Source organism: Sapajus apella, unplaced genomic scaffold (genome assembly GCF_009761245.1).
Source record: "Sapajus apella isolate SASKATOON/1434 unplaced genomic scaffold, GSC_monkey_1.0 scaffold12, whole genome shotgun sequence".
Lineage (NCBI taxonomy): Eukaryota > Metazoa > Chordata > Mammalia > Primates > Cebidae > Sapajus > Sapajus apella.
In genome coordinates, this window is record NW_022436952.1 from 7635392 (window position 1) to 7705378 (window position 69987).

The 69987-nt window shown below is 54.3% G+C and overlaps 1 protein-coding gene across 2 annotated transcripts; it reads left to right on the top strand.

Moving 5' to 3' along the window:
* Nucleotides 1-24888: 24888 nt before the first annotated feature.
* NGFR (nerve growth factor receptor) lies at nt 24889-44928 on the top strand. 2 transcript variants are annotated; one of them, XM_032279939.1, is made up of 6 exons: nt 24889-25079; nt 31976-32117; nt 36043-36402; nt 40143-40395; nt 41886-42046; nt 42665-44928. In XM_032279939.1, exons 1-6 carry the CDS (start codon nt 25014-25016, stop codon nt 42964-42966), a joined length of 1284 nt encoding a protein of 427 aa, XP_032135830.1. In that variant the 5' UTR covers nt 24889-25013; the 3' UTR covers nt 42967-44928. The 2 variants fall into 2 exon arrangements, with proteins under 2 accessions (XP_032135830.1, XP_032135829.1); XM_032279938.1 differs by lacking the exon at nt 24889-25079 and adding an exon at nt 31208-31856.
* Nucleotides 44929-69987: the final 25059 nt, after the last annotated feature.

Here is a 69987-nt window from a genome sequence, read left to right on the forward strand (position 1 = left end):
TGGGGGGGAGATGGGGTGCAGATGGAAAATGTGAAGAGCACTGGGGGCAGGGGGAGAGACTTTGGGAACAAGAAGGGTGGGGCTCAAAGAGAACAGAGATCTGTCCCACGGCTCTCTGAGCTTCATCTCAAGTGGCCCAGAACAAAAAAGATCAAAGGTGTTGTTTGGGAAATTGCTGTGTGACCTTTGGTAAGTCACTATCCAGCCTGAGCCCCCACATCTCAGGACCTTTAGTGGAGGGGGCTCACCGCCAAACACAGGCACTCTTGGGAACCTTCCTTTGGCAGCGCCTTGGTCCAGGCATCCAAGACCTTCTGTACTGTCATTAATTCATTACACTCCAAAATGGCAAAAAATGTCCACCAGTGCCTCCCCTCCTGGGTCCAGGGATGGGTTGAGGAGCTGCTCCCTGGGCCGGACAATCGCCAACACACCCCCGTTCTCCTCCAGTATCTCACCACATAGAGAGACTTTCAAGTTCTCCAAGGCCTCTAATATCTCCACCCCACATCTGGGCTGAGGCAGGGCAGGAGAGCACACACCCACCAGGCCGCAGGGGGAGGCAGCTGCCCACCCTGATTGTCAGGAATAGGGCAGACTCTGGGAAGGGCAGGGCAGGACTGAGCAGGGCAGGGTAGGGTAGGGCTAGGGGTTGGAAGGGGCCTGGCTGAAGCTCAGGAAATACCTCCTGCTGGAATCCATGAATGAATACTGTCCTGCAGCCTCTGCAGAGGGAGGCCTGGGCTTGCAGCAGCAGGGATGAATGGAGAATGTGGCCCGCAGCAGGCACCACCCAGCCTCTTGGTGGCTCCAGCCAAAAGCCCAGGCATCATCTCCACTCCTCCCTTTGACCCTCAGCCACATCCAGTTGTCAGCAAAGCCTGCTGGCTCTGATTCTAAACTAAACCTAGAATCAGGCTATTCTCTCTGTGTCCACTGCCGCCAGCAGCTCTCAGCCGGACACTGCAACAGCCCGGGCCCGCTCTCCCCTCCTGGCCTCCATGCTGGCACCTGCAATCCATTCTCTGCACGGCAGCAGGAAGGATCTTTTAAAGACATAAATCAGATCTCGTCACTCTGCTACTCAAAACCGTCTCATGGCTTTCCATCACATTTAGTAGAAAAATTCAACCTCCTTGCCTTACCCTCCAAAGCCATATGTAGTCCAGCCCCTGGTTTCCTTTCTGACCCCATCTCTGGCCAGTCTCACCCCACTTCCTCTGGCCTTCCTTTTCTGGCTCTAAATCTACCAAGCTCATTCACATTCAGAGATTTCAGAGTCATTCCCATTTCAGAGCCCTTACACCTGCTGCTCTTTCTGCCCAGAATGCTTTCGCCACCCCCAAGTTCTGAACCTGGTTGGCTCCATCTTGGCCTTCAGGCATCAGCTTAAGTGTCACCGCCTCAGAGAGGTCCTCCATGACTACACCATCTGTTGCAGCCCCCAGGCACTCTCTATCATACCAGCCTATTTTATTATCTTCACCCTTAAAATAATCTGATAAATTCTCATTTATTTGTTTAAAAATAGGCAGCCCTCCCTGCCCAGTCCTGTCTCCTGAGCCTTCTCTGTATGGCTGCTGCTTTTGGGTGTTGTCTGGATCTCTCCCAGCACTCTGAGTGTTGAACGAAGGACTCAAAAGGCAGGACTTGCCACTAGCTTTTACTAATGGAATATTTTGCCGTTTCTGCTTTTGTTTTTGGAAAATTTGTCTTCTCCGTGCCCTCCCCTACAGTTGGACAGCTGGCCCTAACCCGCAGCTGGCCCATCTCCTCCACAGTCTTCTTTTCTCCCATGCTGCATCTCCCCCAATGCCTCCCCCAGGCAGGAAGCCTAGGGCCAGAGCTGTGGTGGGACCGTGGCCATCAGAAGGTGGCCCCTCTCTGCTCAGGGTCTCTGTGGCTTTGTAAGAGGTCAGGTGGCTTGCGGGCTCTGAAGCTGCCAGGGAGGGGCACCTCACAGTGTCCAGGAGTCTAGCACCCCCCACATCTCCATGCCCATCCTCTGCACCTGGGGAGAAGTGAGAAGAGCTGTGTCAGGAGAGAGTATCCCACCCAGCACGGGGTGGCCACTCCCTGCAGGGCTGCTGGGCCAGGAAGTCCCTCTAACCTCACCTCCACCCTCTCTGCTGCAATTTGAGCTCTTGGGTGACCTGAGTAACCCTAATCCTCCCGTAGGATTTATTTCCTTTCCTCCAACCCCACCACAGAGGAAACTGGGGGTCAGGGGTCAGGAGAGAAGAGGCCAAGTTCATGTCCTCAGTGTTTACAGGCCAGGGCCAACAGGAAGAGGGGCTGCTGTGAAACTGGCAGTAGGGCCAGACTGGAGGAACAGATCTTCACTTTCTGGAAGGAAAACGGAGGTGTGGAGAGCTGGTTCCAGCTGCCAAAGGCCACCTGGGGACCAAGTTCCTCCTGCCTTCCCCATTTCCTGGAGGGCTCCAGCTGCCTTCAGCTGCCACCACAGACACTGTCCCCCATGGGGGGGGGTGCTGTGCCTCTTCCTTTCTTTTCTCTCTTCCCTAAGAAGGGTTGGGCTTCCTGAAAAAATGTGGTGACCTCTGACCCTGGGGGTGGCCACTGCTGGCTCTACCCAATGCCCACACCTGGAGGAGGCTGCTTGTCTCTGTGGTGAACCCAGTTGGTACTCTGAGGCAAGTGGTGTTTCTTCTCTGAGCCTCAGTTTCTCCATTTGCACAGTGAGCCAAAGTGTCCCTCCCAGCTCTACAGCATTTGTTCTGAGAAGCCATCTAGCTGGGAGATGAGGGGGTCGATGTACATACAAGGGGATGGGGAGTGCCCGCAGCGAGGAGCAGGGGTGGAGCCTGCAGTGCCATGCTGAGATCTATCACCTTGGCCACTCTCTGGTCCTTTTAATTTTATTTCTTTACTAACCTTCTTCTTCCCCATGCCTGACGCTGGTTAATTGGGAGAAAAAAAGAATGGGAGAGGGGGCTACAGAAGAAAGGAGCAGAAGGCATGAGAGGACCCCAGTCACCTCCTATCCTGTTCCAGCCATCAGCCACTGACCATCTGTCCCCAACTCACTGTCAGCCAAGGAGGGATGCGTGGCCCCACTCTAAGGGCTACCATTCGCTGGGAGACACAGGCCTCATCTTTTAGGGAGCCCCACGGAGAGGCACAGGTCCTGCCCTCAAGCCTTTTTAAAAGCAGAGGCCTCCCTGGCCTAAGGTCACTCTTCCTTCCCCCAAATCTACTGATATCAAGACATGTAGACTGATTTCTCTGATAGCAGGAGAGACTTGGCAACCAACCCAGCTCCTGGGGACTCAGAGATGGTGAAACCTGGGTCTGGGACCACCCTGTGAGTGAGTCACAAAGGTTGTGTGTTGGAGGGCAAGCCCATCCTTGGGGACACCAGAAAAGGGGCAAGAAACCCAACAGGTTGAATTTCTGAAAAATGCACCAGGATCAAGTATATTTTCTCAGCCATCTCGAGTGCGGTTTTAAATGCAAAACACCAGCCACCAGGGCAGAAGTATGTTTAGATGAAGAGAGTCCCTCCCTCCCCCATCCGTCTGGGAGCTTTCTTTTTGCAAAGGCAAACATGTGATTATATTTATTTTGCAGGCCTGGGAGGCCCGATGGTTACCCCTCCCCTTCTGCCAGCTGGGGGAGCACAGAGCTGGGCTTTACCACCAGCGGTTTCTTCTTCCAGGAGGTTAGGGGTGGTGGAGAGCTGCTGGGCTCAGAGAGGAGGATCAGAGATCCAGCATCTGCTTTGGATGCCCTGGAGAAACTAAGCAAACTCAGTTTTCTCCATCTGTAAAGTGGAGGTGATTCGCTCTTCTCCTGTGCTCACCAGCCTGCAATACGGTGGGCAATAAACTCGGCCTCCTGGAATTCCTTCTCTGTGATCCTTCCCACACTGCATAGGGCTCATGTCTGTAACCCAGTAGAATACTCCAGAAACAACCATGTGAGATGTCATAAAGGATTTGGCTTTCTCCTCGTTCTCTCCTTGATAACTTGCTTTATGGGAAACCAGCTGCCATGCTGTAAGGACACGTGAGCAGTCCTGTGGGGAGGCCCATGTGCTGAGGAACCGAAACCTCCAACCAACAGCCAGCCGAGCAAGTGAGCCATCTTAGAAGGGACTCCTCCACCCCTGTCAGGCCTTCAGATGACTGCAGCCCCAGGTGACACCTGACTGCAACTTCTCCAGAGACCTCTAGCCAGAACCACCCAACTAAGCTGTTACCAGATTCCCAACCCACAGAAACTATGAGTTAATAAATGGTTGTAATTGGTTTCGGTCTCTAAATTTTGGAGATAATTTGTTATGCAGCAATAGATAACTAGTATACTCCAATAGTCCCTAATCCTTCTGGCCTGGACCCAGCAGCTGCTCCCTTATCTGTGGGCCTTGGGTCCCTCTCTATCCCATTTGTGCCACCCACTACATGCCAGAACCAGCCGTCTTTACCTTTTCTCATCTGCTGGTGTTTCCCAAACTTGTCTGAGCTTAACAATCACCAGAAAACCTTGTTAAAAATCTATAATCCCTCTAGAGGGTCTGAGTCACCCCAGCAAGTTTAGTAATCCAGCGACTCTGGGAAACTCTAACGTATGTAAAAGCTTCTTACATAATAGTTATTCAATCACTTTTTCCCCCAAAAGCTCCATTTTCACCCTTATCTTCTTAAAGGATGCCACATAATGAAGACACATGCCACAGGCCAGAAGATGCTAAGCATTAGCGTATCAACTCTCACTACTGGTTAGGTGTGGTGGAACACACCTGTGGTCTCAGCACTTTGTGAGGCCAAGGCAGGAGGATTGCTTGAGCTCAAAAGTTCAAGACCAGCCTGGGCCATGTGGCGAAACCCCTTCTCTGCAAAAAATACAAAAAAAATTAGCCAGGCATGGTGGCATGTGCCTGTAGTCCCAGCTAATCAGGGGGCTGAGGTAAGAGGATCACTTGAGCCTGGGAGGTCAAGGCTGCAGTGATCTGTGAGCATGTCACTGGGCGACAGAGTGAGACCCTGTATTTTTCCGTTCTCACATTGCTATAAAAAACGACCTGAGACTGGGTAAATTACAAAGAAAAGAGGTTTAATTGACTCACAGTTCCACTGGCTGTACAGGAGGCATGGCTGGGGAGGCCTCAGGAAACTTACAATCATGGTGGAAGGCAAAGGGGCAGGAAGCACATCTTCACTTGGCAGCAGACAGAGAGCGGTGGGGAGGTGCTGCAGTTTTTTAAACAAGCAGATCTTTGGAGAACTCTGTTACAAGACAACGCTAGGAGAATGGTGCTAAACCATTAGAAAGCACCCCCATGCTCCGTCACCTCCCACCAGGCCCCACCTCCAACACTGGAAATTACAGTTCAACCTGAGATTTGGGTGGGGACACAGAGAGAAACCATATCAGACCCTGTCAAAAAAAAAAAAAAATTTCACCTCTTCTCTTCGGGGGTTTTTGTTAGAAAAAAGTGGTGAAGCCAGAAATTAAAACCAGCTCTTTCCCCTTCACAGACAATTCTTTTTTTTTTTTTTTTTCTCTTTTTTGAGGCGGAGTTTCACTCTTGTTAACCAGGCTGGACTGCAATGGTGTGATCTTGGCTCACCGCAACCTTCACCTCCCGGGTTCAAGCAATTCTCCTGCCTCAGCCTCTCAAGTAGCTGGGATTACAGGCATGCGCCACCACACCTGGCTAATTTTATATTTTTAGTAGAGATGGGGTTTCATGTTGGCCAGGCTGATCTCAAACTCCCAACCTCAGGTGATCTGCCCGCCTCGGCCTCCCAAAGTGCTGGGATGACAGGCATGAGCCACCACGCCCGGTCCACAGTCTACTCTTAACCACTGCCCCATACCACCTCCCATAGGTGCCACCCCTGTCCACTGGCTGGCGTCCCCCTGAGGGCTGCCTTCACATCCTTCTCTCATTTTGTCCCTGGCTCATCCCACTTTGGTCTAGTTTGATCTAACTCACACTCTGGCATCTTCCCTGTGCCAGATGCGCTCTCCCTGTCCCCTAATCAACTCCTTCACTAACTTTCCCACCAGCTCTTCCCTGCCTGCACCCCTCCTCTGTACCCCAACCAAACTCTATGGCTCCCTCTGCCAGGAAGCCTGCCTGGCCTGCCCCCTTCGTTCTCATGTCTCCTTCTCTGTGCCTGGGTCTAGGCTAGGGGCCTCTGTGCATCAGTCCGGCCAGCCTGTCCCCCACTCCTGGCTCAGTCTCAAGACTCCACAAGGGTCAGAAATCCTGAAACGGCGTTGCTCAGGTCAGAGGCAGCCTGGCAGCAGCTGTGTGATTTGGGTTCAGTTACCTCATTTCTCTGAGCCTCAGTTTCCTTATTCCTACAAGGGGCACCTAAATCCTGCCTCCCATGGCTTGTGGTAAGGGCTCAATGAGACTGTGACTTTAAAAAGCACCTTACAGGCCAGGCATAGTGGCTCACACCTGTAATCCCAGCACTTTGGGAGGCTGAGGAGGGTGAATCACCTGAGGTGAGGAGGGTGAATCACCTGAGGTCAGGAGTTTGTGATCAGCCTGACCAACACAGTGAGACCCCATCTCTACTAAGAATACAAAAATTAGCTCGGTGTGGTGGCACGTGCCTGTAATCCCAGCTATTTGGGAAGCTGAGGCACAAGTATCACTTGAATCTGGGAAGCGGAGGTTGCAGTAAGCCAAGATTGCACCACTACACTCCAGTCTGGGCAACAAGAGCGAAACTCCAGCTCAAAAATAAAAATAAAAAAAGAAGGCACGGCATGGTGGCTCATGCTTGTAATCCCAGCACTTTGGGAGGTCGAGGCAGGCGGATCATGAGGTCAGGAGATGGAGACCATCCTGGCCAACATGGTGAAACGCCGTCTACTAAAAATACAAAAATTAGCCTGGCATGGTGGTGGGTGCTTGTAATCCCAGCTACTCGGGAGACTGAGGCAGGAGACTCGCTTGAACCTGGGAGGTGGAGGTTGCAGTGAGCTGAGATTGCAACACTGCACTCCAGCCTGGTGACAGGGAGACTCTGTCTAAAAAAATAAAGAAAAACACCCTACAGATTGCAAAGTGCTGTATAAATGTGAAGGGTTAGTATATATGAATTCTCAACACTGCCTTTCCTCTACCACACACACACGCGCGCGCACACAGACACACACACACACACACACACACCCTCTGCTGCAGTCCAGGGGTTACTTTAGTGCTCCCCAAAGCACCCCAAGTCTTTGTTCACAGTACTTCCACTGCCCAGAAGTTCTTCCCTTTCCTCTTTGCTTGGCTTGCCTTATTCATCCTTCTTACTCCAGCTCATGTGTCACTGCCTCCATGAAGCCCTCCACTTCTTCTCCTGGCACAATTGATGCTTTCCATCTTCTGCCTGGGTGCCTTTACTGTCCTCATTATCCTACTTGTGTCAGCTTACACAGCTACTCCCCCAGTGGGCCATCTTATTCACCTCTGTCTGTGTGCATGCAGCAGGCACTTAATATATGCCGATTAGTTCTACTTTCCTTGCTATACATTCTGGTCTTAATCATAGTTTGCTGCTTCTCTTTGTTCTCCATAAACATTTCCTCATTCAAATAGGTCTTCAGGATTCACTCCCTTCCCCGCTAAAAAAAATCGCCATCCATTACCTGTCCTCTGCAAAAAGAACCAAAGTGAGGCATGACTGTGGTCTGGCACTCAGCCTCTCTCCTAGGGTCTGGGACGGACAAGAAAGGCATTGGGAGGGTGCAGGCGCGTGGAAGGTTCTATCACTCCACCCCCACCCAAGGGGAATTGGCTTCGGCTCCACTGTTGTGGGGATGGGGGTAGAGGGTCAGTGTTTGGTTCTCTGGCATTTCATTTATGCCTTGGAAGTTGGCTTGGGCTGTCAGGGGAACCGGGAGGGGAGCCTGGCTGGTGGCAGGGGGTGTCTCTATGAGTAGTCTCTGACATCTCATTGGCCTTCTCCCTGTGCCGAGGGCAAGATCAAACATCAAAAGCACGGCCTGGCTGGTGCCTGCGCTAATGGAACCCGGCAAGCCTCTTCCAGATGTCTGCAGCTGTTTTCTCCCACTCCCCAGCCAGAGTCTTGGGCTTGGAGACTCATGTGAGCTGCTCAGTGGGTCACAGGTCCCCAGGTCTGGGGCTGAGGCTGCCTTCCCCTTCTCCCACCCATGACCCCAGTTCTCCTCTGGTGGAGACTCTCTCACCTCCCCCACTTCCCCTCCTTCTAGCCAAGGATTCTTTTAACGCACCATCTACTGGGAAGTCCTTCTTGCTATAAAACTTGCTACCTTCCTGCTGCAACAGTGTATCTCCCGGGACTGGAGGAGGGAGAGGAGGAGAAATGCTCAGGCAGAGAGGAAGGAAAGAGGGATGCTTGGGATCATTTGACATGGGGAAATGTGGGGAGATAATGAAATATGTGGAGCTCAAGTTAATTTGAAAATGGGAGCACTCCAGTTCCAGGCACTCAGCCTCTCTGATATCCTCAGAGAGGATATCAGCCTCTTAGCTGCCCAAATCCCTCTTCCCAAATGCTATAAGCTTCTAATAAGGATGTAACACAATTGAATTTATTACAAACTTAATTGTTTATAGAAATTTACCCAGCTGCAGACAGGACTGGGAGAACGGATCCAGTGGGAGGATGGGAGAGCTGGAGAAACAGATGAGGAGAAGGGAGAGGAATGGAGGAGGGATGGGAAGACAGAAAGGGAAAGAGAAAGGAGGAGAGGAACACAGTGGAGAGAACCAAGGGGGAAGGGTGTCTGGAGAGGGAATCAGAGGGGAAGAGGATGGGATGGAGAGAAGCAGCTGAAGACAGACTGGGGGAGAGTCGAGAGGAAGTACAAAGGAAGAGGGTTCAAAGAGGAAGAAAGGAGAGGAGAGAAAGGCAGAGACAGGGAGATAGAAGGCAGGAAGGAGAGAGGAACGCTGCAGATAGTGTGGGGCCTTGCTGCCCGGAGAGGATGGTCTCTACTAGAGGAGGAGACCCAGACCACTGGTGCTCAGCCATACTCAGAGGATGGGGATGGTGGAAGACAGGGGCTTACTGGGAGAATTAGCCTGGAGGATTGCTGCCAGAGGGAGAGGAAAGAGTGTCCTCTGTAGGGGGAGAGCGGGACGATTACAGATCAGTTTCCTCTGAGGTGGCATCCCCAGGTCAGGATGGTCAGAAGACAAGGCTTTGGGTGCTGCAGAATCTGTGCAAAGGGGCCCCTTCCAGCCTGCATCTGTGAGATGGGGAGGGTCACTCTGTCCTCGTATCTCCCAGGAATGGTGTAGGATTTGGTGCTGCCGCTCAGTTTCCGTATGGAGACCCGAGGCTCAGGGAGAGGGTAGTGATATTTCCAAGGTTACCTTTAGACGGTGGCAGGGTTGAAATTAGAATTCGGGTCATCTTAACTGCCAGTCAAGAGCTCAGTCTGCAAAGACTAAGTCATCGAAGGATTTTGGTGCTGCAGGAGAGCCGGGGAAGGGTGGGGAGTTTCCGCTCGCCTGAGGCCCAGCTATCAGTCCATGATGCCCTGCCTCCACGGCTCTGAAGAGTCCCCAGCCCATGCTGGTGAAAGACTGCCATGTGTGAAGAACGGGCCCCGTCAGCCTGAGAGGGAGAGGCTACATTGAACCCTCACACAAATCCATGCAGAGGCCAGGTGGACACTATGTGTGGGGCTTGGAGAAAGGAAGAACTTCCAGAGACCACCTTCCAGGACAGGTGCTGAGACAGGGATGCCTGTGTTGCAGATGTGGGGAAGGCATCTACCTGCGGAGACATCTGCTCCTATTCGATTGATCAGGGCAGTGGGCTGGCTTTTCTGGCTGAGCCCTGGCTAGATCTCGAACCTTCCAGGACCCTCTCCTCTGCTATGGTTGCTATGTCATACTGTCATCCTCCTTGGCTGTCCACTCCCTCATCCCAACACACATAAGCATACAGAGAAATGCACACTTTCATTCATTCAATAAACACACAGGCAATTAGCACACGTCAGGCACTACCCTAGGCACTGGGGATTCACCAGCATGGCGCCCATTATCCAAGAACATACAGTCTAAGAGGCAGAGGCACACATACTCTGGGACGATTCTACAATAGGAGGAACATGGAGCCTGGCATGGAGGAGGTGACCAATGAACTTCACTCTTGCCCAGGCTGGAATGCAGTGGTGCAATCATAGCTCCCTGCAGCTTCAACCTCCTGGGTTCGAGGGATCCTCCTGCCTCAGCCTCCCAGGTAGCTGAGATTACAGGCATGAACACCACGTCACTGAATGTTTCTATTATTTTTGTAGAGGTGGGGTCTCCCTGTGTTGCTCAGGCTGGTTTCAAACTCCTGGCTGCAAGTGATCCACTTACCTCAGTCTCCTAAAGTGTTGGAATTACAGGCATGAGCCACCACGCCTGGCAATACTTGTTGAATAAATGGTGTGAACTGCCGGGCGCGGTGGCTCACACCTGTAATCCCAGCACTTTGGGAGGCCAAGGCGGGCGGATCACGAGGTCAAGAGATCAAGACCATCCTGGCTAACATGGTGAAACCCCATCTCTACTAACAATACAAAAATTAGCCGGGCGTGGTGGTATGCTCCTGTAGTCCCAGCTACTCGGGAGGCTGAGGCAGGAGAATCGCTGGAACCTGGGAGGCGGAGGTTGCAGTGAGCCGAGATCGCACCACTGCACTCTAGCCTGGCGCCTGGCAATGGAGCGAGGCTCTGTCTCAAAAAAAAAAAAAAAAGTGTGAACCTAGTGCTGGGAAGCAGAGGGGAGAGGGGGCTCACTGTCTGTGGCAGCTAGCCAAGTAGTCACAGAGAAGCAGCATTTGGAAAAGGCTTAGCAGACTCCAAGCTCCTTGAAGGCAGGAGCTGTGCCCCAGTCATCCTTGGATTCCACCACCCTCTGTAGTCTGGCAGACAGCAGGAGTGCAGTGTTTGACAAAGCAATCATGTGTTAGTCAGGAACCTTTGAGTTGTCAGTAACAGAAGTCCATCTCAAATCTGCTTAAGAAAAAAAGAGACTTTATGGTCCAACATAACTTAAATTTACTGCAGTGGGGTTAGGGTTGAGGTCCAGGTAAAGCTAGGTGCAGGGTTAGGTGTCGACACTGACCATCTCTTGGCTCTGCTTTTTCCGTGTATGGAATTTATTCTCAATCAAGCTCTCCCAGGGAGTGGCACCCCCACCACAAAGAAAGCACTTCTTTCCCTGTAGCCCCAAAGAAAGTCCAGGGCTGACTCTCCGTGGAGACAGTGATGTTCCTATCCCCCAGCTATTCGGATGGCCGGGGTTATTGTATGCGAATTTGCCCTGCTTTGGTCATGTGGCCACACCCAGAATGGGCAGAGGGGCGAAGTAAACTTCTCTCCATAAACTTCTCTCCATAAAAGAGTTGGAAAGAGGAGGTTTCTAAAAACAAAAAGGCAAAGTGGTGCAAAGAAACAGATGTTCATGACAAATGAATACACGAGTGATTGGATACGTGAATTGGGCCTCGGAGGGTGAATAGGAGTTCACCAGGTAGAGAAAATAGCAAGGATCCCCTTATATGCATGTGTATACACACACAATCTGATTTCAATTCTGTTTTATTCTCATCCCTGGCTGTCCATTCGTGTCTGTCCGCATCTGTGTGTCTGGATCATCCTGGAAGCCCCAGAGGGCAGGGACAATGTCTGCCACACTCCATCTGGGCACTGCCCAGGCCTGTCCATTTAGACGCTTAATCAAAGTTGTTTTGACTCTGCAGCTGCCCTTCCCTGCAAGCAGGGTGTTCTCTCTCTTCCCCAGCAGACCTGGGCTGGGCCGGGTCACTGTCCAGTGCCAGGGGAGGGACGGGAAGCAGCAAGAAGCCAGAAACGTGAGAACAGAATGATGAGAGCCCCTGCCCGCAATCTCTCCTGCGCATCTGGGAATTCCTCCCTGCCCTCACTGGCATCAGCAAGGCCTTAAATTGCCACTTGTGAATTGTAAACATAGCAATGTGACATTAACAGAGGGTTTTTTAAGAGGAAAAAAAACACATACAATTTCTCCCTTCTGTTTTGTTTTTTGTTTTTGTTTTTTTGAGACGGAATCTCACTCTGTCTCCAGGCTGGAGTGCAGTGGCGCGATCTCAGCACACGGCAACCTCTGCCTCCTGGGTTCAAGTGATTCTCCTGCCTCAATCTCCCAAGTAGCTTGGACTACAGGCACCCACCACCATGCCCGGCTAATTTTTGTATTTTTAGTAGAGACGGGGTTTCACCATGTTGGTCAGGATGGTCTCAATCTCCTGACCTCGTGATCTGCCCCCCTCAGCCTCCCAAAGTGCTGGGATTAGAGGCATGAGCCACCGCGCCCGACCCCCTTCTGGTCTTTGAGCACATGTCCCAAGGAGTTCAGCTGGAGCTGCGATTTCACTTCTTTCTACCTGGTACCCTCCCTGTGCTGCGCCTTGGCTCCCAATCACAGTTTTTAATGGCTACGTAAAGTTCATGGAGGGGCTTTCTTTTATGTCCCTGCTCCTCTACCAGTGGCTGTTGAAGCTATTGTTGGTTATCTGTTCCTTCCTTCACTCCTTGATCATGCATTCATTCATCCAGTTATTGAGTATCTGCTATACAGGCTTGCTATAGGCAAAGAGGATACTTGGATAAAAGAGGCAAACCCTCCCCAAAGGGCTCAGCACCTGATGGAAGGAGTGGGAAGGAAAGCGCCAGCCACACCACAGAGTGCTGGTGACAGGCAGGGAAGCGCAGGGTGCCTGAGGTCCACATCAGTCACCCAGGCTGTAGTGAAATGGAGGAGGTGATGCCTGTGTTGGGATGAGTGGAAGGGAAAAGACAGTCCCAAAGAGGGACATGGTAAGGTGATGAGGCTGGAGAAAGAGGAGTGATGAGTTGTTGGCCTGGAGCTTTTTCTGCAGCTGAGTTCCCTCCTCTCCCCTGCTGCCATGTCTTCATTCATTAGTTTGCTTGACTGTTCATGCAGCTCATTCATCCTAACCTGCCTCCCTCAGTGCCAGGCACAGGCTGGGCGCTGTGGAGCCCAACAGGGACCTTCTGTTGGAGCCCAGTGGAGCAGTTAGCAGCCCTGTCTCAGGCTCTGGGGGTGCATGCTGGAAGTGGGAAGCGGCAGGCAGCCTTCTGCCCCCTAAGATCCAGAGTTGGGTTGAGATTGAGGGTCACACCACATAGGTCCTCCCAATAAAGCTTGGGTGACCCCATTGCTGGCCTGCTGCAGGAGGGGCCTCCAAGAAGGACTGGGATGGGAGAGGGACCTCAAAAGGCAGAGGAAGGAGAGAAAATTCGCCAGGGAAATTAGTTTCTGAAGCTGCCTGGGCTGCAGTAATGAGAACCAGAGAAGGGGCTAATGGAGATCAGATTGCCCGGGGGCCACCTCCCAGCAACCCCTCCCCAGCATGCTGAAAGGAGAGGCCTGGGGACAGGATGGAGATGGGAAAGGGCCATCTTCTCCCCACCTGGGCCATCCCTTAATCTCAGCTGGAGTTGAGGGAGTTGAAGCTAGAGGAGGAGGACCAGATGGACTGGATCCTACTCGGGGTGGCCGTAGTCGACAGGGAGAGCGTGTAGAAGCTGGCTGGCTAGTCAGCCCCAGGCCTTGGGCTCCACAGGTGGCCACTCGGTCATGGATCAACTACCCTCCCCATGCATGGGACCCTCTGAGCATGAAGGGCTGGAGTGGGGCACTCACAGGAAGAAAACCTAGGCTGCACCACTAGGAAGATTCCCCACCTGATGGAGGGGACACACTCCAGAAAGCCCCAGCCTGGGATGCAGGACATCCCTGGCCTCAGGGAGCCCCTATCTGGTGAGAGAGGTGGCTGGTGCAAAGATCGGCCTGGCTGGGAGATGTGACAGTGCTGCCCCCTGGAAGCCACGCACAACAAGGGGATGAGACAAGGAAGACAGAACTAGTACCGGGTCTAGGATTAGCACTTCTACTACGAGTACTGCTAGTCATAATAACAACAGCAGTCTCGAACTGAGCATTCATTTTGCGCCAGACCCTGGGTTAAGAGTTTTGCACCCATTTATCCTCATTTAATCCCCATCACCATCATTCTGCAGATGGAGAAGGCAAAGCTCAGAGGGGGGATGTCACTTGCCCAAGGTCACAGACCTCAGAAGCCCCCTGAGCACTGGCCTTCCTCGCCTGATCTCCAGCTGGACCTGTGATCTGGGCACCACGGGACCAGGAGCCCGCGAGCCCAAGCCGTGGCTCTCCACTGTCTCTCTCCATGTCCGCCTCAGTCTCTTTCTCTCCTTCTTCTCCCTTCTTAGCCATCTCAGTTCCTCTCTCTCTCTCTGCTTGTCTCTACTTCCTTTCTTCTGCTTTAATTCTGTCTCTGTTCCCCTACTTCCCTCCTTCAAGCACAGTCAAGCAGGTCACTTGGTCCCGGAAGGTGCTAAGCAAATGCCATGGTGGGAGGTGGAGTGGGGAGGTTCCCTGCGCTTGACCTCCCAGCTGAGAGCTGGGAGCCAGGGCCTGCATGCTGCGGGCTGTGAGGATGGGAGTGGGGCACACAGGCCACATGACCTCTTGAAGGATGCCGACAGCCCCGGGAGAGGAGACAGGAGGATCTGGGCATGGGGCAGCGGGACTCCAGGTGGGACAGCCCGGGAGCTGCTCACTGGGTCTCCGGGCCAGGGTCATGGTGCAAGGTGGGGACGAAAATCCTCCTCACTCCTCCTCCTTCCAATCCCCCTTTTCTCTTCTGGCCCTTCTGTTTCTTCTGTCTGCCTCCTTTCTCCTTCTCTCGTTCTTTCTCCTCACCCCTTCTCATGTTCTCCTCCTCCCTGCATTTATCCTCGGGCTTGCATTTTCTCTCTTTCTTTTGCTCTCTCTTTCCTCCTTCCCCATCCCTCCTCCCCTTCTATCGATCAGTCTCCCCAGCTCTAGCCAACACGGAGGCCTTGGACGGTACTCACAGTCTTTCTTTAAAATTTATTGCCCAGTGAACGAGGCTGCAGATGGAAGTCTCCACCACCCCACCCCCACCTTTTCTGCCGCTTCATCCCAACAAAAGCCAATCTAGACAAGAGCGTCGTCCATCAAATCCACCAATATGGGGTTATTTATAGGCTACCCCCTTCTAAGAAAGCAGAATGTTTTTTCCTCCTCTCTCTCTTTTCTCTTTGAGTGTTCACAGTTCAGGAGCAAGAGGGACGGTGGGATTCGATATTCAAGAAACTGCACAATGAGGTTCCCATCCGTCAGATTCTAGGGTAGGGGGGCGTAGAAGTGCCTTGATTGGAAATGAATTAATTAGAAGTGAGGCTCTTCAAGTCTCCAAGTTGGGTTATTTATAGTGTTCGGTTAATTTTGATAATTAACACTGGGGAAGAATAGTGAGTTCCGGGCAAGGCTGTGCCCCCCAACGGAGACACGCTTCCCACCCCATCGCTGCCCCTCCCCACTTGCTCCATTTGGACTCTGTCAAAATAGGCTATTCCCTGCTGACGATGCCGTGGGTTTTCTAAAAGTAGAACGAAGGTGGGAAGGCCAAAGGCGTGGGGGCTGCAGTAGGGGACTCAGGCTGTCGGAGGTCCAACGCTTTCGCACCAGGGCAGTGGCCCTCTCCATTTCTGGACAGATGGCCTTCCTGGAGGAGCAGGAGCCAGCTGCCGGTCCGGGTGGGATCTGCAGTGTAGCTCACGGCACTGGGAGAGCGGGAGAGGCTGCACCCAAGGTCTGTGCATAGATGTTCATTCTACCAAAGCAACCAGGAGGAGAGAGGCCAGAGCAACCAGGGTGACAGCCAGATAGCTGCCAGGTTTGGAAGGAGGGAGGAGAATGGGAGAGCTTCTCGGAGAACCAGGAGGTTTTGACCTGGAGCCTGCTTGCCTGCCTATGGGCAGGAAGGGCATTTCAAGGAGAGGCAGTGATCACTACCTACCAGGAAAGGGGCCTTCAGAATTTGCCAGCTACCCCCAATCTATTTGCTGCCCCATCCCCTGTCCTGCCCCCAAACTGATAGCTCAGCACCTCCATTCACACCACTTCATTTTGCAAGCAGCCCCCCTACCCCACCCAGAGTGCCCTGCCCTCGCCCCTGCGAGGGTCTACCCCCTTTCAAGGCCAAGTCTTGTGTTGCCTCCTCTGAGCCTGGCTGAATTGGTGGCTTCCTGCCTCCAGGGTCCCCCTCACTTTGTTTAGTGGGATTCTCAGTGGTGGCAGGGAGGGCTGGCGGTAAAGATAGGGCTGGAAAGATATGGAGGCTGGATTCTGAAGGATCCTGGATGCCCCCCTAGAGTCTGTCCCCTTCCCTGGAAGTGATGGGGAAATTTCTTGCCTGGAAGCTAGACAGTGGGCTGCCCCAGACACCAGGGTGGTCTGGCAGGCAGAGATCACCAGAGATCACTTTCCTTCCTGGATTAAGGACCAACTCCCCGCACGGTGCAGGGGGCAGGGGGACCACCCCAGCACAGGTACAGGAAGTGGTGGGAGGCCTTTCCCTCTGGGCCCCAGCAGCCGTTTCTGTAGTCTGCTGTCCCACTGGAGTGCAGAGGCGGGTCGGAACACGAAGAGGAACTTCAAATGCAACCATCCTGCCTTATGCTTCTAGGGAAGCACAACTCCAAGGCCTGCCAAGGGCTGGGGCCAGACCGGAAATGGGATCATCTTCGATCGGGCCGTGGGCTCTGCTGGTTCCTGCTGCCTGTGCCAGCTCCCCCGCCCTCCCCTCCTCCCGCTGCGGATGTTCTCAGGTGTCTCATCCAAATCCCTTCCCTTGCTACTCCCCTCTCCTCTCTTCCCTCTTGCTCTGTAATGGAAGGAGGGAGCAGGGAAGGGGAGCGTCCTCCTGGTGGCTTCTGCCTGCTCCCCGTCTCCGTCTCCCTATCTTTGTATGGATGCAAGCTTTACCTCTCTGCTGGCATCCCACGTCCCCTGAGGGAAGCCTGCAGAGGCTGCCCCCGCCGCCTCCTGTGTGCACCCACGTTCTTCAGTCTCTGGGCTCTGGACAGGGGGGCATTGGACCACCCCTGGGCTTGCCCCAGGTTGCCTGGGTGTTACCAATCCATGCTCTGCCTGAATTCTCTGTGGCAGATGGCAGTCCTCCTTGAGGACAGTGACTTGGTCCCTCGCTCCCCAGTCTGGGGGCCCCCAATAGTGTGGAAATGAAGTATCTCTGCTCCTCACCCCACCCCACTCCAGGTCCAGCCTTCCCACCCACCACCTGTGTCCTCGCCCTGTCCCCAGTGCCCACCAGCCTCCAGGTCCTGCTGCCCTCTCCGCCAGGGCCTGTGGCACTGGCAGTTCCAGGCCAGGCCCCTGACCTCAGGCCCCGCAGGCCAGCCCCTAGACACCTCTGAGTGTTTTTGCCTCGATTTTCAGTCCAGGGGCCTTTGGGGAGCTGCAATTCCGTCTCCAGCTTCCTCTGAAAGGAGAGCACATTTTTAATTAAACTGGAAAAAGAGCTGAAAATCTGTTCCCATTTAATCATCTTGACGACCTTTTTGCTTAAGAGTTTCCAGCTGAGGTGGGGGGGAGCGAATGGGGGGTGGGCAAAGGCATTTCTCAAGACCGGGCCTGGGGCCTGGGTCGGGAAGGAGGAGGGAGAGCCTGTACAGGGATGAATAATGGAACAGGAGCGGAGGTATCCGGGGCTCTGAGTGCCGACTCAGCACTTCTTCGCTGGCTCCTTCAGGAGATGCCCCCACCCCGCCTCCCTCCCCTCTCCCGGGCACCCTGTAGGCCGGGCTGGGCTGGACAAGAACCTGGATTCAGACTCCCCAGGGATCAAGAGCAGGGACCACACGGGAAGGACAGTTCCCCGTCACAGGCGGGGAACACAGGTATGGAGGGGCACCTCAAGTGGCTTCCAGAGACACAGAGAATTGGGGCAATGCTGAGGGCCCAGCCCAGGCCCTCTCCACCACACCTGCTGAAGCTCTTTATAATCCCCTTCTCTGCAGCTGCCTTAGAGAGTGACTCAGAACATGTGGCACATGTCTGTGGGCCTTAGTTTCCCCAACTGTTGATGGCCTCTGGGCTACCTTCCACTTCTGAAGTCCATCTCCCAGCCTAGAATGTGTAGCTGAGAACACTTGTGTTCCTGCCCCAGGTGTGACATCATCCTGTTTGATTGGGGAACTCCTTAGACATCCCCAAGGCAGTGAGCTGTGTATCTCCCCATCCTCCCCGCTCCCCCGCACCACCAGCCCCAGGGCCTAGGAGAGGAGTTTGCATTGAAGTTCCCCTCCGAGTTCCAGATCCACCTCTGTCCTCCCGAGAGCCTAAGGGCTGTGTCTCCCTCCTCAGAGTAGCAGGGCTTCCAGGCCTTGAACTCTGGCTCCTCCTGAGCCTGGCACTTCCTCTAGGACGGGGCTGCATTTCTCCCTCCTCCTTCCTTGGAGGAAGGCACCGAGTTGGCAAGTGGCATTGGTGGTACTGAAAGAGCTGGTGACTCGGTCTTCTGTTTTTAAATTTCCAGCCCTGTCTCAGGGGTCCTGTGGCCTGGCCAACCAGGCCTTGCAATGGCAGGACGGGGAAGTGATCCTCCTTCAGCTCCTCCCCTTGTTGAGCCCTCCAATGGTTCTTCCCTTGAAGGGGAGGTGGGGCCTAGCCCAGTCTGTGCATCTATTTGCCCTTTGCGCTCCCCCACTGGAAACCAACCCAGACAATTGCACTTGACCCCACTTACCAGACAAGTCCAAGTGAAGATAAGCTGGAGCCTGGGACGGCTCCTACTCCAGCGATTCCCGTGGGAATCTGCTGGAGCTGGAGGCCTGTCACAGCTCTGGCTCTTATCTATAGCAGGAAGGACCCCGGGCCTTGGTCTCCAGTGCTGAAATGTCATCTCACCCCTCATCCGGCCTCCAGCCCGCAGGCACCATCAGCACAGCACCAAACAGAACAAGACTAATTGACATCTCTCCCCCTCATCTGACTTTCAAAGCACACTCACTCAATACAGTACTTCCTTGACTTCTCAAAGTAATTTGGTGAGACTGGTATCTTATGCTGACTTTACAGATGAGGAAACTGAGGCTCACAGCAAGGAAGGAACTGTCACAAGGCCACACAGCAGATAAATGATAGACTGGCGTCTGAGTCTCCCAATGCCTCTTCCTCTTATCTTCCCATTGTTGACTTCATGCTGTTCCAGCCATGGTGTAGCCCATGTAGTTTCTCTTTAAAACATCCTAGCTGGTGCCATGGATCACACCTGTAATCCTAGCACTTTGGGAGGCCAAGATGGGTGGATCGCTTGGGCCCAGGAGTTCGAGACCAGCCTGGGGAACACGGCATAATCTCATCTTTACAAAAAATATGCTAACTAGCTTGGCCTGGAGCCCATAGTCCCAGCTACTCATGGGGGCTGAGGTGGGAGGGTCACTTGAGAATGGGAGTTTGAGTCTGCAGTGAGCTGTGAGCGCACCTCTGCACTCCAACCCGGACAACAGAGCAAGACCCTGTCTCAGAAAAAACCCGAGCCAACCAACCAACCAACCAACCAAAGCAACAAACTAACAAGAAAAACAAACAAAAAACTATCCTGCCTGTCCTCGGCCGCAAAACAAAAAGCGAAAAAGATGACTGGGTCCCTCAGAACTGCCGGGCAGCCCTGCGGTGCTTCAGGGCTGGGAAGAATCCACGTTGAGAGTTGGGAGGAACTTCCTAGGGGAAGGTTCCCAGAGGAGGACTGTGTGCCGTTGAGGTGACGAGAGAGGCACGACTAGAAGGTGGAGGTGAGAGGCTGGCTCCTTGACTCAGGGAGATGGCTGCCCTGGGGCATGGGGTACCCGCTGTACCCTTCCCATTCAAGCACTTGGGTGTAGCATTGCCCACTCTGGGTACCGCTTCTCCAAGACACAAAGCCTGGGGAAGATGAAGTCCCCACCACCTAGGTTGGAATGAAGTGACCGGATCTTGCGACCTTGACAGGAAGGTATGGGTGCCGCACGGGGGACGGGTGGGAGGGAGGGTGGCCCGGAAGAAGATGACTGCAGAAGGGAAGAAGGAAGCCTTTGACCAATTCTCCTGTCATATCAAAGGAAGAGAGAAGATAGGCCAGGGCATGGAGGTGGGAGAACCTGATGAATGTGGGTCAGATGCGGCTCCTTGCAGGATAGGGTGGAGGCGCACCAGCCTCTGAGCCTGGAGCAGACGGTGGCGGACGGCACTGTGCAACTGGCCCACTTTGATGCTCAAGTTAATCTAACTGGACTCCAACAAGGCTAATTCCTCCCACCCTGTCACTACTAATTCAGCTCCAGAATCAAAACTCGCTGACCCCAGACCAGTCCCCAGGCCCCACCCTGTTCCCTCATTGGACAGAACCTCCTTGCAGCCCAGTAGGAGTCAGCCTGGAGGTAATCACTGCATCATGCTTTAAAGCCACTAAGCAAGCTCCGAATGGGGGGCAGCAGGTTTCACTTACCTTGCCTGGCCGCCTGCCCAGGGCAGGCAGGATGCAGCTGGGGGAGGGCTCCACTTTGTCGCTTGCTCTCTCCCTGACTCTCTGCCTTGGAGATGGTTGTCTCCTTGCCCACCTCACTTCACCCCTTCTCTGTTTAGACATTGGAATTGAAAGATACAGGAAGTGATTCCCTCAAAGCAGGAAAAGTGAGAACTGGCGAAGATCACTCCCCTGGCTGACCTCCACCATCCTCTCCTGCCCCCTTAGCCTAAATTCTGTAAATGCACATCAGGAGAGTCTGAGTGGTAGCTGGAAGGCAGAGTTCACTCCTCTGAGATGGAAATTCTGTCTCCCCCATCCATGGGGTGGCTGCCAGTCTAGCTGAGATGAAGGCTGGAGGGGCAGGGATGGATGGGAGAAGCCACCGGGGAAGGTGACGTGGAGGGCCTGGTGCAGAACAGTGACCACGTAAGGTACCACTGCTTCCTTCTGGAGATCCTCGAACAAGTGGCTTAACCTCGTCAAGCGTCAGTCTCTTCTGTAAAATGGTGATCCTAGTATTGTGCTTCCTTCATGGGACCGAAGTGGGGATTAATGGGGTCAGGCAGTCCCAATCAGTGTGAGTTCTCATTGTCTGCACTCCCATTTCTGTGTGGAAGTTGGTTGGAAGTGCAGGCTGGCCTCCCAGTGACTGCTGGGGACAAGGGGCACAGGGAGCTGTGAGTCGTGCTTTGCTGAGGGGCTGAGATGAGGGACTGGAGAGGAATGGGAGGACAGGGAGGACACTGTGTGTTACGGAGGCTGCCTTCCTGGAGGGGCAGGGTGATGGTGAGGTGGTGAGAATATAGAGAAGGAGTTGCCCCTCCCATGTGATTCTTAAAGAGGCAGTTTGACACGACTACCACTCCCAGCTCCATGCAGAATTGCACTGATGTTCTCCGCCCTTTGTCCTTAATCACTATAGGACAAGGAAGCCTGGGGGTGGGGGGAGCGGGGGTGGGAAGAGGAGTCCTCTCTAAGGGCACTCTATGGAGATGGCTCTGAGGGACGCTCCAGGAACACTGCTGCCCTCTAGGTGCCCCCTGTGGGATCCCACCTGCTGGTCAGCTCCTAAGAGCCCTCTTTCCATGCCATATCCCACAGCTGTGGCTGCAAGTGCTGAGGATTAGGAGAGAAGGGGCTGGGAAGACAGTGTGGCTTGTCGAGCAGGGAGAAACTTGGGGGCCACTCATGTTTGGGGCCAGGAGTCATGAACACTAGAGAGTTACACTCAGGCAGGCAGTGGCTCCATGAGGCCACTGATACTGTTCCTAGGAAAAGGAAGGGCCGATGCATCCTGCCCGCATTACTCTGCTGCTCGTGGTGGTGCAGGTGTAGGAAGGTAGGTGTTGGGGACCACAACCATGGCAGTCGTGGCGGTGGTGACTATGGGGATCATAGCGATGGTGATAACCGTGGCCATGGGAGTCGTGGTGGTGATAGTTGTGATTCTGGTAGCAATGCTGATGGCGGTGGCATCATGATGTGGTCATAGTGGTGCTGGTGTTGTTAGAAGTGGTGGTGGCAGTGGTGGTGATGGTGATGGTGGTGATGATGGTGATGGTGGTGATGGTGATGTGGTGATGGTGATGATGGTGATCGTGGTGATGGTGGTGATGGTGGTGATGGTGATGGTGGTGGTGCTGGTCATGATGATGGTGGTCACAGTGGTGCTGGTTTTGGTATAGATGTTTGTGGTTATAGTGATGGTGGGAGACTCAGCAAAGGAATATCTTGATCATCTCCATACTATCTATGATATGGTAAGTCAAGCCAAGGCATCACATTATAAACTAACTGCTCCTATCAAATAACTAACACACCAGAACATCAGCTCCATAAGGAGCTGCATGAATCCCCAAGGCCTAGAACAGTGTGTGGCATATAGCAGATGCTCAATAAATACATGCTGAATGAATAAAAGGGAAGTGAGTTCCTTCTTGTGATGAACACTATGTACTTCATTTGATCCTCACCACATCTTTTCAAAATTTCCATTTTAGAGATGAGAAAACTGAGGCCAAAAGAGGTGATTTAACCTGCCTAAGACCACACAGGAGTCAGCACTGGGGAAGAGGGAGGGAGGAGTAACACCCAGGCTGGTCCCACTTCCCGGGCAGTGCTCTTTCCTCCACACACTTTGCAGCCGCTCTCCCCACCAGCACTCAGCATTACATAGTGGTCTTGCACTTGGGTTTAATCATAGAAATACTGCTAATAATAGTAACAACTGCTGTTTGTAATTGTTCGAGTAAGGCTTAAATGATCAGGGCGATGGAAATTATTAATAACCCAGGCCCAGCCATAGCAGTGTGGGTCATATTAAATTGTGTTGAGATGGATAACGTTAGCAATAATAGTAACTGGGATCATAAATTAATAACAGGAGTATTTAAATTAATGCCACACTGTCGATACCCTTAGTCGTAAGCAGCTTGAAGCTGCTGTTAGTACTAATGTTCCCCCTTCCTGCCTTTTATGAATTCAGCTGAGAGGAAGGGAGGTCTAGAAAAGCAGCAGGAGGAGGAGACATCTTAGATGCAGTCCCTGTCTGGAAGTAGTGAGTGAATCCTTCGTGATTTCTGAAGAGGTGCTTCCTGGCCTCTCATGCCCAGCCATGGAGGTGGCGGCTCACCAGCATTCGTGCTCAAAGCCACCATGATATCTACCTGTCCTTTCCAGGTCAGAACTGTCCCCTGGACTTTACGGATTACACAGGAAGGAAATTCACAGGACAGATTTTTTTCCCCCATGAGTGAATGAATTAGCTTCAGCCAATCTTGGAAGTCACGTATGGACTGCCAGTATGCCCTCTTCACAAGGAGTCTTTTTTTTTTTTTTTTTTTTTTTTAAGATGGAGTTTTTGCTCTGTTGCTCAAGATTTCGGCTGACTGCAACCTCCACCTCCTGAGTTCAAGTGATTCTCCTGCCTCAGCCTCCCAAATAGCTGGGACTACAGCCGTAAGCCACCATGCCCGACTAATTTTCATATTTTTAGTAGAGATGAGGTTTCACCATGTTGGCCAGGCTGGTCTTGAACTCTTGACCTCAGCTAATCCACCCGCTTTGGCCTCCCAAAGTGCTGAGATTACAGGTGTGAGCCGCGGTGCCTGGCCCATAGGTACTCTTGATCTCCCTTTTGTTTCCATAGCTGGGAGGGTAGTGAGTTTTTTTTTTCAAGGAGGAAGCTGAAATCCGAACATGGCCAAGATTTGGGTGCAAGGATGGGCTTTGCAGACACCTCCAACCACCAGCTCTGTGCTCCAGGGTCTTGATGTCTGGAAATAAAGAAATGGAGGGAACAGGCAAGGGGTAAGCATGGGGGTAGATGGCATACTTTTTGGGTTGGGAAGCATATTATTTGGACTTTCCAAGGTTTCTAGGGCAAGACGAGTTTGGTCCTAGTACATGGATGGGTACACAGAGATGAGTCCATTTCACCACTTTTCTGTTTATTCCCTTCTACGGAACTTTCTTGAACCCTACTGTACACCAGGAATTCAGAGAAGAAACCACAATCCCTGCCTACAGAGTTCATAAGCCCATGGAGCCACTCACAGTCTAGTGGCGTCTATTCTGTTGAAGAGGCAGCTGTTTGTTTATGAGTGTCAGTGTGTGTGTGCGCTCATGAATGTGTGTGTGCTTGTGTGACTGTATACATATGAGGGCTTGTGCAGACATGACTGCCTGCATACATGCATGTATGAATGTGTAGGTATGCACGTTTGCATGTCTGAGTCACATATGTGCGTGTGCATGCCTGCAGAGATGCATGTGTAAGACAGGTCGACACGAGTGCATGGAGGACGGTGCGGGCACACGTAAGTGCACGAGCACACCTACAGGTGAGCCTGAGAATGTGTATTCCTGTGCGCTGTGTGCACACCTGTGACCCCTTCAAATCCCTCATTTGAGAATCAAACGTTGTCGAAATGGACTCCACCTTGAATGTCTGAAGAGAATGGCTGAAGTCAGGCCGCCTGCGCCCTTCCCCTCCCCCTAGGACTCTGCCCAGGGACCTCTTTCACTGGGAAGTGGAGAGGTGGGCACAGGGGTGGAGATGGGGTGATGGACAGAGATGAAGGGCAGGGAGGGCAAGCGGGCATTCTTAGTGATAGGTGCCAGGTAGGGAGCGAGGCTCCAGGGAGAAGGTGAAGCCAGAGGCAGAGGAAGATGGGTAAGAGAGTGAACCCTGCGGTGGGCCGCAGCCAGAGAGAACGGGAACCGCAGTGGGGACGCCCTGGTCCCTGGGCCCACAGCATCCGGGACAGACCCGCAGTAGCGCGGGCCGGGAACTGGGTACCAGGGCGGGATGGGTGAGAGGTTCTAAGGAACAGGGCGGGGAGAAGTGGCAGCGGGGTGCGGGGAACCTCACGCCCTCCCTTTGCCTCCGCTCCCCACCCCGAGGCGGCGGGGCGGGCGGGCGCGGTTCCGGGGGTGGGCGGGCTGGGCGGGGCGGAGGCGGGGCCGCCGCACTGGCTTCACCCAGCCCCTCCCGCCCGCAGCCAGAGCGAGCCGAGCCGCGGCCAGCTCCTGCGGGCGCGGGGTGCGCTGGAGCACGGCGCAGCGCAGCCCCATCCGTCCGCAGAACGGACAGAGCTGGAAGCCTAGCGCTGCCGCGGGAGGCGAGCAATGGGGGCAGGTGCCATCGGCCGCGCCATGGACGGGCCGCGCCTGCTGCTGTTGCTGCTTCTTGGGGTGAGTGTTAGCCTGAGGGGGCCCGCTCCCTTTCCTGGGATCAGAACTCCGAGGGGAGCCGGGCGCCGCCACCCAGGAAACAGAACAGAGCGTTGGGGTCCCAGATGCTGAGGGTGGGTGTTGGGAGAGGCGCTCTGATGCCGGGACCACGAAGGAGAGCCTAGGGTTCTCGGAGCGCAGAAGCGACCCTGACTCCTAGCTTGGAGATGCGGGCAAGACCGGAGCACGGATGCCGGTCCTCAGGTACCGTGGAGGGCGGTGAGGGAGATCGGAGGGGTCTTTCGGGAGGTGGCATGGGGCTCTCGGATGCCCAGGTTCTTCGGAAGAGGACACTCCAATGCCGGGATCCTGGAGGGACTTTCCCCTCAGCATCTCTGTCTCTGGAGAGTCGCGGGACGGAACCCAGGCGAGAAAAGGAGGGGGAGCGGGAAGTCGGACTAGAGATGTGAGGGGCGAGCTGGGCTGGGGCGGGGAGCCCAGGACCAGGGGATGGAACAATGGAGGAGGTCGGAGGGACTGGAGACAGAGGGGACCCGGCAAGGACAATGGGGACCGGCCAGACAATGGGGGGGAGGGGCGTCGGAGGGAGAGGTTGGGGAGCGGGAGAGCGGTGGACGAGAAGTGGGTTAGGGAGGGCAGAAGAGGGGCGACAGCCAGGGCTGCAGAGAGATGGAAGCAAAAGGAAAGCGGACGGAGCGGGGCGCGCACCCTAAAGTGATCGGGCCTCACTGAGGGACAGTGAGACGAGGAGGGAGAGCGGAGGCTTGGACATTTTCCGCGCCTGTCCCCGCGCTTTTGCTGGTGGCCTCGCCCAGTCCCGGAATTGTGGCTGGGATCTAAGGCTGGGAGGGGAGCACCCACTTCGCCAGGTCGAACCCGCTCCCCAAGTTCCCCCACGGCCGGCGGGCTCCTCCGACGCGCATGTTCTCATGGCTTGAAGCAGCGCGGCGGATCGCGAGGGATGGAGCCAGTGTGCCCGGACCCCGGTTGGCGGCGGCTACGTCTCAGGGTGCAGAGCGCCCGGGCGCACTAGGCGGGGACCCGTCCCGGCAGCGCGCAGCTCTGGCCGCGCAGGCGGGAGGCAGCCGGCAGGGGGCGCTGCGGGGCGAGGCAAGTGTCGTCTGCGGCAGCCTGCGAGTCTGGGGCTGCGCTCCGCCCCCTACCGAGATGCGCGACCCGAGCGCCGCGCCCACCGCGCTCCGTGGGCTCCCGCGCCTCGAAGGGTCGTGATCGTGTCTGCGCCTCGCCTGGCTCTCGGTGCAAGCAGCTAGATACCTAACGAGACGGGGGCGCCCGGACGCCTCGGATTCTGTCGCACGGTGTCCTGAGCCACCAACTCGGCCAAGGTCGGGGGGTCCTCCGGGCAGTCCGACGAGATTGTCAGGTGTGGCCTGCTGTGTGGCCATGAACCAAAAGCCCTGGAAGGTCTGGCCATGGAGGAAGCGTCTTCACTCTCCTTGCCGGCATCTTTCATCTGAGCACTGTGCCCCAAATCCCGGTTTTACAGATAGGGAGACTGAGGCTCTGAGAGTTTAAACGACTTGGCCAAGATCTCACAGCAAGTTGGGCCAGAGTCGTGGCTAGACTCCCCCGACCTGGTTCCCAGCTCGGCACTCCCCTACCTCTTCAGGGGGCAGCCGCTGTCCCAGCTCGGGGTCAAGACTGCGTTTCCCAGCAGGGGCGGGGTTGACACCTTCCCCAGAGTCAGGCAGCAGTGGAGCCTGCGGGTAGGGTGGGCAGAGACCCTGTCCGGGCGCGGGCCCCACCCCAAAAGCTCAGCCCCGGTTATTTGGAGCTGTCGGGACCTGTGGCCGCGTCCGGGGATTTGGGAGTGACCGCGGGCACGTCTACTGACTAACGCTGCCGGTTAGAGACACCGTTCAGATGCGGGTGGGCCAGCGTGGACCAGGAGGGCGGGGAGGAGGGACGGGGTGGTCTCTAGTCCGGATCCCGGAGGGACAACGACGTGGGCTCCCGGTCTGAGCAGGAGCGAGGGTCCCCGCGCGAAGACGCAAGGAAGGATGGGAGCTGGGCGTGGAGAGCCTGGGCGCTGGGGAAGGTGGACCCGGACCGGAACCTGCCGTCTGCACCCCCTGCGGCTCCCGCCTCCGCCTCTGCGCGCGGCTGCTCCGTCTGGGCGAGCTGTGCGCGGTCCGAGTTTCTTCCTGGGCCGCGACGAGAGAGACAGCGCTGAAACCAGAGCGCGTCCCGGCGGGTCGGCTGGCGGGCCGCGCCGGTAATGGAGGCACTTTGTCATTCAGACGTCTGTAACCAGAGCCGCCGGGCTGGCTAATGCGCCTAATAGGGATGGAGCGAGGGCAGCAAATGGGCGTGCGTGAGCTGCCGGGCTGGGGTGGATGGTGGATGGGGAGGCAGCTCCGGGGTTGATGGGCCCCCACGCCACTGTACCAGCCCAGTCTGGCTCAAGCGCCTTGCTTCCTCCCCGGGGGCCCGGTTTGGGAGGCGGGATTAGTCGAATGTGCTGAGTCCCTACTACGTGCTCGCACTGCCCTGACACTTTCTCTTGAGTTATTTAATACTTATGAAGTCCTAGCAAGGTGAATTTAGTTATTGCCACCTCATAGTTGAGGAAACAGGACCTTCCAGACTTTCAGGCCCGAGACCAGGCTCCCTCAGTGAGTCGGTGGTGGCGTCTTTGTTGAAAGCCATAATGCTTGGCCTGGGATGTTCTCTTTCCTCCATATGCCAGGCTCCCTCCCTCCCCTACCTTTCAGATCGCGGAAGGAGTCGAGGTGCTAAACTGTCATTAGTCTGAGAGATTAAATCGTGCGCTCTGTCTTTGGCCCCATGCATTTAGAGCCCAGCCCCTGCGAGCTCTCGAGTCTCCAGGCTGCATTGTCTCAGGTCATTAGCTCCTTTCCTTGAAACTCTTCCCCCGTCCGAAGGGAGTGAGGGGTATGTGCTGGTGCTTCCCCTGGGTTTGCATCAACCTCAAAGGCCTTTTGACCTCCAGGTATTTGAAAACCTCTCCCATCCTCATCCCAAGGCGGTCACCATGGTCCCATTCACTTACAGAGCCCTTTGCTGAATCTATTGTGAATGGTCAGGGCTGATTACACTGAAACATTCATATGGTTTCAAATACTTTCAACTGTTTTGCTGTTTCTCTCTTTCTTCTAAAAACACGAAGATTCTTTTCTTTTCTTTTTTTTTTTTTTTTTGAGACAGAGTCTCATCCTGTCGCCCAGGCTGGAATGCAATGGCATGATCTCAGCTCACTGCAACCCGCACCTCCCAGGTTCAAGCGATTCTCCTGCCTCAGCCTCCCAGGCAGCTGGGATTCCAGGTGTCTGCCACCACATTTGGCTAATTTTTTGTATTTTTAGTAGAGATGGGGTTTCATCATGTTGGCCAGGCTGATCTCGAACTCCTGACCTCGTGATCCTCCCACCTCCATCTCCCAAAGTGCTGGGATTACAGGTATGAGCCTGTAATACTTAAAAGTAATACTTAAAAGTCAATTCATCTTAGAATCCTTTCACCTTAGTTCCTTGTAAGCCTTGAAATGGCCAAAACAAAAACATTACAAAGGTTCTTAAAAATGGGATGAAATCATTCTATCAAATGTGAAATGACTAAGTGTGACACATACAAATTTCAGGCAAATGTATCTGTCATTCCCAGAAATTAATCCTTTGGATCTGATTTTGGAGCAATTAGCCTGAACACTAGTCACCCCTCCCTACTTGGCTAAACTCCCTCTTCCTCCCTGGGGTCTCCCTAAGACAAAACACGTCTTTGATAACTAACATTTATTAAATTCCTACTATAGACCAGACATATTTGCATAAATTATTTCACTTAATTCTCCCAGCAATCTGGGCAGTAGACATTACCAACCCAATGTTTTAGGTGAGAAAAACTGAGGTTTAGGGAGATTAAGTAATTTGCCCAAAGTAACATACTATTAAGAAGCAGATCTAGGATTTTGCAACATAGGGAACACAAAACAAACACAGGAAATGCATGGTTGCTAATTATCTGACCCCTACACCAAATGCAAGTTTTAAGAGAGGAGAGAGGACCTCAGGCTGCAGCAGGGAGAACAGGCTTCTTGGCAGGGGCGTTTGCACAAAGCCCCTACACCACCCAAGACCACTGTAGACACACCCCCTCAGCCATCCAGAGTCCAGGTCTCTGCTGACCTCAACTAACTGGAACACAGCCAATAGCTACAAAGTAGACAGAAAAGAAGGGTCCCAAAGTACATAAGCACCTTACGCACTCGTGTAATACTTACGGCAATCCTACGATGCAGGTACTATCATGATTACCCAATTATGAGGAAACTGAGGCACAGAGATTCCAAACCTGACCCAGGTCGAGTGAGGAGCCAGGATTCAGACTGGCGCCAGAGCTCACATGTTGTACTCAGAGGCCTGCCTCCTCCTGGTCTCCTGGTTCAGATCCTATTTACATACCTCTCTACCAAGGCGAGTTCCACCGTTTCTGTCTTCTTTATTTTTTTTTTCCGCAAGCTCCACCTCCCGGGTTCAAGTAATTCTTCTGCCTCAGCCTCCCAAGTAGCTGAAATTACAGGCATGCGCCACCACGCCCAGCTAATTTTGTATTTTTAGTAGAGTTGGGGTTTCTCCATGTTGGTCAGGCTGGTCTCGAACTCCTAACCTCAGATGATCCACCTGCCTTGGCCTCCCAAAGTGCTGGGATTACAGGTGTGAGCCACTGCACCAGCCAAGTTCTAGTTTCTGATGATTCAATTAGACCTTAAATAAATTAGAGCGGTGGGGGAAGGGCTGCTTCAGGTCACACTCTGGTAGCAGCAGGTGACAACTGATACCTTGACAGGAAGGCAGGCGACAGAAAAACTATATTTAAAAAAAAAAAAGCTGACGGGAGAACGCAAAAAGATGAAAGTATCATAATTTGGGAAAAGAATACAAGAGTTTCCCTGCATTGCAGACCAGAATAAGCGATGGTGTAAATACCAAGTCCCTGAGTCATGGGAAGCCATGAAGTTTTGCTCCAGAGACAGGGAAGGGTGCAGCCACCATGGTGAAAAGGAAAAATGATGAGAGCAGCAAAACCTTGGCAGTCAGGAATCTCGGCTATCCGACAGTCGCTCTCCCAGAGTTCTGGTTAATTGAGGTCATACAGTGTTTTCATGTATTTCAACTCCACATGTGTATGCATTGGGTCCCTACTGTGTGCCAGATCCTGCGTCAGGCCCTGGGACAATCCAGGGAGCAATCCAGCTCCCACAGGGAGCTGACAGTCCAGTGAGGGAGTCTATACAGTTCAGGCCAGACAAGAGCAGAGAGAACTGGAGAACAGGCTGGATGTGTAACATGGCAGCCCCACCTAATCTGCGGGCGCTGGGTGCAACAGGACCACTTCCTCGAGGAAGTGACATTGAAGCAGAGCCCTAAAGGATGAAAAGAAATCAGAACAGGCCCTTCTGGAATGTTGCCTCTGGAGGCAAAGCCTGCATCTGGGACCCCAGGCTCCTGGTCTGCAGATGTTCCCAGCACTGAGTGCTGCAGCGGCCTGGGAGGAGAGGCAGCAACACCAAGGTTCTCCCCCCAACAGCTTAACCACCCCCCACCCCTGCCTGCAGCCTGCGCCTGTCCTGCTGGTCTCATGGGGACCACAGGCTCCGGCCTGGGTTGATCCAACCTGTCTATCCCCCTGCCTCCTCTGTTTCCTTCCCCACCAAACCTTGGTGAGACCACAGGTTATTTTAACAGACTGGAGGGAAAGGAGTGTCTTGGCCATAATCTGGCCAATGTGGAAGATGTAGAATGCCCTCAACAAGCTTGTAAAGCTTCCCTCTGGTCCCACCACCCCAGAGCCATACTTCTCTGCATCAAATGAGGGCTGCATGGTCTGGAGCCAGCAAAGCAGGCTTTGGAGTTTTATTAGACATTAAGTTTTTTTTTAAGGAACAGAAATATAAAGCAAGCTTCCAGCAGCCCCTTCTCCCCTCCCCACCGGGAATCTGGTGTTAAATTGTTCCATCCATGAGCAAAGATGCTTCAGTGGCAGGAACCTGATTCCCCTTTCCCTTGGTTTCAGCGCTGTTCCCAGTGGTCACATAGGGGAGGGGGAGGGCTGGTTGCTGGAAATCAAACCCGGGCAGGGCAGGGCTGCTGGGCAGTGAGAGCAGCCACCGTCACATCATTGATAACTGTTCTCTGTTTTCTCCCCATCTTGGTGCCAGGCACTTTGCCAAACAGCAGGTCCTTGGCCCTGGCACCAGGCTGTCGCCATCGCTGTAGAGAGATGAAGACTCAGAGGGAAGTTGGGCAGGCAAGACCCCCAGTGCAGAGTCAGGATTCGAACCCAAGACCCTAGCCCTCTGCTTTCTGCACTTGGGCATGGACACCTCCCATTTATTATTTAACATGTGAAATTAAGGACCTGGAGGAGGGCCCTGCTGGCCTTTGTTCGAAAAAGGCCCTCCTCTGGGCCCACGCAGCCCTGCAGTTGCAAAACTTAGCGAATGGAGTTTGGGTAGGTTTCAGCTCTGCTTGCCCCGTTGGCTGGGAGCCCTGTGCAGCAGGGTGCGGCCTGTCCAACCATTCACGACATCCCTGCTGGAAGGCCCTCCACTGGACCTCGGGCCGCCTTCCCATGTGGTGTATCCTTGGGATTCCAGGAGTTGCTGCCACCCAAGATGAACTTTGCAGAAGGTCAGCAGCCAAAGCTCTGACCTCACACCCGCAGCAGCCTGCTCGGGCACACTGTCCCTCATTTGCCTTTCTCCCTGTCAGCTTTGATGTGCCTAATGCCTCCCTGGTGAGCTCATCCCAGCCCAGGTGGTTCTAATAGAAGGCAGTAGGAGGGGGTGTTTGATTCCCCGGAAGAACCCTCCCCTTTCCCTTGCCAGTCTGACCCTCTGATCTCCCTCCATCCAGGTGTCCCTTGGAGGTGCCAAGGAGACATGCCCCACAGGCCTGTACACACATGGCGGGGAGTGCTGCAAGGCCTGCAACCTGGGCGAGGGTGTGGCCCAGCCTTGTGGAGCCAACCAGACCGTGTGTGAGCCCTGCCTGGACAGTGAGTACAGGGTAGTGGGCAGGAGGAGGGGAGAAGAATGGGAGGGAGGAGAGGGGAGAAGAGGAGGGGGGCTGGGGAGGAGCATGCCCAGCAGAGGCCTTATTAGTGGGCAGGCTCCCCTGCCCACCACTGTAAGGTCACTGGAAGTGGGTCTGACCCAGTATAGGAGGCAGATAGGAGAAGCTGAGAATGGAGAAGGGAAGTGTGCAGAGGAAGGAGGGGAACCCCATGGGGGATCTCCAAGGGGTGCCCATTCCCAGCTCTGAATTAGCCAGAGACCTGGTAGAAGAGTGTGGCCAGGCAGGGAGGAGTAGCTGATGCTACGACCAGCTAAAAATATCATCTGCACTGCAAAATCAATGGCTGCCACTTATCCTCGCTGTGCTTGGGGGAAGGGAGAGGAGGATCAAATCCTGGCTGCCCTGGAGACTGACCTTGGGGGATCCTGGGGCTGTGGCTTCTCCTTCCTACAAGGCCAACACTTCTCCAGCTTTGACCGGGAAGCAGAATTTTCCTGAAGCAACAGGGATGGGGGTCAGGGCGCTATGAGGATGTCCATACTGTGGGGTGACAGAGGGGAGTGGAGGGGAGACGGGGAGATGTGCCCACTCCTGCCTGGGATTTCTTTCTTTCTTTCTTTTTTGAGACGGAGCCTTGCTCTGTTGCCCAGGTTGGGAGTGCAGGGGCTATGACCTGGACTCACTACAACCTCCACCTCCCGGGTTCAAGCGATTCTTATCCCTCAGCCTCCTGAGTAGCTGGGACTACAGGTGCACACCACCACCCCTGGCTAATTTTTGTATTTTTGGTAGAGATGGGGTTTTACCATGTGGTCCAAGCTGGTCTTGAACTCCTGGCCTCAAGTGATCCACCTGCCTGGGCCTCCCAAAGTGATGGGATTAGAGGCATAAGCCACCACGATCAACCCTGTCTGGGATTTTTTTCCAAAAGGGAGAGAATCTCATCTTCCAGGGCTGGTGGGTCTGGGCCCCTTGGCCCCAGTCTTGCCCAGGGTCTGAATCCCTTCCTGCTTTTGAGTCAGTCCCCCAAGTCCTAGTTGCTGCCTTTGGGCTGTGGGCTCCCTGCCCTTTTCCTGATGACTGCCAGTCATATTCTGCCTTCTACTTGGCACTTGATGCCCACCTGGAGGGCTCAAGGGAACCATACTTAGATTATTCTTTAATCCTTGGGAATAAGGGGATAGCCACCTGCATCCCTCATGTTTCCTCTGGATGTCCCCCAAGTCCATCTGTCCTTCAGGCAACCTCAACTCTTGGTGTGCACCAGACACGCTGTTTTCCCATCTCTGTGCTTGTGGATCTTGTAACCCCATTCCCCAGCTAAGAGATGCCTGGGCCTGTGTGTGGAGGGGGACATTCTCCAATGCCTTTGCCATCTTGCTGTCTGGCCACCTGCTCTGGTCCTGGCCTAATAGGGTTTCCATCCTAGGGCAGGGGTGGCCAACCATCAGCTATCCTAGAACTCCAAATCTGCCTCTCTCGCTTCCGAGACTCCAGCCGGGGGCTCTCCTCCCGGGACCTAAATGATGGGAACCCTCTCCCTTCAGTCAAAGGATCTTCAGCAGGAATTGGGGTGAAGGAGACCAGGAGAGGAAGTTCCAGGATCTCTGGAAGAGAAGGGAAGCAGGCAGAGAGGTGGCTTTGAGAATCCTCCCTCCCACTTCCTCCCCTCCCTTTTCCCCCTCCTTCCCTATCTCCCCCTCCTCCATCTCCAGCTGCGTTAACAGGCTGCTTTTACAAGCCCACTTTATGGGATGGAGACCCCAGTGGACTTTCCCTCTATCCTTAAAACGTTTCCACAAGGAAACCTATTAAGCCCCTGCCTTCATTCTCTGCCAAAAAAGACCACACTTTTCACACTGCCTAAAACCCTCTCCCAGGAGTTTTCTGCTAATTTTCTGTGTTTTGCCATGAGCAGGGTTCTCCTCTTCTCCTCCTATGTGACTAGACCCACCCTCTGTCACATGCCAGCCAGCTAAGACCCTCTTGTTTGTGTAGATCAGACATCCTGCCTTGGCTGTTGGTGTTTCTTTCTGCTGTCTGACCATATTCCTACCACCAAAGTTCACTGTCCTTATCACTGCCCACCCCCATGGGGCCCGATCTTTATATGATCCCAACTATATGCCAAGGCTTTATGGCTGAATTTCATTTATTCCTCAGAACCCTGTGACTGCAGATATTTCTCCTTATTTTTACAGAGAAAAAAAAAGCTCAGAGAGGTTAAGTAAAACACCCAAAGACACACACTAATAAGTCATGGAAGTGGATTTTGAATCCAGACCTGCCTGCTTCTAGGAAAAGGGATACAGGGTTCCTCTGTCAGAACAGATTTGAAACTAAAGTATCTCTCCAGGCCCTTCTTCCTGGGTCTTTTCTTCTCTCCTCCACCCCCGTTTCTTTTTTCTTTTCTTCTTCTTCTTCTTTTTTGAGCCCGTGTCTCGCTCTGTCGCCCAGGCTGGAGTCCAGTGGTGCAATCTTGGCTCACTGTAACCTCTCCCAAGTAGCTGGGATTACCGGCATGCACCACCATGCCCAGCTAATTTTTGTATTTTTTGTAGAGATGGAGTTTCACCATGTTGGCCAGGCTGGTCTTGAACTCCTGGCCTCAAGCGATCTGCCCACCTTGGCCTCCCAAAGTGCTCGGATTAAAGACATGAGCCACCATGCACAGCCTCTGTCCCCAGTTCTGCCCCTTTCGCTTCTCTCTGGCTTTTCCTTCTTTGCCTCCCCTTCCCCCGGCCACAACCCCCAAGCCAGTGAGCCCTTGCTCTGTCTTGTCTCCGATGCCTTTGAATAGTGTTGAGACCTCCACATGCCTCAGTTTCCCCCCAATGGCACTTTAACCTTTCTGCTTCTACTTCCACATTCTGGACAATCTATCCTTCCCTGGTTCTCAGGTTCCTAAATCTATGCTCTTCCTGTCCTTGGAGCAAGGATAGGTCCTGCCAGATCCAGGTGGCACAGAGTTCTCCACCCAAGGCTGGAAGGGGCGAAGAAGATCTGGCCCTGCTCCTTCCCCTCCCTGAAAAAGGAGGCGAGGACCCTGGCATGCCTGCCCTCCTTCTCCTTATTCTGGAGTGCACATCCACTAATTAGAAAACATAAGTGAAGAATGAGCTTGGACCTCCCCCTTACATGCTGGCCAAAAGGGCAGAGGACTGCATGTGCAGATCTCAAAAGGGTGATCATGTAGAGTTGTGCAGTTTGTGTACTGATCAACAATATCCACCTGAGAGAGCAAATGTGGGGCTAGGACCCAGCTCCCTAGCTTCAGTGGCTCCTGCTTTACCTGAACCCTCTTGCCTACAGATCCGTCCCCACCCTCAAGAGCCAAGCCCTTCAGCAGCGTGTGGGCAGCGCCATGGCTGGGAAATTCTTCTGTCTAACCCTGGTCACTCCCATTCAGGCCGCACCTTAGCCCCCACCTGTGTGGAGAGGATCTCAAGGCAGATAATGCACCGGTGGCTCCCTAGGGGAAGGCCTACCTTGCCTGGACTGGGTTAGCAGCCCAGCACTGGCCGGCGGGGAGGGCTGGGTGGGAACCACGTTCAGATTATTCCTTAATCATGCCGGGAACATATACAGACTTGGGATTTCTCAAAGAGAATTTGCCGAGAAACTTACGGGCACCAGCTGGGTTATCCCGGAAAACCTCTGGGCCAGTGCTTCTGGGGCCTGGAGGATGGGGCTCCAGGCCTCCTCCCCCTTTCCCAGGTGGCTGCCACCAACTTTCACAGGCTGGGGGTCAGGGTCCCTTGGAAGAGGGTGGGAGTCGATGAGAAGGCGAAACTGCAGGAAGGAAGTCAGCGTCCCGGCAGGCCGTGGGAGAGGGAGAGACTCCAGCTCCTGCGTCCAGGGCGCCCAGAGAGCAGACGACTAAATCTGGTGTCCGCTGCACGCAGGCGTGACGTTCTCCGACGTGGTGAGCGCGACTGAGCCGTGCAAGCCGTGCACCGAGTGCGTGGGGCTGCAGAGCATGTCTGCGCCTTGCGTGGAGGCCGACGATGCCGTGTGCCGCTGCGCCTACGGTTACTACCAGGACGAGACAACCGGGCGCTGCGAGGCTTGCCGCGTGTGCGAGGCGGGCTCCGGCCTCGTGTTCTCGTGCCAAGACAAGCAGAACACCGTGTGCGAGGAGTGCCCCGACGGCACGTACTCCGACGAGGCCAACCACGTGGACCCGTGCCTGCCCTGCACAGTGTGCGAGGACACCGAGCGTCAGCTGCGCGAGTGCACGCGCTGGGCTGATGCCGAGTGCGAGGGTGAGCGCAGCTCCGGGGCAGGGAGTGGGGGTTGCAGGGGTGGGCTGGGTGCATACGGAAGGGCACCCTCTGGGGGTCAACAAGGACCCCGCCTGGCCTGCTGGTGCAGCTCTGTGACCTTGAGGCAGTGTGCACCTTCCCTGAGCCTCAGGTCTTTCCTGAGGGAGAAAGTCGTTCCGATCCTGTCTCACCAAAGAACCCTTCTTACTATTTCCTTCTTTGGGCTAAGTATTTGGAAAGTGGGCGTTCTCAGCGTTCCAGGCCTCGGGTACTACACTGTAACTCATCCTCCGGGGCTCATATCTCTGTGGCTGCCAGCTAGTGATTAGATGGACAGCAAGCACCTCGAAGATGACCACTGCCCCCAGGGCACAGAACAGGATGGGTCTGATCCTTGAGGCAGGCTTTCTGAACTGGAAGAGCAGCCTGAAGACCCTCAGGAGCTGGGACCCTTTGACTCTGAGCCCTGGTCTAGGTCCATGGTGGGTTTTGGCTGTGGGACCTGAGATGGAACCCACCCTGTCCTTATCTGACGCTAGGGAGTCCACTTCTGCCTCTGGGCCGCAATTTCCTCACTGGTCATGCGGTTACCAGGGTTGGGGTGGGTTAGGGAACACACAGTGGGGCTGGCCCAATTCAACTTGCTCTGTCTAGGGAAGTGGTCAGCAGTTCTGCAGTTTAGTGAAAGATGAGGGGGTACAGGGAACACTAAGGGTGGCAGGCCTGCAGCTCAAAAGCCCGGGGACAAGGCAGAGTACGCTTGGGGCTTTCAGCTCCAGGGGTGATGGGAACTAGGTGTGCCCACCTTAGCCAGACACAGGCCCCAAGGAGATGGGGTGGTTCTCGGGATGGGAGAGGCAAGCCCCATGGGAGCCAGGGCAGACCTATTTTTGTCTCTGGCTGGTGACGTCCATCTCAGGGGAGACAGGTGGGCTTTTCCACTACGGGGAGAGGCTGGCAGTGCCTTTACATCCTGCCCATCATCCTGCGGCCATGCACACACTGAGTTATTTCCCTTTGAGACCTAACCTTCATCCTCAGGTTGCCGTTACCCTGAGCAGGCAGCACAGCACCTCCTGCAGTAAGCCCCTAGTTTGATGGGAGAGATAGCCTTTGCCCCAGTCTAATGAGAGAGATGGTCCCAGCACGTGGTTTCCAGCTGAAGGAGAGGCAGCCCTCACTTTAGAGATTCCCCATCCTGATGGAGGCAGCAGAGCTTCTGCTTCAGTCAGTACCCAGATCTCCTGCCCCTGGGGACCCTCCAGTCCGACAGTGGCTCCAACAACCCACACCTACCTTCCAAGTCCGGCGATCTCTGGCTCTAGGAGCTCAGGATGGGGAGGGCTATTTAGCTGGGCATTGAGCTTGGCCAGGTTGAGTGTGAAGCTTCCTGCCTTGGGGAAGGGGGTGGAGAAAGAATGAGGAGTAGGATGTGGTGGTTCTGGTGGCAGTTGCCATGGGCCAGGAGACAGGCAAGTGGCATTAGATGCCAGGCAGAGTGCAGGGAGGGTTTTAGCAGCCAGGCAGCAGGCAAGCAGGCAGCACATTTCTGTGGGCAAGTCCAGGCCAGCCAGTGGAGGGGTGGCGGGGACCCAGGAGTGCGGCTACAGCAAAGAAAGGTGGTGGCTGGGGGAGGAGCAGGCTCTGCCTTTTGGGGCATTCACAGATTTCCTCCCAGATACCAGCCCACTTTCCCAGCCACCCTGAAGGAGGAGGGTGCTCCTGAGGGTGTATTCATCCAGGACCCTGTTCCCCTTTCAGCTTCAGGCTCTGAAGGGTTAAATGTCAGCTCTGGGACAACCGACCATTTCAGGAAATGGAATTTGATTCTTGGTTTGGTTGCCCCCTCCCCTCCAGCATACCATACTGCCATGCATGTATGTTTCAGGTGTCAACATAGTGACTCACCCACCCTCAGGGCAGAAGGGCTCCCCCCAGCCCCAGTGAAATTCGGGTTGGGTAGGGGTAACATGGTCCCTCCTTCCAGCCCGGAAATGGCTGTCAGGACCTGCCAAGGGCTTAGTGGGTTGGAATGCTAGTGGACACGGCCACATCTGGATCTCATCCCCCCCCGCCCGCAGTCAGAGGGGGTTGGAGAGATGAGGGCAGCTCCCTGAAAGTCAGCACCGCCTCTAGTCTGGCCATGCCTTGCCACCCTCCCAGCCCTCCCCTACCATGCTCTGATCTAGGTGATGGTCTCATTCACCGGTACCCAACGATGCACACTCTTTCAGCCTCTGGCTTGGGATCAGTCTGAGCTGAGCTGTGTCTCCAGCCTCTGGGCTTGGGCTGCCCCACAGCTTGCTCAGTTCCCTGGCAGAGCAAGAGAAGACCCTCCCCAGTCCAGCGCTCCACCTGGGGCTGCCAGAAGACAGGGCTCCGTCTCCTTCACTCCCTCCACCCCTCCCAGGACTGAGACGGGAAGGGTGGGACAGGGTGGCAGATGGCAACCCCTCACCGCTGGCAGCCAGATGGATTCCAGATTCATATCTGGGGGCTTTGCCCCCCAGAAGGTGCTGAAAATCGGCCTTTGAAGCATTTTCATCTTGAGTGGAAGAGGTCAGAAGGTGGGTGGGCGGCTTCCACTCCTGCTTGGGTGGGCAAAGTAGGGGTTGGGTGGGCAGAGCTGGGAGCAAGGTACCCTCCCCTTTACCCCACTGGCATGTCCTGTCTGCTTTCCCTCCCTGCCTCAGGCATGGGAAGCGAGGAGGGAGGGGGCAGGCAACTTTGCCCAGACAAGTATCCCCAGGCTGTCCAGAGCCCACAATCCCCAGCACTGCCCTGGCTGTGTGGCAGAATGGAAAATCCCACCCACCGGTGCCAGGAAGGGCTGGGTTCCCTGGCAGGGAGGCTGGCAATGCCCACTTAGCATGAGAGATTCTAGGTGGGTGGCAAGTCACAGTCAGCCTCCTGCTGAGGCAGTGAGCTGGACCTGCCTCAATGGCCCCCTCTCCACACCCTCTCTGCTTTCTGACCGAGGAACATTGGGGCTACTTGATGCTGTCTTCTCTGGGTGGGAGGATCAGGCTAGGTGGGAGCCAGGCGAGACAGGAAACAGGCTGGCCACTGTCCAAGGGCTGGCTGGAGGGGGGCAACGCAGCTGCCCTGCACCCCTCCTCTCCACCCAAGCCTAGAGCCCAGGATGTGAGAGTGGAAAAGTTGGGGAGGGAGAGCTGAGGTGCAGCTCCCAGGGAGGTGGTGCGGGGGAAGCACTTCTCTGACCAGACCTGAATACCTTCTTCTTTCCTTAGGACAGGAGTGACTGGGGTCATCTAGGATAAGCTGGGGCCAGAGACACATTTCCCGGAGTGATTCCAGCTCGAGCCTCTCTGTGGCCAGGCTTCTTTGTGTGTTTGCTCCCATCCAGGCCTCTGGGTACCCAGGGAGACGGCATAGAATTCCAGGACCACAGCCCCACATGGAAGGGAGCTTCGAGACAGTCACTTTTAATAGCCCCATTAGATGGATGAGGATACTGAGGTCCTGAGAGAAAAGGGGGCTGGGCCAGAGTCACCCAGCAAGTCAGTGATGGAGCTGAAGCTCCATCTGCGCACTTACAGGCCTTGCTCTTCAGCGTCATGATGTCAGACATACAATCCGAGCCCCCACTCTGTGCATAACAGCTGGGCATAAGAGACCTGGAGCCAGGGCGGGAACACGAGAAGAAGGTTGCCGTAGGTCAGACCTAAAAGGGAGGGGCGGGGAAAGTGGGTCCTCACTCCTGTGGCCTTTTCTCCCAGAGATCCCTGGCCGTTGGATTACACGGTCCGTACCCCCCGAGGGCTCAGACGTCACAGCCCCCAGCACCCAGGAGCCTGAGGCACCTCCAGAACAAGACATCATAGCAAGCACAGTGGCAGATGCGGTGACCACAGTGATGGGCAGCTCCCAGCCTGTGGTGACACGAGGCACCACTGACAACCTCATCCCCGTCTATTGCTCCATCCTGGCTGCCGTGGTTGTGGGCCTTGTGGCCTACATAGCCTTCAAGAGGTGAGAGAGGGCATGGTGGGAACACAGAAGGGAGATGTTTGCCCTCGAGGAAGACTTTGCCATGACCTTGACCTGAAACACACACAGTCTTTTAACTCAACCCCAAACCAAACTCATCTTCACTCATCATACGCCGCCCCACTCCAGGGTGCAGCAGCTCAGCAGGAAGTGAGGGGAGCGGACCCACCCTGTCCTGTCCTGTCCTGCCTCCAGCCCCTCCCACTCCCACGCCACACCCTCCCTGACTCCCAACCCCCCACTGCTTGTGTCCTCATCCCCCTGCGTGTGTCTCTTCCCCATCCCTTGCCACACTTGGAATCCAGGAATTCAGGATGCGCGGGAACTCCCAGAAAGCACTTTAAAGCTTTAAATGCATTTTCCATTTTTACTAAAAAAAAAAAACCATCAAATAACACATGCATGTTTAGGAAAATGCTTACAAGACCAGTATCTTGGGCCGGGCGCGGTGGCTCACGCCTGTAATCCCAGCACTTTGGGAGGCCGAGGCAGGTGGATCACGAGGTTAAGAGATCGAGACCATCCTGGTCAACATGGTGAAACCCCGTCTCTACTAAAAATACAAAAAATCAGCTGGGCATGGTGGCACGTGCCTGTAGTCCCAGCTGCTCAGGAGGCTGAAGCAGGAGAATTGCCTGAACCCAGGAGGCGGAGGCTGCGGTGAGCCGAGATCGCGCCATTGCACTCCAGCCTGGGTAACAAGAGCGAAACTCCATCTCAAAAAAAAAAAAAAAAAAAAGACCAGTATCTTTCAAACAAAAAGTAAAAGTCCCCTTCTATCTCTTCAAATCCCACTCCTCTCCTTATTGGAATCTGCTTGGAATGGATCCTTCCCATTGCCAACTATTTTCTGCGTGTCTTTTTTATAAGCATGTATGTAAACCTTTTATAATGACATGTAAACAGAGGGCTTTTTAGGTATCAGTGGGATCACATTGTACATATTCCATAGCTTACTTTTTCACTCAGTCTCCCTCAGGAGACCTTTCCTCAGGAATGTAGATTAGCTGATCATTTGTAACCACTCGTTCAATAGCATGGCTGGATGGTAATTTATTTAGTCAGTGCCCTATTGATGGACATTTGTTTTTTTTTCCAGTTTTTTGTTATTGCTTATAATTGCAGAGGAAATCTTTGTATATATCACTGCCCACATGTGGGAGTATTTTAGAAGGGTAGATGGGGAGAAGTGGAGTTCCTCAGCACTGCTCATTTCAGGAACATTTACTGAACACTTACAGAGGCTCCCTCCACCCTCATGGAACTTTCAGGGTAGGCGGGGGTGGGAGGGGGGTAGGGGGCGTTGGGGGGCAGATATGTAAAGAGGAGCCTTAGATGCTGAGGTGGCAGTTAATAGTTGGGCACGCCATGCCCCTGGCCCTAGCATGGCAGAGCACAGATACCTCAGCTGCATCAGCCATTACAGCCCCTCTCCCTGTGATACCCGGCCTGTCCTCTGCCTCTGCCTCCAGGTGGAACAGCTGCAAACAGAACAAGCAAGGAGCCAACAGCCGGCCGGTGAACCAGACGCCCCCACCAGAGGGAGAAAAACTTCACAGTGACAGCGGCATCTCCGTGGACAGCCAGAGCCTGCAAGACCAGCAGCCCCACACGCAGACGGCCTCAGGCCAGGGTGAGCAGGGGCCTGCTGGGGAGCTGAGGCTGAGGAAGCAGAAGCGGTTAAGATTAGACTCTAGGAAGGACTGGGGGAGTGGGCTGGCTCAGCGGTGCCCTGTAGATGGATGGAGATGCTGGCTGAGGGGAATGGGAGGGAGAGGTCCACTCCAGGGGAAGGACTTGGGAAATGGAGGCTTTTACAAGTTGGAGCATCTAGACTCATCAAGCTAATTGTCCCCCCTGGGGGCTAATTACTGCTAAAGTAGCTGCAATTAGCCTCCTGCCCTGGACTTCAGGGGAGCAGGTAGTTAAGTGTGTACCCTAATTAGTGGCCCACGGCCCAGCTCCCGGACCCTTGCTGCAGTTGTCTGGAACTGAGAAGTCCTGTCTCCTCCTTTGCCATGATTAATTGCTGGCGGGGAAGGGAGGAGGGTTGGGGGTAGGGATTGGGCTGGAGTGACAGGAAGAAGGGACAGTGAGTCCCCCCCGGCACCCCAGCCAGGACTTGTTTTGGCCCTAGACCTCCAGATGGGGAGGAGCACTGCCTCGGCCCTTCTTGGGCCTTGCCCTCATGCCCACTATTGGGGAAAGGGGTTCGGGGGTAGGACCTGACTCTCCTCTGGGTTTTCTGCAGCCCTCAAGGGTGACGGAGGTCTCTACAGCAGCTTGCCCCCAGCCAAGCGAGAAGAGGTGGAGAAGCTTCTCAACGGCTCTGCAGGGGACACTTGGCGGCACCTGGCGGGAGAGCTGGGCTACCAGCCTGAGCACATAGACTCCTTTACCCACGAGGCCTGCCCCGTCCGCGCCTTGCTCACCAGCTGGGCCGCCCAGGACAGCGCCACACTGGATGCCCTTCTGGCCGCCCTGCGCCGCATCCAGCGAGCTGACCTTGTGGAGAGCCTGTGCAGCGAGTCCACTGCCACATCCCCGGTGTGAGCCCAGCTGGGGAGCCCCTGCCCCACCCCACATTCCGACAAGCGACGCTCCAGCCAACCCCCGTGGAGTCCGCAGCCCCACCCTTGGGCGAGGCCCACCTGGCAGAACTGAGCTCCTCTGGGCAGGACCTCGGAGTCCAGGCCCCCAAACCGCAGCCCTGTTGGTGCAGCCTGTGTGGCCCCCTCACTTCTGACGACACTCCCTGTCTAGCAAGAGACATGCCCCTGCTGCCCGCCCCCCAGCCCTGCCCCTGCCCCCTCACAATCTCAGGCCACCTGCCGCCTTCTCCCACACTGCTAGGTGGGCCAGTCCCTCCCACCGCAGCAGGTGTCATATCTGGGGGGCTGACACCAGAGATGGTATTGGGGGAAGTGACAAGGCCCCAGAGACTCAGAGGGAGGAACTAAGGAACCAGAGCCTCGGACTCTACACTGTGAACTTGGGAGCAAGGGAGCATCCCAGTGCCCTCAACCCTCCCTCAGTCCCCCTCACCCCCCACCCCAGCCTAAGATGAAGAGGATCAGAGGCCTGTCAGAGCTGGGAGAGGATTTCAAAGCTCAGCCCACTCCCCTCATATAGATCAGTGAGGCCCAGAGAGAGGCCATGACTCACCCAAAGCTGCACAGCAATGGGAAGGGGCCTCTCTAAATGAGGGGCCTCAGGTTTGCCTGATGCTGGGGGGAAGGTGGCAGGTGACCCTCTGGGAAATGGCTTGAAGCCAAGTCAGCTTTGCCTGCCACATCTCAGACCCCTGCCTTTCCCCGCTGCCTGCCCACCTGTGGAGATGGGATGCTTGCCCAGGGCCTGGTCCATGATGGAATCAGGTTTGAGGTTTGTGGAAAGGGTGCTGCTTCCCTCTGCCTGTCCTTCTCAGGCATGCCTATGTGACATCTGTGGCATGGCTCCTGTGTGTAGCCCTCCATCCTGGCACAGCCCCGGAGCCAACACTGGCCCCTAGAATCAGCCTAGGGGTCAGGGACTAAGGACTCCTCACCTCGCAACACAGATGCATGTACACATACAGGAGGAGGAACCTCATTTTTCTCCATGAGTTCTTTCTCTTGGGCTGAGACCGGATCCTGCCCGGGGCAGCTGCCAGAGAAGCATCGGAGGGAATTGAGGTCTGCTGGGCTGTCTTCACTCGCCCCCGGGTTTGGCGGGCCAAGGACTGCCGAGGCCAGAGCTGGCGTTTGTTTTCAAGGGCCTGCACGTGGAGGAATGCTCCCCCATCCTCCCCTTCCCTGCAAGCACAGGGTTGGCTGGGCCCAGAAGGTTGTGATGAAGAAACGTGGGCCAGTGTGGGAATGTGGCAAGAAGGAATTGACTTCAACTGTGACCCGTGGGGATTTCTCCCAGCTCTAGAGGACTCTGCAAAGGACTGTTTTTTCCTGAGCTTGGCCAGAACGGGGCCGTGAGGCCTCAGTGGCCTTTCCACCCACTCCCTGTCCTGTTCTGTTTTGCCTGATGTTGGAATGAGTGTGGCTCCCCTGTATTTAGCATGACAAGCCCCAGGCAGGCTGTGCACTGACACCCACCCCTCCCCAGCCCAGGGTTCCCCCCGCCCTGTGGATGGGACTAGGAGCAATGTAGTAGATGGCAAGTCTTTGACCTCAATCTGTGATGAAGGGAGGGAAGTCACCTGCTGGCCCCTCACCTGGGCACCTGGGGAGTAAGACAGAGTCTGAGTGTATTTATTTTCCTCCCCAGCAGGTAGGAATTGAGGGTATTGGGGGCTTTGCAAGTATGTTTTAGCATGTGTTTGGTTCTGGGGCCCCTGTTTTCTCCCTTTGGGCTGAGATGGAACCCTTCTGGCCCCTCAGCTGGAAGCCATGAGCTCCAGACCCCCAGGAACCCTCCTGTTACCTCCCCTCCTTGCCTCCTGTGTAATCATTTCTTGGGCCCTCCTGAAACTTACACATAAAACATAAGTGATGAACATTAAATAGCAAAGAAAGAAAAATAGTGGAAAGAGATTTTCTGGAAATACACATGGTTTGAGTTGTTTGGGATTGGGTGTGTGGCAGGGACCCAGGTATAATTTCCAATTCAGTCAGTTCCTGCCCTCTTTTCCCCCACACCAAATGGGGAAGTTTTAACAGAAATCCAGCAAGTTCCCATGTGTCACTATGGAGTTAAGTGGGGTGGGGAAGGAGTAGGGGCCCTTTGCTCCCAGATTTTGGAGAGGGAAAGTGAAAATGGCCATGCAGGATGCTGGCCAGCTGTGAACTTGACCAGATGTCAGAAGTGAAACTGACCACAGGGGAGTCAGAGGCTTGCCAGGAGGACCAGGTCACAACCCCACAGCTCCCAGCCACCCACATGGCCTAAGACAGACAGACAGACAGACAGACAGACACACACACACACACACACACACACACGCACGCACACACGAGATCTGGCTCCAGATGGCTTGGCGGGAGACTGACTGGCCTGGCCTGGAGTTAGGCAGGCAGGCCCCTCCCTTGCAACTCTCATGGGCAAGGTCCTGCCAGACTGGCTTTGGGCTCCTCCTGGCCCAGGCCTGGGAGCTCCCAGGTCTGCAGGGCTCCTGGCTTCAGGCCTGTGCCGTCTCTGAGGCTGGCCGGGCAGGTGGTCAGAGCTGCTCAGCCCCTGCTGGTTGCTTGGCCAGCTCCTCTGGCGGGACTGGCTTGTGGTCACTGAAGAAGGCAAAGGGAGGCTTGCTCTTCCAGTGAAAACAGCAAACAAGCCTGCCTGACCTCCAAATCCAGGGAGAAAGAGCCAGCCAGGCCCAGCCAGAATCAGACATGGGTGGAGGGGATGTTCCCTGTCTTCCATTCCCCTTCTGCACCCCCAGACTGTGAGGGGCGCAAGGAAGATAGAAGTGTTGCGGGAGATTCAGAGTAGGTAAGAGGAATAATCCTGGTACTTGGAAAATCAGTATGATGGGGAAGATCATCTCTGTCTTGAGCGAGGCTCCCATCGAAAGGAGAAGATAGTCCCAGAATTGAGGATATTCTAACCTGATGAAGGAGGCACACCTCCTGTCCTAAGGGTGCCCCCAGGCTGATGGGGAAATATACTGTTGGTAAGAGTATATCTCCACTCTGCCCAGTCTCTTGTCTGATAGGGGAGAACCAGATGCTGTCCTGTAAAATAAGGGGGACTCAAATCCCTGCCTTCACGGGCCTTACACTCTTGAGGGAGATAGAGCAGACAGGCCCTATACGGTGTGCGCTGCTTTAACAGCGGGGGATCCCAAGCAAGACTCACGCGTGCCAGGGGCCAGGAAAGGTTTACTAGAGAAAGGATATGGAAGGTGAGTCTTTAAGGATGAGCGGAGTTAAGAAATCGGAGGAGAGTGCTTCTGGCAGAGGGACCAGCCCAGCAAGGCCCCAGAGGTCACCAGCACAGAGCACAGGGGTCCTAGGGAGGCTCCAGGGCCTGGATCCCAGAAAGTGAGTGGGAAGGTGATCAGTGGTGCCCATGGGGAAGGGCTTGTGAAGAGACACACTAGGGAGTCTGGACTATATTCTTGGAACACCAGGGAGCCATTGGGGATTTTAAGTATAGGAATGCCATACACAGACTTGTACATTATTATTATTTTTATCTTTAATTTGAGACAGAGTCTCACTCTGTCACCCAGGCTGGAGTTCAGCGATGCAATCTCAGCTCACTGCAGCCTCAACTTCCCGGGCTCAAGTGACATTCCCACCTCAGCCTCCGGAGTAGCTGGGACAACAGGCACGCGCCACCACACCTGGCTAATTATTTCATATTTTTTGTACGGACGGGGTTTCGCCATGTTGCCCTGGCTGCTTTTGAACTCCTGAGCTCAGGCCATCCTCCTGCCTTGGCCTCCCAAAGTGCTGGCATTACAGGTGTGAGCCACCGCACCCAGGCCAGACTTGCGCTTTAGAAAGCACTAGCTCCAGCTGCAAAGTGGAGGGTGCTGGGTGGGGCAGGGTGGGTTGAGAGGTGGGAGTCAGGGGCAGCCTGAAATCAAGGAAGGAGCATGGGGGTGGTGAGAAGAGGGGCTTTTAAAGAGCTCCTCGGAGCAAGGGGCATGCGGTGGCGGGTAGGCAAGTGACTAACACTGACACGGACACCGGCCGGGCTCGTAGGAGTGGGAGGGCTAAGAACCCTCAAGACGTTTGGTGTGGTTTGGCTCTGTGTCCCCACCTACATCTCATCTCCTTGTAATCCCATGTGTTGAGGGAGGAACCTGGCAGGGGTTGATTGGATTGTGAGGGTGGTTTCCTCCAGGCTGTTCCTGTGATTGAGTTCTCACAAAATCTGATGGTTTAAAATTGTGTGGGCTGAGTGCGGTGGCTCACACCTGTGATCCCAGCACTTTGGGAGGCCGAGGCAGGTGGATCACCTGAGGTCAAGAGTTCAATACCAGCCTGGGCAACCTGGTGAAACACCGTCTCTACTAAAATACAAAAATGATGGCCTACGCCTCTAATCCCAGCTATTCTGGAGGCTGAGGCGGGAGAGTTCCTTGTGCCTGGGAGGCAGAAGTTGCTGTGAGCCAAGATCGAGCCGCTGCACTTAAGTCTGGATGACAGAGCTAGACTCTGTCTCCAAAAAAAACAAAAAACAAAAAACAAAAAGATATGAGGGAGTTGCCTGCTTCCTTCACTTTACCCCATGATTGTAAGTCTCCTGGGGCCTCCCCAGCCATGCGGAACTGTGAGTCAATTAAACCTTTTTCTTGGCCAGGCACAGTGGCTCATGCCTGTAATCCCAGCACTTCAGGAGGCCAAGGAAGGTGGATCACTTGGGGTCAGGAGTTTGAGACCAGCCTGGCCATGGTCTCAACCCTGTCTCTACTAAAAATAAAAAAATTAGCCAGGCATGGTGGCACATGCCCGTAATCCCAGCTACTCAGGAGGCTGAGGTGAGAGAATCGCTTGAACCCAGGAGGTGGAGGTTGCAGTGAGCCGAGATTGCACCATTGCACTCCAGTCTGGGTGACAGAGCAAGACTCTGCTTCAAAAAAATAAACCTTTCTCTTTATAAGTTACCCAATTACCCAGTCTCAGGTAGGTTTTTTTTTTTTTTTGAGACGAAGTTTTACTCTTGTCACCTAGGCTGGAGTGCAGTGCAGTGACGGGACCTCAGCTCACTGCAACCTCTGCTTCCTAGGTCCACATGATTCTCCTGCCTCAGCCTCCCGAGTAGCTGGGACTACAGGCACATGCCACCATGCCTGGCTAATTTTTGTATTTTTCGTAGAGAGAGAGTTTCACCATGTTGGCCAGGCTGGTCTTGAACCCCTGACCTCAGGTGATCCACCTGCCTCGGTCTCCCAAAGTGTTGAGATTACAGGTGTGAGCCACCACGCCTGGCCAGGTAGTTCTTTATAACAGTGTAAAAATGAACTAATAAAACATGGTACCCAAGATTCCCTCTGTAGCACCCCCCATCACATTGTAGAGAAACCCTCTTTGCCTCCTTCCCTCTCTGTTTCCCTCTCAACAGCTAAAATGCTTCACCAGCTTTCAGTTACAGACATTTTTTTTTTTTTTTTTAAAGAGATGGGAGTGTCCCTATGTTGACCAGGCTGGTCTCAAAGTCCTGGCCTCAAGCAATCCTCTCATCTTGGCCTCCCAAAGTGGTGGGATTACAGGCGTGAGCCACTACACCCAGCCTGTTTACCAACCTTAATGTGGCCTTGGAGGCCGTGTGGAAGCTGAGTCCTTGAGGATGAGTGGAGTTAACATACCAGGGGAGGAGAGCGCTTCCGGCAGAGGACCCAGCTCAGCAAAGGCCCTGGAGGGCGGGAGCACAGAGCACAGGAGCTCCCCTAGACTCACTGCGTTGCTGCAGCCATCCTCCCTCTCCTCCTCACTCCCCCAAGCCAGCCCTCTTATAATTCTTCAAGCGTTGCTGGTCCCTCTGGCCACAGGGCCTTTGCACATGCTATCCCTTCTGCCTGGCAGGACACTCTTTCCCGTTTTCCCCAAGCTTCCTCAGCTCAGTACGCTCCTCGGGTAGCCCTCACTGAACTCTGGGCCCAAATCAGGTTTCAGAGACCACCACCATGTTCACTGCCTTTCTTTAGACCACTTCATTTCTCTTTGTAATTAGGCACCCATCTGAGTGATTATTTGATTACTGTAAACTCCAGAAAACCAGAGATAGGGTCTGGTTTTGCTCATCTTCTAATCCTTAGCACCTTGCCTGGCATATAGTTGGCACTCATAAAATTATGTTGAATAAATGAATGAGTGTGGTCTGAGGCAGCTCCATCCAATACAAATATAATGCAAGTGACATATATGTAATTTAAAATTTTTAGTAACCACACTACACAAGTGAAAAGAAACAGGTGAACTTAATAATATATTTTATTTAGCACAATGAATCCAAAATGTTATTTAAACATAATTATATACATAATATGTTGAAATATTATACATATGATTTAAAATATTAAAATATATAAATATATAATAATTAAAATACATAAGATATATAAATTATATAAATACAATTTTTTTGGTAGAGTTGGGGTCTTGCTATGTTATCTGGGCTGGTCTTGAAATCCTGGCCTCTAGGGATCCTCCTGCCTAGGACTCCCAAGGTGCTGAAATTATAGTTGTGAGCCACCCACCCCTGGCCCAATATTTTTAAATTATTAATAAAAAATTTTACATTTTTCATCCTACCAAGTTTTCAAAATCCAGTGTGTATTTTATTCTTACAGCACATCTCCATTTGGACTAGCCCCATTTCTTTCTTTCTTTTTTTTTTTTTTTTTTTTTTTTGTGACGGAGTCTCACTCTGTTGCCAGACTAGATTGCAGTGGCGAAATCTCGACTCACTGCAACCTCTGCCTCCCGGGTTGAAGCAATTCTCCCCCCTCAGCCTCCCGAGTAGCCGGACTACAGGCATGCGCCATCACACCCAGCTTATTTTTGTAGTTTTAGTAGAGATGTGTTTCACCATGTTGGCCAGGATGGTCTCGATCTCTTGACCTTGTGATCCACCCACCTCGGCCTCCTGAAGTGCTGGGATTACAGGCGTGAGCCACCGTGCCCAGCCAGGGCTAGTCCCATTTCAAGGCACCATCCTGGGCAGCTCAGTTTGTGCCTCCCAGAGCAGGGACACATGCTGAGCCCTCAGTGGGCTCCGTAGCAGATGATGGATACTCCCTTGCTTCTTCCTGTGTCATCCATCTCCTTGGACTTGAAGCCTAAAGTTCTCCCCTCCCCCTCTCCACTGCTACCCCAAAGCCTCTCTCCTCTGGGCTCAGGCCTGGAGGCTCTCTTTGTCTCTCTCACCCTCCAGGCAGGAGCAGGATGAGCGCCTTCATCTCTGCCGGCCTGGGGCAATGAGGCAGCAGTGAGACGTGGAGCAATGTGAAAGGCCTCTTCATCCAGCGGAGAGGGGCATAAGGGCCACTGAGCATGTAGCCCTGTGCTCCAGGGGGAAGAAAGGGCTGGGCCAGCTCTGGGTCAAGAGAAGACATTTCCCATGATGCCCAGGCTGGGGGTCTGCTGACCATATGCCTGGGGGAGGCTGCTCCTCTGATAATGCAAAGCAGATTCCTCCCAGCTCTGTGGCAGCTGGTGGGCAGAAGGCCAGGAGACAAGGCTGGGCCCCCAGGCATCTGGATGCAGAAGAGCTGAGGCAAGGAGGTCTCCTTTGTCAGCCTCCTGCCCCCCGCCCACACTCCTCCCAACACCCCTGCACCCACACTGTCCCTTCCCAGCTACCTCAGGCTCCCCTCCACAGTCTTCCTGCCCTGAGCCATGCCTGGGCTCCAGATCACTGTCTAGCTCCCTCGAAGTTGGGGGTGGGCATTCTCAGCACACACCCTAGGGTCTCCGGCACATCTCCATTCGGACCCGGAGCGGCCGTCATCATGCCCACACGCAGGGCGGTTCCTCCCAGGCTCGACTGGAAGTCAGGGTTTTCCGCAATAATCTCCACTCCCCATTTCCCATGATACTCCAGCTGGGGCATTTACCTATTCCAGCCTCCCAACGCTCCAGGGTTGAGTCCAAGAACATTTCCCAAAGGCTCCATCATGCAAGAACATCCAGCAACATCCAGCTCTCACCCTGCATCCCTCACAGGGCACTCCGTCGCGGCCTCTTCCCACAGTATCCGGGAACTTCCCCAACCCTTCACTCCCTTCCTGGCAATCCTGCTCCAGCCATTTCCGGCAACATTCCCAAAGGGCTTCTGGGAGAGGTGGATCTGGGTCTCCTCCCTGGGCTGGGACTGCTCCCTTTGGAAAAGCTTGGGAATGTTCCCATCCCCCCTTTATATTCTAGAGACTCATAGAAATTAGGGGTCCTTCTGACTCACCCTGAGAAGCCCTCTGTGTCCACATTCTGGAGTCCCAGCCCCAACCCAGGCTTCCACCAGCAGTCCAGATGGTTCACCTTCTAGCCTGCAGACCTTGGGATGCCTGAAGTCTGCACAGGACGTGCGGGCCAAGGGCACAGACCTGCCTGGCTCTCATTCATCAGTGTTAGAGGCCACATCACCACCTCTGGGAAGATGACGCTGAGAACCCTGATGCGGCCACCTAGGAGCTCCTCTCTCCTCACCCTTGATACCAGCTAGGATTCTTTGTGTGGCAAGAGGGAGAAAACCCCACCCAGGCCGTGGGAGAGAACCTACTGTCCATCAGAAGTGAAAAGGGAGCAAGGCTGGCTCTAGGCACAGCTTGATTCAGAGGTTCAAACAACACCCCAGAACCCGGTCGCCCTCTTTCCACCTCTTGCCTCTATTTTCTCAGATAGGCTGTCTCCTTGTCGGGCCCTCTCTTTTGTGGCCGCAAAGCTTCAGGTTCAAGGTGGTGGGGAAGAGACCACCTCAGTCTTAATAATCCTGGCAAAGCTCTCCTCTCCAGGTGCCCCTGGTTCTGACCACCCCATCCCTGTGGCTTGGAAATGTGATCACCAATTGGCTAAGGTGGAGGTCCCGTGCTCTGTCCCTGTGGCGGGGATATCGTCCTACCTGAAGCATGGGACTGAGAGTGAGGGAAACTGAGGTACCATCCCCAAAAGCAGTCCCCTTGAAAACAGCAAATGTGGCCTTCAGTCTAGACTGACACTTGGGCTTCTTCCACAGACAGCCTGAGCAAGCTTCCTCCTCCAGACCAAAGTACGAATTTCGAGTAAGAATCACTATGAAACAATAATATCTGATGGTGCAAGAGTGTCCGGGACACATAGGGGTTCCAAAGAGAGCGGAAATTTTCTCTCTGCGGAGACCCAGGAAGAGCTCTGCAGGGGAGGCGTGTGAGTTGAGCCTGGGGGGATGGGCAGGATCTGGGTTTTGGGCATGGAAAGGAGCTGGGGAGGAAATCTCGGGCAGAGGAAAGAGCCAAAGCAAAACCACAAGAATCGGGGCAGGAGATCAGTGCTTCATGTTCTGGGGAATCAGCCGTGAGGGGGAAAACAGGGAAGCAATTCAGGGAATTTTAAGGAGAGAGAATGACGAGCCCTGGCACCAGATCAGATGGGAAGACAGTGAGGCGGAGAGGAGTCTAGATGACTCCCAGCCTCGAGCCTTGGCCATGGGCATGATGGAGCTGTTGATGGCGGGGAGCCTGGGGGAGGAGGAGGGTTTCCTGCAACGGCAAGAATTCCGTGTGGAGTTGGAGAAGCCCGAGGCACATCGGGGGTAGGTCAGGGGACACTGGTTATACTGAAGCCCCCTTATCTACTTCCCTTTCACTTTCCCTGGTTGCAGTGACCTGTGGTCAACCACAGTCCGAAAATAGGAAATGGACAATTCCAGAAATAAACGGTCTGTGCGTTTTAAATTGCACCTCGTTCTGAGCACTGTGATGAAAATCTCATGCTATCTGGCTACCTTCCGCCCGGGACATGACCCCTCCCTTAGTCCAGCATACCCGTGCTGTGAACACTACCCACCCACTAGTCACTTCGTCTCGGTTATCAGATCGAACAAGCATAGGATGCATAGGATTCGGCGCTGTCCACGGGTTCAGGCATCCACTAGGGGTCTTGGAATGTTCCCCCCCATGGATAAGGGAGTGGGGACAGCTGTACTTGTCATGAGCTCAGGGAAATTCCAGGGTTACAGTGGAAGGTTTTTAAATCATCTACAAGCCACTAAATAGGGTCCCCATGAGTGAGGCCCTTGGATAGGCCTGCTGAGGTGACCAGAGGAGAGGAAGAGGTAGATAACTGAGAAGGGGTGGCAGTGGCAGGAGGCCTGGATCTTACCACATCAAGGAAGCCTAAGGTAGTAGCAAGTTTCCAGGAGGAGGCAGTGGGCAATCCCCAGAGCAGGGACTGCAGGGAGGCCCAGGAGGGAGAGGGCTGGACAGGCCACTGGACTGGCCCGGTAGAAGGCTGCACAGACAAACGTCAGTGGTCAGGGGAGAGGGCGCGGATGCCCCTGTTTAACTCTTCTTCTAAAGCCTTGCTGAGAAAGGAAGGAGAGCGGCTTTCCCTGGGATGAGGAGGGGTTTTGTTAAAGGGATAGAGAGGAGGGTGTGATCTGTGGGATCAGGGAGCTTTAGGTTTGAAAACTGGGCCTGGTTCAACCAGCTGAGCACCTCTGTATGAAATTCCACAGCTAGGGCTGCGTGAGGTGGTTCCTGCTTATAATCCCAGCACTTTGGGAGGCTGAGGCAGGTGGATCACTTGAGGCCAGGAGTTTGAGACCAGCCTGGCCAACAAAGTGAAACTTAATCTCTGCTAAATATACAAAAAATTAGCCAGGCGTGGTAGCACATGCCTGTTATCCCAGCTGCTCTTGAGGCTGAGGTGCAAGAATCGCTCAAACCCAGGAGACAGAGGTTGCAGTGAGCCCAGATCAAGCCACTGCACTCCAGCCCGGGTGTCAGAGTGAGACTCCATCTAAAAAAAAAAAAAAAAAAACCAGGCGGTGTGGGTGTGGTGCTGGGTGCAGTGGCTCACACCTGTAATCCCAGCACTTTGGGGGGCTGAGGCGGGCAGATCACCTGAGGTCAGGAGTTTGAGACCAGCCTGGCCAACATGGTAAAACCCCATCTCTACTAAAAATACACAAATTAGCCGGATGTGGAGGTGGGTGCCTGTAATCCACACCCCACCTTGGCCTGCTTCAGTCCCCTCCCAACCATCACACGCCACTGCTGCAGGGGGCTGATTATCAGGGACTCAAATGCCAGACAGGACCCAGTACCTTGTCTCAAGGAGCTCAAAGTTCAGATAAAACGAAGAGAGAAATAGTCTAAAAATCAAAACGGGATTGGGCTCCGCCCGGGAACCACAACCTAGATCTCCAGTCCAAATGCTGCCTCTTTGATACCTTAGTGAGCAGCCATTAGGTCCTGCGAGTGTGACCTCCATGCCATCCCTTCCAGGGCAATGACTGGCTGAAAGCCAGGGCGGGACAGAAGATGCCAGCATCACATCACATTAGGCTCATGCAAAAGCCACCTCAGCAGCTCTGGGCATCCAGCCCCGCCTTCCTGGGGTAACACATGGGCTGGGCACGTGCCCAGAGAGTGCCACATGCCTGTCAGGCTGGGGCCTGCCTCACGCCTCTCCAGGGAGGCTGCCAGAAGCCCGGAGCTGGGCAAACCCCAACAGTGACTCAGGTGAGGGGTGGGGGCTGGGGCAGGAAGGCTGCAGCCCAGGCCAGATTGTGGACCCCTCCTCCCACCTGGTGTCTGGTGAGCCAACGGACAGGGCAGGAGTGTGGCAGGCTGGCAGTGGCAGAGAGAGGCTGGGTGCCCTGCCTGGGAGCACGTCAATGCCCCCTTTTGCAGGAGGAGAGTCTGCTTGGCAGACTGGCATAGACACCGCCTTGGGCAGATGCAAACTCAGAGAGGATGCCTGACGCCAGCCAGGCAGCCCTCCATCAGGGAAGATCCTGCATCCAGGGCAAAGGTGCAGCCACTGCCCAGGCCGAGGCAGGACCTGCCCTCTCAGCTTGCAGCAAGGAGCAGGTAGAGGGATTCATAGCCTGGTTCCCTGGGCTTTGGGTGCAGAGTCTGGGAGAAGAGGCCCTGGACACCCTAGGGGAATCGAGGGGGCTGGGTGCCAACCAGGGTCACTAAGCCACTGAACCAAGCCACACAGCTGCCTGTTCCCTGGGGCCTCCTGAGACAGAGATGACATTTGCCCAGCATTTGAAAGTTTACAAAGCACTTTCACAGCCATAATTCCATGTGATCATTTCATTAGTTCTGCCAGAGAGGCATTATAGGACCCATTTTATAGATGAACAACTAAAACCCAGAGGTTTGCCCAAGGCACCTGAGAGCGAGAGGCTGCGCCAGGCTGGGACCACGTCTGCAGCTCTAGTGCCCTGGTCTCGTTTCCCCCATGCCAGGCTGGCTGCTGCCAACAGGGGGGTAGAGGTAGAGGTGGTTGCACTGGGGACGGGGTGGAGATGAAGGGTGAGGGCAAGGGTGGGCTTCTGGAGAGGTGGGGAGCCTGGAGTGGGACTGGAATTCAATTCAGAGAGGAGGGTGCGGGGTGAAGAGAAACAGACCCCACTTCAATGTTGCCAAAGGCTCATCCTCCTCCCAACATCGCCTGCCCACTCCCACAAAGAGTGACAGGAACAGCTGGAACCCACAAGGGAGAGAAGAAAGCGGTCCCAGTTCAGAGGCTGGCGTCTTAACCTTGATGCTGCCACCGGCACCCCCTCCCCCCCCCCGGCCCCTCACCCCAGGCTGCAGGAGGCTGGTGCTGCTGAGAGCCTGGCACAGGGCCACATAGGCTAGGCCTGGTGGAGAGGGGCAGACCAGCATGGCCATTCCTACCCGGGGTCCCTGCCTGGACCCCTCAGCCTATCCCCAGGTGCCCATCACGTTCCCACCCGTGGGGGTTCCCCAGAGCCTGGGGCCTCAGTTCAGGATTCGGAAGAGTCTACCTTCTCAAGACACCCCACTCTTCCCAACTTTGGGCTCTGCTCTTCTGGATCCCACTGGCTAGCCCCTCAGGTACCCTCCCCGGGTCCCCGAAGTGACATCTCCTGGGCCCACCTTCTAGAACACTCTTCCCACCTTTGCTGCTGGTTATTTTGGCTTCATCCCCCAAGGAACATGAGTGGAAAGAATGTGAGCTTGGCCAGGCCCGGTGGCTCACGCCTGTAATCCCAGGACTTTGGGAGGCTGAGGCGGGTGGATCACCTGAGCACAGGAGTTCGAGACTAGCCTGGCCAACATGGCAAAACCCCGTTTTCTACTAAAAATACAAAAACTTAGCTGGGTATGATGGCACATGCCTGTGGTCCCAGCTAATTGGGAGGCTGAGGTGGGAGGATTGCTTGAGCCTGAGAGGCAGAGTTTGCAAGGAGCCAAGATCAAACCACTACATTCCAGTCTGGGCAACAGAGTGAGACCCCATCTCAAAAAACAACAAAAAAGAATGTGGTTTTTAGTCACACAGTTTTGGGCTAGAACCCGGGGCTCGGCCCCATGCTAGCTCTGGGATGTTGAGCAAGGCAGTCACAGATCCTCTCTGAGCCTTTGTTTCCTCAGCTGTGAAATTCGGATCAACAGCAGCCACTTCAGAAATTTGCTGCAAAACTGAAAGCTAACATGTGATGTTGGATCTAACACAACCCTGGGTCACAGTGGATACCTGAGTCATTGTCACCTCCACCCTGGCATCAGAAGCCCCCACAGGAACCCCAGCCTCCAGTCCAGCCTGTCTCCCTCCCTGCGGCCAGTGTAGGCAACTCACGTCCCCGGAGGCCACTCTACACGTTGCCATTTGGAGCCTTCGCTGCAGAGCCTATTGCCTGTAAGGCCATCTCCACAGACCTGTCTGTAGCCACATTCCTTTGACACCTCTTCCTGGAAGCCTTTCCAGATTTCTCTCTCACATCGCCTCCAGGACTTCCTTAGCACTTTGTATAGCAAGGGCTCTGCTCTACTTTGGGTCTTTACATCTTGTATTAAACTCTAAGCAGATTCATCTCTGCAGCCCCTCCGTCCCCCCCACCCTCCCCCAGGGCCCTGTGCTCTGACTTCGGTCCTCTTCCATGACAGCAAGGTCAGCCCACCTCCCTCCTGCCCACTCGGATCCACTTCCTCACGGAGGCTTCATACCACATGGCTGGTCAGCGAGTGAGGACAGAGCATGGCCGTCCAGGAGAACCTGGAACCCAACTGTGTGCAGATAGATAGACAGACAAAGAACACACAAGAGCAGAGAGAGGCAAATGAATGGGGCCAGCCCTGTGACTTAATCCAGCCTGACACGGTTTGGCAAAAGCCACTCAAGGTTGTCCCTGAGGCTGAAGCCAGGCCAGCAGCTTTCGCCTTCCCCCATTCTTGGCTCATGGTGATGTGGAGAAGGAAAAGCCACCCACAGGCACTGATTTGTGAGAAAGATGCAGCCTGGGCCTGTAGGCAGGAGCTGGAGGAAGGCGGTGGGGTGCGGGGAAGGACGGCTGAGCTTGGCTGCGGCTGACACAGGGCTGCAGACGACAGCATCGCCAGCCTGCCTGCCCTCTGGTCTGCTCTCCTGCACACTCGCTGCCCCAGCTCTGTTTGGATTGTTAGTACAGTCCCTTCTTTCCCTGAACTGCAGCCTCTTTGAGAACGAGGGACTGGCTCTTATTCATTAATTCTCCCTCCCCAGTGCTGTGCCCAATGGCCAGTTACTAGTACGATCACCCCACTGTACAGATAAGGAAATTGAGGCTCAGAGAGGCACAGTGACTCTCCCAAGGTCACACCGTGGATGCACAGCAGAGACAGAAACCCACTGGAGACCTGGACTTTTCCCACAATCCCCGGAGGAAAGGTTTCACAGCAAGATACCCTCTGCAAACTCCCAAACCTTGCTGGTTGTGAAGGAATTGGTAGCGGATAGCAAGCTCCCTTCTTCCCTCCCGTGGACCCCCAGGGCTCCTAGCTTAGAAGGCCCTGAGCAAGGCTGCTCAGCTACTGACCAGGCAGTTTTACTACAAACCCCTGCCTCTCCCTGCTTTCCTTTGCCACCCTGGTGCTACAGAGGAGGAACCGGGGCCATGGAGGTTCGGTGAGCCTTGCCAGCAAAGCCTCCCTGAAGGCCGCTCAGGGCTCTGGCTCCCAGGTTCCAGTCTGTCCTGCGCCCTGAGCCATCTTTGCAAAAATAGCAAAGCTCTCCCCTCTCCCATCTTCCTGCCTTAGGTTCAACCTCAGTGCCCTCTGCTATTTACAGCAGGTAAGAGTTGCTTGCTGCAACCTTTAAGAAGCCCCCCAGACTGACGGGAAAGATGTGTTTTTGGTCTCTGGTCATTTCCTAGTCTGATGGTGGAAACAGGTCACACATGGAGAATTGGTGAGAGACAAAGAGCGATGGGCATCGGTGCAGGCAGGGGGCTGGGGGCAGAGGGAAGCTGACATGAAAGGGCAGGGTGGATGGGGAAGAGTTTTTGGCCCAGTGAGAGGCCAGGGGAAGAAGAGCAGGCTTGTGTGGGTGAGGGGTGGAGGCTGCCTGCCAGGACTAGCCCAAGACCCCAGGGGGCTGGAGGGGGGTGTGGTGAGGTCAGGACCCTGGTGCTGGAGGCCCCAGATCCTGGACCCAGCTCCAACGGAGAAACCTTAGCCTGTGCTCCCTCCCCCTTCTCAATCCCCCGGTGCTAAAAAGCCCACGACATTTACGACTTCAGGAGGGTAAAGAGCCTGAGAAAGAATCGCAGACCATATGGATTTGTTTCCTGGGTTTAGAAAAAAATCCCTCTAATTAGGCCGGGAAAAGCCATTGGCCTCTGCCTGTCTTGAGGCCCCTGGATTCAGTTACTGCCCAACCTCCCCACTTGTGGCCTGGCCCTCCCAGCAGGGGGGTCAGGGGTGGGTCCCTGATAAGGGGTGGCCTGAGGGAAGAGGGGAGGGGGGACCAGGAGGTAGAAAGGAGCTGGGGGGACAGCCTTTTTCTTTATTTCTGACAGATTCCTTACGAGATCCCAGATCCCGTTGCCACTGGGTCCTCAGCGCCCAGCCCGCAGCCCACCCGCCCCGTCTACTCTTCCCAAGGCAGACCAAGGTCCTGGGACGAGATCTCCTTGGATTCCCTTCCTCTCTCTGCCAGGAAAACTTTTTGACATCAGAAGAAAACTGAACCCTTGAGCAGACAGAGAGATGAAATTATGAAATTCAAGAGATAAAAGAATTTTCATTTCATTTCCTTCTTTCTTTCTTAGGAGTTAATGTCATACTTTTTCTATGATAAATTGAAGCAACCCATGAAAAAGTCCCTGATTCCTCCCACCTGTGCTTGGGGCTCTGGGCTGTCTCTGAAGACTCTGTCCCTTGGTCTAGAAACACTCTCCCACCTCCTCTGTCCTGTAAACACCTTCCGGGCCCTGCCACGCTCTCACACTTCTCCTGCCTTCCCTGTAGAACTCCAGATTGCGGGGGAGAAGGTTCACCCCCTCATCCCTCCCACTGGCATCCCTCCTTGTGAGACCCAAGCCTCACCTTCCCAGCCTCCCTGAAGCCTGGGCCCTGAGGCCGTACCTTCCTTAAGCTACATGGACACAGAATTACCTCTCCATCCAATCCTCTGCCCACTGCCTGGAGGCCAGAGCTTCTGTGTCCCCTTCTTGGCCTCTTATTCTCTCTCTCTCTCTTTTTTTTTTTTTTTTTTTTTTTGAGTCTTGTTCCGTCATTCAGGCTGGAGTGGTGCCATCTTGGCTCACTACAACCTCCACCTCTTGGGTTCAAGCAATTCTCCTGCCTCCGCCTCCCAAGTAGCTGGGATCACAGGTGTGCGCCACCACGCCCAACTAATTTTTGTACTTTTAGTAGAGACAGGGCTTTGCCATGTTGGCCAGGCTGGTCTTGAACTCCTGACCTCAGGTAATCCACCCACATTGGCCTCCCAAAGTGTTGGGACTACAGGCGTGCGCCAGCCTTTTACTCTCTCTAGGCTGTATTGCCTTCCTGCCTAAGATACCCACTGCCATGGCGGCTCCCATCCCACTCTAAATGCCTCCCAAATCTGTTGACCGGGTACCACCTCTCTCCTAGACCTGGTTTTCTGGTTGCCTGTTGGTTACTGCCTTTTGTATGTTCTGCCAATACCCCAAACCCAACATGCTCAAGATGCAATGAGAATTCATTCTCTATCCGAATCACCCCTCCAAAAACAAAGCAATTATCAACATTCCTTCCTCAATGCTCTGCTGCTGCTGTTGTTTCTTAATAAACTTTAATTTCTTTTAGGGACAGGGTCATTCTCTGTCACCCAGGCTGGAGTGCGGTGGCACAGTTATAGCTCATTGCAGCCTTGAACTCCAGGCTCAAGCAATCCTCCTGCCTCAGTTTCTCTAGTAGTTAGGAGGCCTGGCTAATTTTTTATTTAGTAGAAATGAGGTCTTATTTTGTTGCCCAGACTGATCTCAAACTCCTGGCCTTAAGAAATCCCCCCACCTCTATCTTCAGAGTTTACAGGCGTGAGCCACTGAGCCCATCCCTAAACTTTAATTTTTTAGAGCCATTTTAGATTAACAGCAAAATTGAGCAGAAAGCACAGAGTTCCCACATACTGCCTCCGCTCCCCACCGCCATGCGCACACACAGGCTTCCCCACTGTTGACATTCTGTACCACAGGGATACATTTGTTCCAATCAATGAACCTCCATTGACACATCATTATCCTCTAAAGTGCAGAGTTTACATTAGGGTTCACGCTAGGTATTGTACATCGTATGGATTTTGACAAATGTATAATGAGTTCTATCTCCCATTGCAGTATCATCAGTATCATACAGAACAATTTCACTGCCCTAAAAACCCTCCGTGTTCTGCCCATTCATCCTCCCCTCCGCCAGCCCCCAGGCAATCACTGATCCTTTATCGTCTCCATAGCTTGTCATTTCTATGGTGTCATATAGTTGCAATATACAGTGTGTAGCTTCTTCAGATTGGCTTTTTTCACTTTAGTAATATGCATTTAGGTTTCCTCCATGTTTTTTCATGGCTTGACAGTTAATTTCATTTTAGCCGTGAACAATGCTCCATTGTCTGGATGTACCATAGTTTATCTATCTATTCATCTCCTGAAAATATCATGGTTACTTCCAAGTTTTAGCAACTATGAAAAAAAAAAAGGCTGCTATAAATATCCACGTGCAGGCTGTGGACATGAGTTTTCCATTCATTTGGGTAAATACCAAGCAGCACAATTGCTGGCTAGCATGGTAAGCGTATGCTTAGTTTTGTAAGAAACTGCCAAGCTGTCTTCCAAGGTGGCTGTATCATTTTGCGTTCCCGTCAGCAGTGAATGAGAGTTCCTGCTGTTCCACATCCTCAGCAGTGTCGGCGTTGTCCGTGTTTTGGATTTTGGCCATTCTAATAGGTATGTAGTGGTATGTCATTGTCATATTGCTTTGCAATTCCCTAAGAACCCATTATGTTAAATATCTTTTCATATGCTTACTTGCCATTTGTATACCTTCTTTGGTGAGGTGTCTATTCAGGTCTTTTATTCATTTTTAATTGGGTTGCTGATTTTCTTGTTGAGTTGTAAGAGTTCCTCAGATATTTTTGATAACAGTCCTTTATCAGGTGTATCTTTTGCAAATATTTTCTCCCCGTTTGTTGCTTGTGTCCTTATTCTCTTGACATTGTCTTTTGCAGAGTGGAAGTTTTTCCTCTCGATGAAGTCCAGCTTATCAATTATTTCTTTCATTGATCCTGCCTTCTGTGTTATAGCTGAAAAGTCTCTGCCATATCCAAGGTCAATTTGGTTTTCTCCTGTGTTATCATCTAAAAGTCTTATAGTTTTGTGGTTTATATTTAAGTTTATGATTCTTTTTGTCTTGGTTTTTTTTTTTTTTTTTTTTTTGACAGTCTCACTCTGTCGCCCAGGCTGGAGTGCAGTGGCATGATTACAGCTCATTGCAACCTCCACCTCCTGGGTTCAAGCAATTCTTCTGCCTCAGCCTCTTAAGTAGCTGGGATTACAGGTGGGCACCAACATGCCCAGCTAATTGTTTCTGCATTTTTAGTAGAGATGGGGTTTCAACATGTTGGCCGGGCTGGTTTTGAACTCCTGGCCTCAAGTGATCCACCTGCCTTGGTCTCCCAAAGTGCTGGGATTCCAGGCATGAACCACTGCACCCAGGCTGTTTATGGTTGAATTTGAGTTAATTTTGTGATGGATATAAGGTCTGTGTCTAGATTCATTTTTTGCATCTGAACGGCCAATTGCTTCAGCACTAGTTTTGAAAAGACTAATTTGCTCTATTGTATTCCCTTGTTTCTTTGTCAAAACATTTATGTGGGTCTTTTTCTAGGCTCTGTATTCTGTTCCACTGACCTATTTGTCTACTCTTTTACCACTGCCAGGGCTGTCTTTACCTCACACGCATGCACTGCTGCAGCAGGTGACCTGGGCTCCTCTTCGAGAGGCCCCGAGCTTCATGCGATGGGCATCTTTCCTCCAAAGAGCCACTGGGGAGATGGAGGGCCAATAGTCTCAGCACTCTGAGAATCTCCCAGTCAGGGTCCCAGTGGGAGTCCAGGGCCTGGGGAGAGAAGAACAAGCCGGTGGGGGAGGGGAGGGGCCTCCGTAGGCAGGCAGAGGTGAGCTTGGTGAAGGGGGAGCTGTCGGCACCCCTTTAAAGTTCTCTGTGCCCTGAGCTCCTTCCCATCCCAGATCTTATCTCTGGGTGCCTGTCCCTAGATAGAGCTTCCCCAGGGCACCCCCGGACCCCCCGGGGAGGGAGGAGGGGGCAGATCAAAGGGCAGGCGCCCAGACAAGGGAACCTGAGATTCGGTCTTTGTCTGCATCCTGGAGAGGCCCGGGGGAGACTGGATGGATGGGAGCCCTGGGCCAGAGTGGGGTGGGGGGGGTCAGCAGAGAAACCAAATCCTGGTGTATTCACTATGGACAAAAGGAAGGGGTTGGAGAGGGGGTCAGGCTCCTCTCACCAGCTGCTCTGGTAGAGGCTCCTGGCAAGGTCTTGGGACATCTGAGTCAGGTTCTCTTCAGGGACAGGAACGACCCAAAGGAGGTGGCAGTTTGGGGACCCAGATCCATTCATCAAGACCCCCTTTTAACTGATTCCTAATTATCCATACCCAGGAGGGGGCCTAGGAGCAGAACTGGGGGTGAGGGTGGAGTAGAAAAGTAGCCCACTCCCCAGATACCCCATTCCCAGACACCCCCACCCCTCCCAGGAAAGCAGAACAGCCACTTGGGTGTAACCCCATCCCTGGGCTTGGGCTCCCTCACATCTGGAGCCCCAGCTGCTGCTCGCCACAGAGGCTGTGAACTCTTCCCTCCGCCGGCTGCTCACAGCAACAGGAGAAGAGCCGAGGGGGCGGCAGCTGTCGGCTCGGCTCGAGGCTGTCTGGCCACAGGCAGACGCCGGGGCTCTGGAGGGGGTGGCGAGAGTGGGGATCCGTGTTTCACCTGCCTCTATGGTCATCTGGGGGCTTACAGTCAGAGCTAGGGCTGGGTGTGTGTTTGGGATAGGATTAGTTATCCCGTCTTTGGTCAGAGTTCAAGGAGACCCCAGGACTGAGACCCCCAAACCTTTCACTCCTCAGAAGTCAACCACGGAGGCCAATTGGATTCCACATGGGCTCACTGAGCCAAGCGCCCAGTACTCCAGGCTCGCCCACTCTGGTGAGCTGGGTGGAGGTGGGGCTGGGTAAACCTCGGGGCAGGTGGGAGTGTGAATACATGATGAAATCCTCCTGTTCTCCCAGGCTCTGACACGGAGCCACCCCTCCCTCCAGCGCCGCTGAGGCCGGCTGTTCTAAACCCACCTGTACCTGTTGCTGTCTCTGTTACCAAACATTCAGCGGCTTAAAATAGCACACAGCCTCTCACAGGTTCCACGGGCCAGGAGTCTGGGTGCAGGTCCTCTGCCCAGGGTCTCACCGTCCAGGTGTCGGCTGGGCTACGTTTCTTTCCAGAGTTCACGGGCCTCTTCCAAGTTCACATGGTTGCTGGCAGCCTTCAGTTCTTGTGGCCCTAGGGCTGAGGTTCCAGTTTTCCAACTGGCAGCCAGTGACTGCTCTCAGCTCCAGAGGCCGCCCACAGTCCCTGCCGCTGGCCCTCACCCAGGCCCTCGCAGTGCAGGGCAGGGCATGTCTTCAAGGCCATGAGGAGGCTCTCTCTGACCTCAGGGAGGGCCTCAGTCCCTCTTTTAAGAAATTTCACCTGGACTGGGCGTGGTGACTCATGCCCGTAATCCTAGCACTTTGGGAGGCCGAGGCAGGTGGATCCCAAGGTCAGGAGATCGAGACCATCCTGGACAACATGGTAAAACCCCTACTAAAAATACAAAAATTAGCTTGGCATGGTGACTCGTGCCTGTAATCCCAGCTACTCGTGAAGCTGAGGCAGGAGAATCGCTTGAACCAGGGAGTTGGAGGTTGCAGTGAGCCAAGATCATGCCACTGCACTCCAGCCTGATGACAAAGTGAGACTCCGTCTCAAAAGAAAAAAAAAGAGCTTTCACCTGATTACATCAGGCCCACCCAAGGTAATCTCCCTTTTGATAAAATCAACCAATTTGGGACCTTAATTCTATCTGTAAAGCCCCTTCACCTGCGCCATGTTCATTGGCTGAAAGCAGGTTGCCAATCCTGCTTGCTCTCAGGGGAGGGGATTCACCCCGAGAGCATGACTCCCTGGAGCACCTTAGGTTGCCTCTGCCACCATCCCACCCAGGCTCTTTCTCACATCACTACATCTCCTTCTGCAGACCTCTGCCATCTCGGTCTCCGTGAGTCAGCAAGCCTGCCGATAGCCAGGGAGGGGCCGGGTGGGAACCCTTTCTTTCTTCAACTTTGACTCCACAAGGGGCTGTGGAAGGTGCACCAGGCATGCCAGGCGTGTGCAGGCCTGAGACCCCCCTTCCTAATCGGGGAGGTTAACCCCCCATAAAGAAGTCACTTAAGATCCTTAGAGGAGCGCAGGAAAGTATCTAAGCGGAGGGGTACTTTGAGCCAGGGCTGGTGGCCGTCTGCAGACAGCCAGGATGGGGGGTAGGGAGAGGAATGGACCGCTCCTGCTAAGGGGCGGCTTAAGCAAAGTGGATTTGGGGAACAATGTGGCTGTTGACTGCAGGCCTTTAGAGAGACCGATCAGGCTCACAGGCAGGCAGCTGGGGGAGGGCTGGGAATGGCAGGCTGGGGGCAACGGGAGCCACGTATGCCCTCGGGTGGGGGACATGATAACATCTTGTCATGGACACCTCCTGAGAATCTCATTTCCTTCTCTAGATTGAGCCCCCACTATAAGCTAGACACGGTGTTTGGGAGTGCAGTACTGAATCAGCAGAGAGGGGACCTCAGGGATTTTAGAGACGAGTCGGGACAGAACACCCGAGTCATCAATTACATCTGCAATGTGAACTAGGAGAGGACGGGGTATTGTGAGAGCAAAGAACCAGGGATCTGACCTAGTCTGGCAAGTCCACAGAGGCCCGGATGGGAGGGGGTGTGACGGAAGGAGGCAGCCAAGCCATGGTGGTGACCGATATATCACCTTGCCCCACGCACCATGGCAGAGAGAACAGAAAGAGCAGGGGGTGCCTCCTGGCCCTCACACATGATAATAAGGTATAGAAACAACCTCCTTGTCCCTAATTCTTATCCTCTCTCAATACAAAGGCCACCCACACTGCTGTGTGCCCAAGTCCAACCTGGCACCTTCCCCCGACTTCACACACCATAAAGGAAAATCCCCTGAATCCTGAACCCCTGCACAGGCTCAGAGGCGCAGCCAGCCAGAGGGGCACTGCCGTGTGTCCGCAGACTGTGGGCACTCTCCAGGGTGGGTCACCCCTCTGTGCCCACCTCAGCAGGCCCAGGGGCCCCCTCCCCACTGCCTCACTGTTCTGCACACCCAGCCCAGATGTTCTCACGCCCCATCGCCCCAGACACGGCCCCAGACAGCTGCACAGCTGGCCGCCTGGCCGGTGGGACAGTGGGCCTGCCAATAGCCCCGGGAAGGAGGGCAAACAGGGGACACCTCAGACAAACAGATCTGCCGCCCTGAGCCAAAGCATACACCGGGCAGGGGTCTGAGCAAGCAGGCCAGCCAGGGGGTGGGCTTAACCCTTTCTCTTCCAGTATGGCCCCAAGGAGTCGTGGGTAGCTCATCCCTGCTGTTCCTCTCCTCCAGCCTCATGCTCCCCTTCCTTGCTTCCTGAAGAAAACATTCATTCATTCCCTCATTTTTACAGACACGGGTAAGACACAGGCTTTGCACTCAAGGGGCCAGGGTCTGGAAGTTCTTCCTGTTGTCTGACCTTGCTCCCACTCGGCATGGTCACTGCTGTCCATCTGCTGTGGCAGCTGCTGACTACCCCACTCTGGCCAGCAGCTCCTTCCCTCGGATGTGCAGTTCCCCTCAGCCTCCAGGCAGGCCAACAGGAAATAGGTCTAGGAATAGTAGGAGCAGGAAACATGGCCATCACCGGGTCTGCAGGGAGCTCCAACACCTCCATGTCCCCAGAGCGTTGCCTCTGCTCTGGAGGCAGCTCAGAGCCATGGGCGCAGCCTGGTCACAGGTCCCCACCAACTGACCAAGCCTGGACATGTCTCTCAGTCAGTCCCTGCTTCCCCATCTGCAGGCTGGCAGTGAGCACAGGAGCCCCGCAGGCGACAAGAGGAGGCTATGCCCGCCACACTATCTTTATGACAATCTCAGGTACTGAGCATGCTTTGGGGGTGACAATGTCCAAACCATCTTAAACTCATGCTCTTGTGCAAGAGGCAGACATTGAACCCATAGGCAAATCAGCAAAACATAGTCATCCCAGATGTGACAAGTGACAGGAAGGAAATCAAAAAGGGGGTGAGCAGGGGCCTGGGGGGACCACAAGTGATCTACCCGCCTCGACCTCCCAAAGTGCTGGGATTACAGGTATAAGCCAACACGCCCAGCCTATTTTTTGTTTTTTTAATTTCAATAGGGACAATACATCAGGGAAGTTGAAAGATGAGGAATTATCCCATGTGAGAGCCTCACTAGGCAAAGCAGGGCAGCCGCAGTCAGGGCCGGGGTTTAGAGAGCAGCCGTTTGCCCATCTCTCAGGGTCTGGATCCTGGTATGTGTCGGGAAACAGATCCACAGATAAATGGGCACCAGGCCCTGCCCCAAGACCTCCCAGCCCTGACAAATGCCGAAACACGCAGGGTTGTAGGAGCACGCAGAAGGAAGGGACTTCATCACCAGGGCAGGCAGAGGGAGAGAGAGGCTCCAGGCTGTTGGAGAAAAAGTGAGGCTGGGGTGTGGCAGGGCAGCCCTGTGGGGCTGGGGGCGACAGGTTCTTAGTGCCAGGCAAGGAGTTGGGCATTCTCCTGGGGAACCATGGAAGGTTTGAGGCCAGGAAGTGATGTCTCAGATGTGGGTTTTGGAGAGCCAGTCTGGCTGCTGTGAGGAGGAGGGGTTGGCATGGCTGGCCCTCTGGCATGGTGGGGGTCTAAAGCCTGGTGGGAGCCCAGGTAGGCACCAAGTCTACGTTTAGGAGGAAAATCGGTAGTTCCTGGTGACTGACTGGACCTGCAGAAGGGAAAGGAACTGGAGTCTCCCTGACAGCATGACTGCAATTCTCTCCTCTCTCAGTTCAGTGCTTCGGTGAGCATCTGCGACAGGCCAGGCTTGTGCCAGGTGCAGGGACAGCTATGAGCCGGCCAGATGAGGAATCTCACAGAGCTCCCAGCCCGGCAGGACAAGCAGGTGTTAAACACTTCGAAACAGGAGAGAGGGCTTATGAATTCTTTTTGTTTTGTTTTGTTTTGTTTTTGTTTTTGTTTGAGGTGGAGTCTTGCTCTGTCATCCAGGCTGGAGTGCAGTGCTGTGATCTCGGCTCACTGCAACCTCTGCCTCCCGGGTTCAAGCGATTCTCCTGCCTCAGCCTCCGGAGTAGCTAGAATTACAGGCGTGTACCACCATGCTCAGCCAATTTTTGCATTTTTAGTAGAGTCAGAGTTTCTCCATGTTGGCCAGGACGATCTCAAACTCCTGACCTCAAGTGATCCACCCGGCTCGGCCTTCCAAAGTGCTGGGATTACAGGTGTGAGCCACCGCATCCGGCCTATTTGTTTTTAACTTCAATAGGGACAATACATCTTGGGAAGTTGAAAGGTGAGGAATTGTCCCATGTGAGAGCCGTACGAGGCAAAGCCCCATTTCCCTCACCAGGGAAATGGCATAGCATGAGAGATTTGAGGCTGACACCCAGAATGACTTCCTAGAAGGAAGTGTGTGAGCCGCTGGGCCGGCCCAAGTCGTTTCTCCCCAGGGCTCCATCTGGCTGGCCAGCAGGAGGGGCCTGGGGCCAAGACAGTCTAGGGGGACATCTTTGCCCTTTGTAGCTGGACGACAGGGTTTCATCCTGGGCTGCTCTGGGCTGGGTTTCTCTTCCTGGCATGTGTGGAGTTTGACCTTTGGCCTTTGGTTAGGCGTTGGGCACGGCTGTTTGTCCACTCACCCCACGTCATTAGGACTGTGTAGAACCCAGGGCAGGGCTCTGAGAGGAGCTAGCAATCTGTCTGGTCGTCAGAGGCAGACACACCCCTGCCTTCAGGACAGTGGGGACAGTCACCACCGTCAGGGAGCTCAAATCCTTTGGGGATACCTAGCTTCTGCCATCAGGGGCCCCACCCAGTCAAAGGAAGGAGTCCCAGGCTCTGTCTCAGGGAAGAGACCTGTCACATGAAGAGAGACTCAGGAGTCAGGCAAACACGAAGCCCAGCTCTGGAGGCAGCTGGATTCCCAACCACGTGTGACTATGAAACTAATCAGAAGCTAGGGGAAGCAGAGATGGCCGCCCACCCAGGAGAAAGTGTATTGTGTTGGGGGAGCAGGCATCGCCCCCTTCCCACAGCCTTTCTGGACACGTGCATAGGCGAAGAGGTGTGGATGAAAGTCCTGCTCAGAGCTGTGAGCACGTCCGTGGGCAGGTGTTCTGCACTAGGCCTGGAGGTTGGGCGTGCCTGGGCGCACGGTCCTCAATGCACGCGTGTAGACATTCTTCGGCCGGCCTAGGAGGGTGTGAGGTGTAGGCGTGTGCACTGCTCGTGCAGCGTGCGTGCATGAGTCAGGCTGTGTCCTCCCGGGCAGAGAGACAAGCACCCACCTGGAATGGGGAGCCTGGGCACAGTCTTGGCCCGGCGATGTTGTGCTGAGTGATCTCGGGTGCCCTGTGTGCAGGGAGGGAGTCAGAAGGCTGTGTGAGCTTCTCCAGCAACATGTGTCTGCATTCTGAGCCCCAAGGAAAGCCCCAGGCACCCTGTATGCCCACTGCAGGCCTCTGTCTACCCTTGATCTCTCACGCTGGCGCCCCAACAACTGGGCCTGACCAGTGAATGCTGGCCAAGCCAGCTGTCACTGTGACATCCATTCTCCGCGGTGGGACCTGGGAGCCCTCACCCAGCTCTCCCCCAGCTCCTCCTCCCTCCTACCCTACCCATTCCCCCACAGCTGGGAACTAGGCCCAGTGGCAGCTGGAAGCCTCCCCTGGGGTCTCATGGAAGATGTGGGGTCTTATGGGGTTTTCAGCCTTAACCCATGAGCTAGAAGGGACCAAGACAACAAGGAACTCTGCTCCCAGCATGGCCAGACCCCCTCTTTCCATGGCTTCTGTCCCCAGAAATCCACAAACACTCCCAGGGTGACAGCCCAGGCCAAGGCCAGGAAGGAGAAGCTGCTTATTTGCATATCACTCCCATCTGATTTGCATGTGTCATGCGGCTGGCCATTTCTAAGTAATGCTGGAATCCTATTTCAGGATACTGAGCCTTTCCTCATATCTTTCCTTGGGGCTTGTTTTTCTCCATCCCACCTTGACCCAGACACCACCTCAGGGACAGTCCCCCCACCTCCCCCCCACACACAGCTCAGTCCCTGCACATACGTGTTTATGCCTTCTGCCTTTGCTCACCCTGTTCCCCACCAAGAACACCCCCGCCTTCCTCCACCGTAAACACGTGCCTCTTTGCCTTTGCTCATTTTCTTACCTCCTTCTGGGTGGGCTTCCCTCCCTGTCCACCTGATGAACTCCTATGCATCCTTCAAATCCCACCTCAAATGTCACCTTGTGGGTAAACTCTTCTCCAGCCTTACCAGACAGAAGTAATCATTCCTCACTCTGGA

Bases quoted from the DNA above. Each gene is read 5' to 3' on its own strand.
- NGFR (XM_032279938.1), top strand. From the start codon at position 31,692: ATGTGGTGTATCCTTGGGATTCCAGGAGTTGCTGCCACCCAAGATGAA. The intron at 36,403-40,142 runs GTGAGCGCAGCT...CTTTTCTCCCAG, and splicing joins GGCTGATGCCGAGTGCGAGG to AGATCCCTGGCCGTTGGATT. The intron at 40,396-41,885 runs GTGAGAGAGGGC...CTCTGCCTCCAG, and splicing joins GCCTACATAGCCTTCAAGAG to GTGGAACAGCTGCAAACAGA.